This window comes from Crinia signifera, chromosome 6 (assembly GCF_055691185.1).
Source record: "Crinia signifera chromosome 6, ASM5569118v1, whole genome shotgun sequence".
In the NCBI taxonomy this organism is placed as follows: Eukaryota; Metazoa; Chordata; class Amphibia; order Anura; family Myobatrachidae; genus Crinia; species Crinia signifera.
In genome coordinates, this window is record NC_139222.1 from 178,837,695 (window position 1) to 178,909,783 (window position 72,089).

General features: G+C 43.5%; 1 protein-coding gene and 1 pseudogene across 1 annotated transcript; both read left to right on the forward strand.

Moving 5' to 3' along the window:
• Nucleotides 1-1,288: 1,288 nt before the first annotated feature.
• On the forward strand, nucleotides 1,289-30,679 carry ANKRD40 (ankyrin repeat domain 40). Its single transcript, XM_083148284.1, has 5 exons — nucleotides 1,289-1,863; nucleotides 14,871-15,019; nucleotides 16,842-17,300; nucleotides 24,950-25,131; nucleotides 28,459-30,679. The coding sequence occupies exons 1-5, from the start codon at nucleotides 1,757-1,759 to the stop codon at nucleotides 28,594-28,596; spliced, it is 1,035 nt and encodes a 344-aa protein (XP_083004410.1). The 5' UTR covers nucleotides 1,289-1,756; the 3' UTR covers nucleotides 28,597-30,679.
• Nucleotides 30,680-56,805: 26,126 nt separating this feature from the next.
• LOC146007157 (UDP-glucuronosyltransferase 2A2 pseudogene) lies at nucleotides 56,806-58,398 on the forward strand (annotated as a pseudogene).
• Nucleotides 58,399-72,089: the final 13,691 nt, after the last annotated feature.

A 72,089-nucleotide genomic window follows, 5' to 3' on the forward strand; every position in this document is an offset into this window, starting at 1 on the left:
GACAGTATCACTGCTGGCTGGGCTTTCATATGTGTGTGTGGCTGTGTGCTGCTGCTGTGGGTGGTAGCTGACAGTGAAAGACAGTCTGGCCAGCCATTCAGCAGCACACAGGACTGCCACAATGCAACTGGTGCTGTTAGTGAGTCACTGTCGCTGTCTGCTGTGGTGTTTCTAGCACAGGCATATCAGTGCTGATATACAGACCACACTGTGCTAGAAGCACTACAGCAGACAGTGACACTCCAGGCAGGAAAGAGGAACTGCATGGGTTTTCAAAGATAGTGGGTGATAGAATGAACAGTATAATACGATAGTCACTAGTAGTGACATTGTGGTGAACTCCCTTCATATTTATTTATTTATTAATAGTTTCTTATATAGCGCAGAATATTCACTTGCGCTTTACAATAGGAGACAGTGATACAACAAACTGGGTATTTACTGTCAGTCAAAGGTATGAGGGCCTTGCTCGCAAGCTTACAATCTATCAATTGATTTATTATTATGCAGAAAGCATATCACAGCACCTTACAAAGGGCCTGATTCAGTTGTGGATGCAGACATTTGCACAGTTTATTTCTTTGACATGCAATGTCAGTCACACTGCACATGTGCAGTGATTTATTAGTAACAGCGGATGCAGATACAGAGTGACAGGTACAGTAGTTTCTATTTGAGAGAGGGGATGGGGGCTGGTTTGTCAAATGCAGACGTGTTTCAAACCTTAATTTGCAGTTGCACTGGCTCCAGCGTCTTTGTTCTGATGGTTATTCTAAGCAACAATGTAGTATGTTATATGTTGCACTGTGTGTACAGTTTTTTTTGCTATTTTCTATGATCAACATAAGTTATTAGCCTGCTGCTACAGTTAAAAATCTAGGTAAAAATAGCAGATTGTGAGTTGTTGCAATAAAGTTTTAATAGTTAATACTTCATGTTTTTTTCCTTCCGTAACAAATTTGATTTACCACAAAACATGAATCATATATCCATTGTGTGTGTGTATAAACTGTAAGCCTCCAACAAGATAAACTTAATAGAGGGATTATTTATCATTTCAGAAGCTTATTAGTGTATTATATGCTTTGGTAACCAGTTTATTTTAAAAAATATTGAAACATCGGTTAACATCGGTTAACATCGGGTTCACAGTACCAATGTTTAAGTCTAAATGATGTTTTGCAACCAATGTTGAAAAACATCATTTGACCGATGTTTTCTTTCAATGTCCCATCCCTACAGTACATCCCGGAAAGGCTTAGTGACTGTATCAATTTACCCCGGAACCAAAGTGCTACATGCGGGTGTTACACTAAACATCGCCCCCCAGCAAAGTGTTCTGAGACATGCAGAGAAGAAACAAAATGTCACATTAGTGTTTTATACAAACAATAGACCGGATTGCTTCCTCGGGGGGATGATCGGGACTGCTATATATATTTTTTTGTACTATTTCCATGTTCTAATATTTTTAAATCACCAGCCCGAGCCATCTTCATGTGACGATGATCCTTTACTAGGCTGAGATCTACCACACAATACTTCCTTTTCTGATCAAATACTATTATTTTTCATAATAATATAGCTATCCAGAGCAGATTTATATATTGATGTTTTTGATCTTAATTAAATAGAATTATTTGCAACTGAGATGAATGCTTTATTTTTGGAGAGATTTTAAGTACTTCATAAACATTTTTACTGGATGACCAGTTTTGGATATTAGCTAATATATGATCGTTTTACCCATCTATACATGGAAGAAAGACTAAGGGAAGCAGCTGCTTTGGGGGACCTGGAAGAAGTGCAGGAGCTGCTGAATTCTGGGGTGGATATAAACTCTCAGAATGAAATCAATGGATGGTAAGTGTACAAAAAAGTTAATTCTTTATGCTGTATCTCTAATACTGATGTTGTAATTCAGAACCTGGACATTTTCAGGGATGGTACAAAGGTTTTATAAATTTGCGTTTCTTTTTCAGTATTGACCAAAACGCAATCAAATTTATCTATCTACATTTTATATGTCATCCTTTCAATATTCTTATTTTTAGATAGTATTAGATATTCTTCAATCTTGTTGTTTGTTGCTCTGTTGGGGCTCAGGTCCTGTGGATGCCCATTGGATCAAATACAGATGCCGACACAAACTGGCTATTCTGCGCTAAGTGATCACTGATTTCTTACTTTTCATACTTATGAGCCGCAGAACACATGTGCAGCAAGTGAATTGTGATGGTGGCCACAGTGAGCGATTAGTCGCACAGTGACAGGAAGACAGCATTTATGGGGGTTACAGGGGAGTGATTGGACAAACGCAGGTGTGCCATGGACGGTCAGGTGACCTTTTTTGTGGGGTATGCATAAATTGTACTGATCCTGCTAGTATGGGGGTACAGTTGTGTGGGGAAGTATGTGTGGGCAGCACTTGACAAGGGGGCATGGCCAGCTTCACTGTTAGGGGCAGGGTGGAACTGCCAACATCACTATTGGGGGCGTGCCCGGCTACAACCAAACTTGATTTCAATAGATGTCGTGTGCACAGCATCTATTCACGTGATAGTGGTTTCACAAGGACAGACGATCTTTTTTGCTGGTGGAGAGCAGCTCATCTTAGGTGTCTACAGAGGCACTCATAATCTACTATTTGTCTCGATTTGTGACAGTGGTACAGATGTATATCCAAATGTACAATGTCGGATGGAAATTAAGGAACATCAGTGGGCGTCCTTATGCTCCTTCTGGCCATATTAGCATATAAATGCAATTTGAACAGCAAAAGATAGTACCCACATCTGAATGAGGCCCATTATATCTCCTTGCACCATCTTGAGGTGACAAGCAGAAATTGTAGAAAAATGCCATCTTTTTGGTTCCCAATCAACATTTTACTTGTCACACCCAGTACTTTTACACTGCTAAACCTGGTGCTTCTGGGTGCTAAAGAAGCTGAAACAATTGAATTGTCCCTTAAAAAGATGGGCCTAACCCAGCGATTCCCAAACTTTTTAGAATCACAGCACCCTAGAGCATCCAAATGTTTCTGACTGAGAAATTCAGAAAAAAATATTAAATTGTGTTTTATATATCACATTTATGTGGAGGGGGACAGGATTTGCTTCAGTTTGTACACATATATTATGATTGGCAGCCACCAGCACTGGTGTTGCCTGTTACATTGTCCATAAATAATATGAATTGATCCTAGTCCACCAGCACAAAGCACCCCAGCAAGTGTCCTCAGGCTCCCCATGGGTACCTAGGCTACAGTTTGGAAACCGTTGGTCTAACCTATTAAATTCTGTGAACAATTCATGATGGTGATTTTTGTACTTCATTTAAAATAACACTGTGTTTGGGTGCCTAAGCTTTTTGATAAGTTCCTCATGTAAATATTTTTTTAAATGTGGTCGAGTCAGGGCTGGCTCTACTACTAGGCAGCTGCCTAGGATGCCAGGTTATGGGGGTGTGAGACTTCCTTGTTGCAGTTAATGCAGGTGGCGGCTGTGGAACTACTAGCACAACACCACATTTTCACTGGAAATTGTGTCATGGTGGCAGTGTGGGATCAGGGGCTGTTGAAGTTTTGCCTAGGGTACTGAGAAGCCACCAGCCCTGGGTTGAGTATGCATATGATGATATTTTCAGCAACATGGTACGGCAATAGTGAGTTTCTCTGTCATCCATCCTGGTAACACAGTTAACCATGGGATGAAGGAGGGTCCGCAGGAGCAAGGCACCTATGCTAACTTGTTTGAGAGGCAGGCTCCTCCCTTCTGCATCCCAGCATTCCCCAGTTCGTTTTAGGTGTCGCTGGAGTGGGTACTATGCTGCGGACCACAGCCATTTTTTGTAGAGTAGCTAGGTGTTTGTTATTTTATTATTTATTTTGGTGGAAAAGCTAAGGTGTGCTGCGGAGTACGTTTGTGAGGAAGGCGCTAAGATGGCATCAAAATTGTCTGCCACATCTGTGACAGCTAGGAGAGCTCTTTGGCTTAAAGCTTGGGAAGCTGACAGTGAATCCAAAAAGTTCCTAGAAGCATTAGCTTTCAAAGGAGAACTTTTTGGGGCAGAACTGGATTCCATTATCAAGCAAGCCACGGAGGGAAAGAGTGCATTCCTTCCTACCACCTCTAAACAATCAGTGTCTAGGTTTGGCACGTTTAGGCCATCCTTTCGCTCCTCCTTTCATGTGGGGTGCGCCCAATAGAGGAAAAGCAGGCAGAGGAACGTTTCCATCTGGCAAAGGAAGGGCGCCCAGATCTCGCTTCGGGGCCTTTACCAAGAAGCACCCTTCCAAAAGTGAGGATAAGTCCTCAGCATGATGGGGCGGAGACTCCCCATTCTGGAATCAGAGTGGGGGATCGCCTACTGCAGTTTTGGGATATGTGGAATCACTCCACTTCGGACCCTTGGGTTCTTTCAATCATTTCTCAGGGTTACAGGATCAATCTCAGGGGTGTTCCTCCAAAGAGATTTCTTCCTACACCCCTACCGTGGGAAGCTCGCTTGCGAAAAGCCCTCTTGGGGGTGGCAACGTCGCTTCTTGAGAAGGGAGTGGTGCCTCAGGAGGAAAGAAAGAAGGGATTCTATTCCATTCTTTTCTTAGTCCCCAAACCGGCTGGTTCCTCCAGACCCATTCTAAATCTGAAGTCTTTAAACCTACATCTGTGGGTAGACCACTTCAGGATGGAATTTCTGAGGTCAGTGGAGAATTTCTAGCGTCAGTGGACATCCAGGACGCTTATCTACATGTGCCTATATGCAGAGAACATCAATCTTTACTCCGTTTCGCAATAGGAGAAACTCATCTGCATTTTCAGGCTTTGCCTTTCGGGCTAGCCACAGCCCCGAAAGTTTTCACAAAAGTGATGGCTGTTATGGCAACGGTTCTCAGGTTAAAAGGGATTGTAATTACTCCATACTTGGATGACCTCTTGTTCAAAGCCGAATTGGCAGAGAAGTTACAGGAACATCTGACCATAGTAACGCAATTTCTCTGAGATCACAGGTGGATGTTGAATCTCCCGAAATCTCATCTAACGCCCTCTCAGAAACTTCAGTTTTTGGGTGTGATCTTGGATACACATCTACATCGTGTGTTCCTCCCAGAGTCCAAGGCAAAATACATTCGCCGGTTTGTGCTGTTGATGCTCCAATCACCAAATCCAACAATTTGGCAGAGCTTGAAGCTGTTGGGCAAGATGATAGCAATTTTCGAGACCCTCCAGTATGCAAGCTTTCACTCAAGGCCCTTTCAGTGGAACATTATGGCCTGTTGGTCAGGGAACCCAAAATCCATGAAACAGGAAACGCTGTTACGGTCTCAGGAGGCAAGGAACTTGTTGATCTGGTGGACGGATCTGGAGTCTCTGCAAATGGGGTGTTCCCTTCGCTCGAGGGATTGGCTGGTCATCACAACTGACGCCAGTCTCAGGGGCTGGGGGGTGGTGGTCCTGCACCTCAGTTGCAAGGTCTGTGGTCCAAAGAGGAATTAAAACTGCTGATCAACATTCTGGAACTCCGAGCAGTTTGGAAGATGCTGCTACAGGCGGAGGATCTCCTGAAGGGGTCACCCATCCGCATACAATCAGACAGTGCCACGGCTGTGGCTTACTTAAACCATCAGGGCGGTACTCGCAGCAGGATGGCTATGAGGAAGTCTCTCAGACCTTTCAGTGGGCAGAAGTAAACGTTCCAACTCTGTCCGCTGTATTCATTCCAGGGATCAGGAATGTGGAAGCGGATTTTCTCAGCAGGGAAGATCTGCTGGAAGGAGAGTGGGCGTTCCACAAAGAAGTCTTTCAGGAAATAGTAGCTCTTTGGGACTCCCAGAGGTAGACTTGATGGCGTCCAGACACAACTGTCAGGTCCCCAGGTTCCGTTCTCGTACCAGGCATCCGACCGCGTGGGCAGTGGATGCCATGACAGTTCTGTGGTGTTTCACCCTCGCCTATGTGTTCCCTCTGTTTCCTATGATTGAGAAGAGAGTGAGGACACAGGCGGTGCAAATCATATTGATTGCTCCAAATTGGCCCAGGAGGTCTTGGTATTCAGACATACTGAGGTTGTCAACAGCCTCCTGGCGTCTTCCTCTTCGGCCAGACTTACTCAAACAAGGACCGTTTCTACACCTGGACCTAGCTCGTCTCAATTTGACGGCCTGGCTTTTGAAACCTCCTTATTAAGGAAGAAAGGTTTCTCAGATGCTGTTATCCAAACCATGCTTAGGACCCACAAGCCTGTGTCGGCAGCTATTTACCATAGCGTTTGGAAAATTTATATCAGGTGGTGTCAACGTCAGAAGGTACACACCTCTAGGTTCAAGGTCACTAGACTTTTGGAGTTTCTCCAAGATGAGCTTTCAGCGGGGCTTAGTCTGCAGTCTTTAAAGGTACAGCTGTCCGCTTTATCCATATTCTTTCAGAAAAGAGTGGCTCTGTTGCCAGAAGTACAGACATTTTTACAATGAGTTATGAGACTTAAACCCCCATATAGGCAGCCGGTGGCACCTTGGGACCTGTCTCTGGTATAGTCGGTTCTCCATTTGAGCCTTTAAGGTCAGCTGATCTTAAATATCTTTCTTGGAAACGTACTTTTTGGTTAGCCATATCCTCGGCTAGGTGAGTTTCAGAATTGGGGGCCTTGTCTTGCAAGTCTCCATTTCTTGTTTTTCATGATGACAGGGCTGTGCATAGAACAGTGCCTAAGTTTCTACCTAATGTAGGGGGAAATTTACTAAAGGAAATTTTGAAAAAAAAAATAGGTGTATTTGTATCCGGAAATACACTTATTTTTGACATATACTATCCCGAAAATAGAGCAATTCGTAGTCGTATTGATGTGCTATCACGAATTGCCGTATTTTCGGGATAGTAAATGTCAAAAATAAGTGTATTTCTGGATACAAATACACCTATTTTTTTACAAATTTCCATTAGTAAATTTCCCCCATAGTGTCAAAGTTCCATTTAAACCAGGAGATTGTGCTCCCTGTGTTTTGCTCTCCAGAGGAGGCGAGAAATAGGGACAAGCTGCAGAAATTGGACGTGGTTTGCGCTCTGTGCATCTATGTAGACAGAGTAAAGGATTTCCCCAAATAAAAGAAGGTGGCCGGCTTCTAAGCAGACCATTGCTAGATGGTTAAGGTCAGTAATCGCCTTTGCTTACACAAAGGTAGGCAGACCGATTCCCTACAGGATTAATGCCCATACCACCAGGTCAGTTGCTTCCTCTTGGGCTTTGCGTCATGGGGCTACACGGAGCTGTTATGCAGGGCTGCCACCTGGTCCTCTGTTCATACCTTTACTAAATTCTACAGGTTCCATGAGTTTGCGTCAGAGGACGCTTCATTTGGGCGAGCAGTGATGCGAACTGCAAGCCTGAGCGTACCCTCCTAAAGCACCGGCTCTTGAACATCCCATGGTAGAGCTATGTCGCCAGGGTAGACTCAGAGAAAGTGATTTGAATGGTAAGTTCTTACAAAAATCCCCTTATCCTGCCCTAAGGTCACCATAACGTAAGGGCCAGCAAATTGATGTAAATAATTAGTAAAACAATGTTTATGTATATAATGCATTATATAAGTAATTACTGTATATCTCTGTGCCATAATTTACTGTCACGACTGAAGGGCTGGATGAAGTCGTGTGGTGTGTAGCGACTGGAGACGGACCAGAGGATGAAGGATTAAATCGTGCAGGTTTAATAATAGAATTCATAAATGGAAACAATACACACTTGAATACTTTCTTAAAGTGGCAGTTAGTGATAAACAATACTTGAGCCAGTAAGGCACTTTAGAAGAAGAAAGTTCATTTGAATAATGACAGTTCAAATAGCATAGGACGGCAGGCTGGGGTCTTGAAGAATAAGAGGATCCGGAAAGAGAATGTACTTGATGGTAAATGAAGGATCCTTGAAGACTGGAAGAAGATGAATGATGAATGAAGATTGAAGAATTGCTTGGAAGCAGGAGACTTGAAGGGCTAGGCCAGGAAGCTCAGGGATACAGGCAGAGACCAGACTGTGGAGAGAACTGGCAGCGATGGGGTTAAGCAGCAACCTAGACCAACACAGAGCACGAGCAAGGCACCAAGGTCAGGAGAGGTGAGTCAGAGAGCCGGAGTCAGCTGGGAGCTGTGAACGCCTCTGGAGACTCTTTGCACTGACACTGAACAGCCCTAGGCAGATCCCCTATATCCCAAGAGGGCGGCTGCCATTGGCTGTCAGGTCAGTATGGGAGGAAACCTCAGACCTGGGCCAATCTGCTATTTTGCCCTTAACCAAGATGGCGGCGCCGGCCTCCCGGCACCATTACAGCACACACTGCTACACCTGTCGACGTCCCACGCTGCCTGCTGCCCACCAGACTGCCGCTGCCCGCTGCCGCTGACCCGGAGACCACTACACGCTGGCCGACGGCGGGCGCGGACGGGTGAGTAATATGCCCGCCGCGCACCGCCGCGGCTGAGTGTGACAGTACCCCCCCTTTTCTGGGTGACCCCAGGGCACCTACGCACCTTATGTGGGTTCCTTTGAAAGAATTGCCTCACCAGACGGGGAGCATGGAGATCTGCAGCATCAACCCAGGAGTTCTCCTCAGGACCGAATCCAAGCCACTCCACCAGATACTGCAGATGGGCATTGCGACAACGTGAGTCGATGATGCGTCTCACTTCGAACTCAATCTCTCTTTCAGAACCAATCTTGGGCGGTTTGGGCACCTTCTTTTGATATAAGTTCAATCTCAAGGGCTTTAGAAGAGACACATGAAAAGAATTTGAGATCTTCAGGGAAGAAGGAAGCTGTAGTCTGTATGCAACAGGATTAATAACTTGCGTGATTGGGAACGGTCCGATGAATCGGGGAGCCAGCTTCATGGATGGTAACCGAAGGCGTATGTGGCGGGTAGACAGCCACACTCGATCTCCAACCTTCAATTTGGGAGCCGCTCTTCTTTTCCTGTCCGCCATCCTTTTGTATCGAGCGGATGCTTTGAGGAGAGCGGTATGAACATCTGACCAGATTTTCGCAAACCGTTGTAAAGAAGCAGCAGCTGCAGGAACATCGGATGAAGATAAGTCTGAGAAATCTGGAGATCGGGGATGTTTGCCAAAAACTGTAAAAAAGGGAGTGGTGCCGGAGGATGAATGATAAGAATTATTGTGCGCATATTCCGCCCAAGGCAGAAGATCGACCCAGTCGTCTTGAGAAGAAGAGATGAATAAACGAATGAAGGCTTCCAAGTCTTGGTTGACCCGTTCCGTCTGCCCGTTGGTTTGTGGGTGGAATGCAGTGGAGAACTTGAGTTTGACTTGTACAGCGGAACAGAGAGCCCTCCAAAACTTTGCAACGAATTGCACTCCACGGTCAGATATAATCTCTTTGGGCAACCCATGAAGTTTGAAGATTGTGGAGATGAAGAGCTGAGCCAGAACTGGAGCGGATGGAAGACCTTTCAATGGGAAGAAGTGCGCCATTTTTGAGAACCGGTCAACCACCACCCAGATTACCGTATGCCCTTTGGAGGGAGGAAGTTCACAGATAAAGTCCATAGACAAGTGGGACCATGGTTCTGTAGGAATGGCTAGAGGTAGAAGAGGACCGGCAGGAGATGTTCTGGGGGACTTATGCTGGGCGCACTTTACACAGGAAGCGACAAAGCTGGTTACATCTTGACGAATGGTGGGCCACCAATATGAACGTAACAGGAACATTAGGGTCTTCTGTGCACCAGTATGTCCTGCAAAACGGGAAGCGTGTGCCCAGGACAGCACTCTTTTGCGAAGATTGAGGGGAACAAAGGTTTTGCCCGGAGGAGGTGAAGGTTGGACCGTAACTTGAGCAAAAACCAGAGGGTCGAGGATTGGTCGAGGAGGAGTCTCTAGGTCGGCCGGAGTCTCGAAGGAGCGTGAAAGGGCATCGGCCTTGGCATTCATCGACCCGGGTCTGAATCTGATCTGGAAATCAAATCGTTCGAAGAACATGGCCCAGCGGGCTTGACGAGCAGTAAGACATTGGGCATGCTTGAGAAATGAGAGATTCTTATGGTCAGAGTATACCGTGATCTTATGTCGTGCCCCCTCCAGGAGGTACCGCCACTCCTCCAACGCTAACTTGACTGCTAGTAACTCTTGCTCCCCAATGGGGTAATTTTTCTCTGCTGGAAGAAACTTCTTAGAGTAGAAAGCACAGGGGTGAAGTTCCTGGTCCTCTCCTTTCTGTGACAAGATTGCCCCGACTCCCTCTGAGGATGCGTCCACCTCGATAATGAAGGGTTTGTCGAGGTTCGGCTGAAGAAGAATTGGAGCAGAGACGAATGCATTCTTTAGTTGTTGGAAAGCTAGCGAGGCTTCGGGTGGCCACTGACTAGGATCTACTCCCTTGCGGGTTAGAGCTGTAAGGGGTGCAGCAAGGGTGGAGAAGTCCCGGATGAAGCGACGATAATAATTTGAAAAACCCAGGAACCTCTGGATACCTTTGAGCGTGGTAGGCGCTGTCCAGTCTTGGATGGCTCTTACTTTCTCTGGGTCCATCTCTATCCCAGTGCTGGTGAGGATGTGGCCAAGAAATGGAATGGAAGTGACCTCGAAGACGCATTTGTCTAGCTTGCAGAACAATTGATTTTGGCGTAGACGGCGCAGGACTTCAGATACAGTTTGACGATGGAGATGAAGGTTAGGAGAGAATATGAGGATATCATCGAGATACACCACGACAGAATGATACAGTAAGTCCCGAAATATGTCGTTTACAAACTGTTGGAAGACGGCCGGGGCATTGCAAAGGCCAAATGGCATCACCAGGTATTCGTAGTGGCCATCCCGGGTGTTGAAAGCCGTCTTCCACTCGTCACCGGAACGGATTCGGATCAAGTTGTACGCCCCTCTCAGATCCAGTTTGGTAAAAATAGACGCCCCCCTGATCTTATCGAAGAGTTCGGTGATGAGGGGTAATGGGTAGCGGTTCTTGATTGTGATATCGTTGAGACCCCTATAGTCGATACATGGCCGGAGAGTCCCATCTTTTTTTTTAACGAAGAAAAACCCCGCTCCGGCTGGCGAGGTGGATGGACGAATGAAGCCTTTATTCAAGTTTTCACGAATGTAGTCAGACATAGCCTTGGTCTCGGGTAGAGATAAGGGGTAGATACGACCCCGCGGTGGAAATTTCCCGGGTACCAACTCTATCGGACAGTCCCAAGGACGATGAGGGGGCAGAGAATCGGCACCTCCCTTGCTGAAGACATCAGAAAAAGAATGGTATGGTGTGGGTATAGACAAGGGTGAAGCTGGTGAAGACGGAAGACTGGAACCTCCCTCTTCTTGAGGATTCATTTGATTGAGTGGAATGATACGAGTCATGCAAGTGGTTAAACAGTTCGTACCCCAGGCCTTGATCTCCATGCTGGTCCAATCAATATGAGGATTGTGTTTAGCGAGCCATGGTAGACCCAGGACCACCTGGTGTGATGACTGAGGAAGAACTAAGAACTCTAGAGTCTCTTGATGTAGAGCACCCACTAGCACTGTCACTGGATTGGTTTGAAGGGTGATTTGCCCACTACAGATACGACTCCCATCCACTGCAGTGAGAACCAGGGGATGGGTCAAGGGTTGTACTGCCAGGGAGTGTTGAAAGACGAAAGATGAAGAAAGAAAGTTTCCTGCCGCTCCGGAATCCAATAGGGCCTGGACTTTATTTTCCCCTTGAGGGCACACAATGGTAATTGGAATGGTGGAAACAGTTGAGGAGGGAGATGAAAGCAAGACTCCTAACCGGGCCTCCCTCGGGGAGGTTAGGAGCGTCCGTTTCCCGGACGCAATGGACAGGAGGACAGCAAATGGGCAGCACACCCGCAGTACATGCAGAGATTCTCCCGTCGTCTACGGGACTTTTCTTCCTGTGAGAGCCGAGAACGATTGATCTGCATAGGTTCATCAGGTGGTGTAGTTGTGGAAGGACTTGGTCTAGGAACGGGAACAGCATTTGGGGTGAAGCGAGGGCGAAGACGATCAGAGCGATTTCTCTCTAGTTGGCGTTCCTGCATCCGTAGATCTACTTTGTTGCACAGAGAGATGAGCTCGATCAAGGTAGCCGGGAAGTCACGAGTAGCTAATTCATCCTTGATACGACCTGCCAGCCCATTCCAGAAGGCGGAGAGGAGAGCCTCTTCGTTCCATTTTAATTCTGAGGCCAGGGTCTGGAACTGCACAACATACTGTCCCACCGATCGGCTACCCTGGCGAATCCTCAGGATTTCAGTGGCGGCAGAGGACACTCTGCCAGGGTCATCGAAGATGCGACGAAAAGAGGTAATAAAAGCTTCATAGTCATTGAGCAGGGGGTCAGAGCGTTCCCAGAGAGGGGACACCCAGTCCAGAGCTGACCCTGCCAGGAGAGACACAATATAGGCCACCTTTGCCTTGGAGGTTGGGAAGTGAGATGACTGCAAGGTGAAGTGGACATCACATTGGTTCAGGAACCCACGGCATGCCCTTGGCGAACCATCATACTTGCTGGGAGTAGGGAGTTGCATGTGATGAGGAACTACGGATCCTGGTGTGGAAACAGGAACTGGAATCTCTGGTGCTGGAGCAACCGACACTGAGGGAGCCGCCTGGGGCGGGGACAAGGCCTGAAGAAATTGAGCCACTTGGCGTTGGGTAGTTTCCACTTGTTCAAGACGAGTCACGATACCTTGAAAGACGTCCGCCATGGAAGCCTGTACTTCACACGACTCCATCGGGTCAGTGCAAACTGTCACGACTGAAGGGCTGGATGAAGTCGTGTGGTGTGTAGCGACTGGAGACGGACCAGAGGATGAAGGATTAAATCGTGCAGGTTTAATAATAGAATTCATAAATGGAAACAATACACACTTGAATACTTTCTTAAAGTGGCAGTTAGTGATAAACAATACTTGAGCCAGTAAGGCACTTTAGAAGAAGAAAGTTCATTTGAATAATGACAGTTCAAATAGCATAGGACGGCAGGCTGGGGTCTTGAAGAATAAGAGGATCCGGAAAGAGAATGTACTTGATGGTAAATGAAGGATCCTTGAAGACTGGAAGAAGATGAATGATGAATGAAGATTGAAGAATTGCTTGGAAGCAGGAGACTTGAAGGGCTAGGCCAGGAAGCTCAGGGATACAGGCAGAGACCAGACTGTGGAGAGAACTGGCAGCGATGGGGTTAAGCAGCAACCTAGACCAACACAGAGCACGAGCAAGGCACCAAGGTCAGGAGAGGTGAGTCAGAGAGCCGGAGTCAGCTGGGAGCTGTGAACGCCTCTGGAGACTCTTTGCACTGACACTGAACAGCCCTAGGCAGATCCCCTATATCCCAAGAGGGCGGCTGCCATTGGCTGTCAGGTCAGTATGGGAGGAAACCTCAGACCTGGGCCAATCTGCTATTTTGCCCTTAACCAAGATGGCGGCGCCGGCCTCCCGGCACCATTACAGCACACACTGCTACACCTGTCGACGTCCCACGCTGCCTGCTGCCCACCAGACTGCCGCTGCCCGCTGCCGCTGACCCGGAGACCACTACACGCTAGCCGACGGCGGGCGCGGACGGGTGAGTAATATGCCCGCCGCGCACCGCCGCGGCTGAGTGTGACATTTACTCTCCGTAAAGAAAGAACCCGTGGTCCCTGTGCATTTGCTGGCTTCAAATTACTATGTTCATAGTATTTCTATTTTTACATAGAGAAGCTGTAGGTTGCTGTTTAAGTTCAATCAAAAATTGTCTTTGGCTTTAATGAAATATTTGGAACCATTACATATGAATAGGACATATATAAATTTTGAGGGCTGTATTCAATGATATATCATGCTACTGTCTAAAGCGATGGGAGATTGCAGGTAATACTCAATAGATTTTATGATTTTATTTTTTTTGCACTCATTAACCCCTTCAGTGGTGTTTTTTTTGGGGGGGAGCGCTCCCCACTGGGTGAGTTTTTTATGGGGAGTGCTCCCTTAAAAAAAACCCCACCACTGCTTTCCTGGATCCGGGCAGCGCCGCTGCACTGTCAATCCGGCTGCCCGGACCTCCGCGTCCCTGTACCTGGCAGCCAGCTTGTCATAAGCCGGCGCCAGGGACTTCAATACAAAACCCAGAGGAGGGAGGAGGAGGAGGCACCACAGAGGGGAGGGAGCCGGGCAGCGCTGAAGCTGCCTGAGTTCAGTGATTGAACTCAGCAGCACTGCCCGGCTGTAAACAGTGGCAATTCCGAGAATTTTCTGGGTTTGCCAGACTGGGCACTGAGGCACAGCCCGGAAAATTCTTGGGATGGCCACTGAAGGGGTTAAGGTAAGGTTTAGCAATGCATAGCGTAGGGTCTCAACCTGATAAAACAAACGATAGGCCAGTAAAAGTCCCATTTGTGCCCTCAAACTTTTTTTTTTAATGCACATTTTAGCTTGTCATCCCCAGGGGATGCAAGCTAAATTTCAGCATAGGAAGCAAGGCACACTTGAACAGTGCTTCAATTGAATAGCTCATCAGACACCCACTAGTGGCTGCAAAAACATTTGTATATGGCCCTAAATGTTATTTAATTCAGAATTAAAGGTTGGCACAAGTTATTATTTTTATTCTTTTTTATTTATGTTGTAACCCAAGGATCCTGCAGTGCCTTACAAAGTACATAAATAGTTTGAAAACTACAAGAAAGTGACAGTCGCTACAAAACAGTGCAGGACATTGACCAGGTTTATAAACGTTACTGCATCAGCAGTCATAATACTCAAGCATAGAACCCAAGGACAGTTAAACACAACACACACACATACACACACACATACAGAATATTTCCTCTCTTACATGTATACTCTCTAACGCATGTTTTATATTTTACATAGGACCTGTCTTCACTGGGCTTGCAAGAGGAATCACCTTCATATTGTGACTTATCTGCTAGAGTCTGGGGCAGATAAAGATATTTTCACAAGCAAAGGAGAAAAGGCAGCTGAACTAACATCCAAGAAAGAAATCAAGAGAGTATTAGGGGGTAGGTTTGCAAAGTTCCTACAGCAGCACTAGGGTTTGGGAAACAATGACAAGGAGACGAAGGGGGTGATTCATCACCGTTTGCTAAGCAGCGGTTGCTTGCTGCTTAGCAAGTGGCTTAACGCCGAACCCCGAACAAATATGAGCATGTGCAGACCCCCAAACATCGGAACAGGCCGAATTCGCCCCTGTTTCGAGTGTTGTTGAATCAGCCCCTAAATACCATTAACTTGACTCTACATATTGGGGGGGTTGTTGTTACAAGTGGAAAGCTTTATTTTGGAACCCCAAAGTTTAGTTTTGACTGGTGATTTTAAAACGGCAACATAAATGCTAGGCAAGGCTGGTGCACCATTTATTTCTGTTGCCTTTTTAAAACTATTGGTCAAAATTGCTGATGTTTGGTGGCCTTGACAAACTGCTTGTTAATAAATATACCGCTTGGAGCTAGTGGAAGGAACATTGGGGGAGGTGTATTATAACGGCATTTATGGTGCCACTATAGCATTCCCTGCTTCACATCTTTATAAAGGTGTAGCAGGCAGGGACATAACTAGAACTTTGTGGGCCCCCCGAGCAAAATGTATGAGGTCTACAAGTCCCCCACTCAGCTGTCACTAAAAGTGTGAGAGAGACAAAGGGCAGTATTCAATGTGAAAAATTCTCCGTGCATGGCGAGAGATTTTTTTTCTCTCGCCATGCACTCGCCCTGTTCAGGAGGGCTCGCTGCCACTCCTGCTCCCACTATTCAATGTGGTTTAGACTCGCCGCCACTCGTGGCGAGTCTTAACCCCTGCAGCGGACGAGCGTCCGCGGCAGGGAGCTGGCAGGGAGGACGGTGGCAGCCAGGGAGATTAAAGTCTCCCTGGCTGCCCCAGAACATATGTGGATGGGAGGTGGGCTCCCCGGGACCCAGGCAGCACAAGCTGCCCCCCCCCCCCCCCCCCTATAGCCAGCAGGGGACCCAGTATTCACTGCACCCGATCGTGCATATGTAATGATCAGATGCAGTGAATATATGAATATCTAATGAGCGGCTCGAGAGCTCCGGCCCCCTGCTGGCTGCTCTGTGTAAAAAAAAAAAAAAATGAAAAAAATATATTTTTTTAAATTAAATATATATTCATGTGCTATAAGCACATGAATAAAAATAACATGCCCCTTCACAGAAAAAAAATCCTGATTTTTTGACACCAAAATAAAAAAAAAAAACCTTTTAGTTTAAAAGTTCACATTCCAGTTCTCCATGAAAAGATGGAGAATTGCTACACGGAGAGACACGGCGAAAATCACTTAAAAAGAGGGTAAAAATATCACATTGAATAGGGTGGTTCACTTTTGGAGAGCAAAATGCTCCTTCCAACGCGAAAACAGCACAAACTCGCCATAAAACAAGGCGAATTTTTCTCATTGAATACTGGCCAAAGAGGGAGTCAGTGGGAGAGTGTGAAACTGTAAGCAAGAAGCCATGCACATGCGATGTATTAACATCTCGTTCACCAGTGGAGTGGAGGAGTGTCAAATCCCTGCCAGAGCCCACAGCACATCAGCCGAGTGCTGATGCAATGTGTCTTATATCCTGGCCAGCCACAAGCGCACTATCCTCTGTCATTTACCACACGTCATCTGATTGATACATGAAGAGAAGTGGTATCAGCGGCACATAGCATGTGCAGATACCACTAATATAATGCACTTTTCATGCACTCCCCCATGGTTCTCTGCAGCATGGATAAGTATGTGAGGCTTCTTCCAAACTAATGCCGGAAGATGCACCATGTCATTTCTCTTACTTATAACATGAAATCTATTTTGTCTTGCAGTTGAAGAACTAGAAGTTGAAGATGTTAAATCTGAACCTGAATTTGCTTTTGTTCCAAGTTACCTAGCAAACCCTCCATTTCCGTACACTTACAGTCGAGAACCTGCCATCAAACAAGAAAGTTCTGCAGCATCATATGCTGAGAATGGTAATTCGTGCACCACACCCCCTCCTACAACAAGTTTCCCATTACTGAACAGCAGTGTGGAAAATATAGCTACCTCAGTGAAGAAAGAGGACACATTTCCAGCCTTGTTTTATAATGGAGAAGTGCAGGCCACATCAGAATGTACTCTCTCCTCTGTACAGAGTGGCCCTGTATGCCAGCCGGCTATCTCCCAGAACTGCAGTATGTTCTCACCCATCCAGTCCAATCTTCCACACAGCAGTGCTCACGGCGGACCCATGCAAGTGTTTCAGCCATTCTTTTTTACTGGAGCCTTCCCACCAAATATGAAAGGTAAATGTCCTTATTACAAAAATGGGTACTTGTTTCCTAGCACGGCCACAATCGCGGGCATCGTGTGCCTTAACTTTAACCTTAAGAAGGCACACGACGCGACCGACGCGATGCCCACGATTTCCCCATAGGCTTCAATGTTAAAATATTTTAACATTGAAGCCTATGCGCGCCCGACGCAATGCCCCCGATTTCTCCATAGGCTTCAATGTTAAAATATTTTAACATTGAATTTAACATAGGAAAAAATGGGAAAAGGCCCAATATGGGCCATTTCTCATTGGGTATGGCCCCGTCACGATTGACGCGAACCCGAAGCGTGGCGAGCGCAGCGAGCCCGCGAGGGGCGGCGGTGCGCGTCCTCCGACCTTTTCATTCCCCTACTATCCACGTCGGCGTGGAGTTGAGAATAGATTAGTGTGGCGAGCCCGAAGCGTGGCGAGCCCCGTGAGGGGACGCGGATACCTTCACAGGTATCCGCGTCCCCTCGCGGGCTTCACAGCTGTCCGCGTCCCCTCGCGGGGCTCGCTGCGCTCGCCACGCTTCGGGCTCGCTGTGCTCGCCACACGAATCTATTCTCAAATCCACGCCGACGTGGATAGTAGGGGAATGAAACGGTCGGAGGACGCGCACCGCCGCCCCTCGCGGGCTCGCTGCGCTTGCCACGCTTCGGGTTCGCGTCAATCGTGGGGGTGGCGGCCACAATGGGGGGACATTATTTTTTACACACTTGACGGGGCCATACCCAATGAGAAATGGCCCATATTGGCCCTTTACCCATTTTTTTATATGTTAAATGGACTCAGTTTCAATGTTAAAATAATTTAACATTGAAGCCTAAGGACACGATGGACCCGATTTCTCCATAGGCTTCAATGTTAAATTATTTTAACATTGAAGCCTATGGAGAAATCGGGTACATCGCAACGGTCGCGTCGTGTGCGTTTTGGTATGCGACCGACACGATTTTTTCCGACACGACCACCACGATAGAAATCTTTGTGGCCGTGCTAGGAAACAAGTACCCAAAAATGTACTGCAAACTGTCCTATTTCTAAGTGAATGTTTCAGTGTTCTGCAGGATGCAAAACTTCTTCTATTAAAGGAGTGGCACTGCACAGAAGCCGGCACTTAAGTCCGGTTACTGGCCTGTTTGGTAAGAGAAATGCTCTGTATAGATATGTGTATTTTTGCACAGAGCATGATAGAGATTTGTTACAGGGTCAGAGAGATGAAATAATGTCCGCATTGATGCTCTGATTGCACTGCACTCTTCACAAGGTTCCTTTTTGATCGCACTTGCAGTGAGAATATAATCACAGAGCGATTGACAGGTATGGACAGTTTACAGGAGATATCAGGGAATGGTTATAAAAACGCAGGAGTGCCATGACCATTTTTGGGGCATGTAGCTGACGTCCACTCGGATTATGTATGCAGAGAAACATGGCTATTGCGTGACTATTGGTGGCAACTTCACATCTGATATCTGCAGTTGTGTTGTGGAGAGAATGTATAAAATACCTAAAATCAGAAGTGACATCGCGGTTTTGGGTATTTCTGGTGGTGTGGATGCACTGATCGAGGCCAGGTGTGTGTCAGGTATTTATAGACCAGAGGGTTAGAGATGGGTATTCTGTACACTGCCTTTGTCTGCGGTGGTCTTGACAAAGATCCAGCTGAGAACCAAAACAGCAGCTTGTGATGATGTTTGAATACATACACAAGGTATCATTTGTATGAAGTCTGGTGAGTGCTCTTATGTTCTATGAATATGTGAGGAGCCTTTCATTTATGGGACGCCCCTGATGGGGGGGGGGGGGGGGGTGGATAAAATATGTATATATTTAAAAAAAAATTGCCTTAGAAACTTTAACACTTTGTTACACAGGATAGATTTTAATAAATTGTATCCTTTCTTAACAGAATATCTATATTTACTTCTGAAGGTGCGTATGTAATGTTTGTTCTATACTCAGCCACTGATGTGGAAGAGTATAGAGTTTACTAAGCAACAGTTAAATTATGCATCCCTGTTTAACCCTGTCCCTACTCCACTTTACCTTTACATAAAGGTATTTGTCGGTGGCTAATTAAACCTTTATTTGGGAGCTACTGTAGGTAATTGACAACTCCATATTTAATATATATAGCACTGGCTCCTTGTGCTGACTTGGCAAAAAAATAAGCAAAAAAGCTTTGGGCATCTATTTTTTTCACCGCCTTCAGTTCGACGGCCTTGATGTCGTCTCCGCTATTCAGGACTTCTTAACTGCCCTTCGGATCTGTCACATCCGGAACAATCTCATTGGATAGTATATAAAAAATAAATAAATGAAGAGTAACTAGGCTGTTTTAGCGGGGTGCTGCGCCCTGCCCCATTTTTAAAGGCCAAAATGCGCCCTGCCTCTCTGGCAGCGCCCCGCTAAAACAACCTGCCTTCCTCCCTTCAGGTCCTGATGAAGCTGGTGGCGACACGCGCGTTGACCAGACACACTTAGTGTGTGAAATATCCCCATGTCCCCTTCCCCCATGAAATGTATTTTGATTGATGTATAGGGCGTTACAGTATCCACTCACAGAGGGCGCATCTGATAGGAGCTGTGGGGTCAGAACCTGACCACGGCCTCCAAGACTCAGATGTGATTACAGCACGCCAGTGCAGATACAGCACCCGGCCGGTGCGTCCCTCTGTTAGGCGCAGTGTCAAGTGACGGAGCGCGACGCGGGTCTGCGAGTTGGAGAATCACAGCCTTACCACTGACAGTGATCTCCCCACAGACACCGACGCACTACCAGCACAGCCGGGAACAGTGGCATACGTACAAGCCACTTTCCCTGCGGAGAGGAACCAAACAAACGGCAGAGAACACTAACAGCCGATTTGTGTTCCCAATATCAGATCTAACGGGTACACTTTAGATGTGAAATACGGCACGTATACTACCAGCCGGCCCCGTAGTCTGTTATTATTTAAGACTGTGCTACACACTGCGCAATATATGTGCAGATACTAGGCGGCAACCCCTTTTTTTGATGTTTCAAAGGACCAAACAGACATATTTACTTTGCTGTCCTAATTTATCTGCACAGTCCTTGGGAGCAATCTGTGTTATAAACTAATATTAAACAAAAGTAACTTAATTAAGTGAAAATTGTAACAGATTTGTTCATTTCATGAGTGGGTACACACTGTAAGATATACAGCAACACGCACCTAATCTAGCAATTACACTGGGAACAGGACATTGGGGTTCAATTTGAGAGGATCTATATCCCCTTTTTTAAAAACACTTTGTTTCTTCCTCTTTGCCTCTTTGGCAATTGTTTTTATATGTCGCAAGTCTTAAAATAAACAATTAAAGGTTACATTTTATTAATTTTTCTTGTCCTAACAGTGCGTCACGTACATAACAGTCTTTCTTCTCTTCCCTTGTTGTTGTTTCTTTAAAGTCATCCGGGGTTCACCATTTGTAGAAGTTACCTGAGACATGCATATAAAAAGGTATCTTTGGTTAATGGTGTAAACCAGGGGTGTCCAAACTTTTTGCAAAGAGGGCCAGATATGGTGACGTGAAAATGTGTCGGGGCCTACCATTCAGCCTGACATTCTTTAAACAATCACATCAGAATGGTTTCCCACTCTTCCCCCATTCACTGTATGTCCCCCAGCGTGCCCACACTCACTGTATGTCCCCCAGCGTGCCCCTTCACTGTATATTCCCCATCTGACCCCCCCCTTCTTCATATTTCCCCCAGCCTGTCCCATTTACTGTATGCCCCCACTCAGCCCCCATTCACTGTATGCCCCCACTCTGCCCCCATTCACTGTATGCCCCCACTCTGCCCCATTCACTGTATGCCCCCACTCTGCCCCCATTCACTGTATGCCCCCACTCTGCCCCATTCACTGTATGCCCCTCACTCTGTCCCATTCACTGTATGCCCCCCACTCTGCCCCATTCACTGTATGCCCCCCACTCTGCCCCATTCACTGTATGCCCCCCACTGCAGGAGACAGATGCTTGGGCTCCTGCCGCCGCCCTTCTCCGCTCCGCATATTACGGGAGCTGCTCCCCCCGCCCCACACACTGCTGTCACTGTGATCACGATGGAGGGTGATAAATAATTGCAGAAGCAAGAGGTGGACACATACTCATCTGAAAGACGGCAAACACGTCCCACAGTGGCAGCCGGCACCCCCTCACCAATGAAGACAGCAAGGTAAAGGCACGCTCACCGGGGTCCCACCTCTAGAGTTCTGTGCTGTGCGTCCCACTTCAGCCTCCAGCCGCTCCGCTTGAAGTGACATCATGGGCCTCAATTGGCCCCCGGACCGGACTTTGGACATGCCTGGTGTAAATCCTCCAGAATGATGTTCATATCAAATGGTCATAATAACGGAAGAGAGAATCCTCTTTCAGTAAAATTTAAACAATATTTGGTACCTGTTTCCTAGCACGGCGCCCACGATTTTGATCGTAGTACATCTTATACAATCGCATCGCATGCAATATAGCGGCATGCGATGCGATTGGATTTTTAATTGTACAAGCACCTTGATGGGTGCTTACAATGTTAAAGGCACCCCCATTGTCAACGCCACCCCACTATCAACCCCCACTATCCATATCGGCGTGGAGTTGATTTTAGATAGTGTGGCAAGCGGATGCGGAATACGAGCCCAAAGCGTGGCGAGCGGACGGGGAATACATGTAAAGTAATCGCGGGGCTCGCTGCACTCGCCACGCTTCGGGTTGGCGTTGATAGTGGGGGTGGCGTTGACAATGGGGGTGCATTTAACATTGTAAGCACCCACCAGGGTGCTTGTACAATTAAAAATTGCATCACATCGCATCGCATGCCATTTGCTGGCATGCAATGCTATGCGATATTTCATTGTACAAGCACTCCTGTTAATTTAACAGGAATATCGCATGGCATCACACACCACTAAGTTTGGTATGCGATGGGCGCCGTGCTAGGAAACAAGAACCCAATATTTAATAAACAGTGAATATCAACATACAGCTGGGATGGAAGATTGAATCACAGTACCTTAAAGTGCGGATAATGGCCGTATACCGCACTATAGGTACTGGCAAATGTCACAAACCCACTCAAATAGAAGACAGATTCTCCTCTCCTGAGTGGGATTGTTTTTATGACCATTTGATATGCTATGAACATCATTCTGGAACATCATTATGGTGCGCACCTTTTTTACAAAATGTTCTGGTTCTACGCCTGGTGAACCCCAGATGACTGTAAAGAAACGCATGTTTTCCTACACACTAGCATGAGTGAGGGTATGCATGTACTTTTCATTTCCATAGAGTTTCAGACAATCTACACATTGTTACTCTTTTTATATATATATATATATATATATATGTATACCATCCAATGAGATCGTTCCGTATGTGACAGATCCGAAGTGAACCTAAGAACGACTGTGTATTCAGCTCTCCATCGCCCAGGGTCCTTTTTTTTCTTTCCATATTTCAACACTGCAGTGATTGTGTGGTGATCACCATTTCCAGGACTCAGTAGAAGGAGAGAGGTTGCGCCTTGGGACTGATTTCTTAATTTTTGTAATTAGCCCCAGCTGCCGCATCACTGCGGAAAAGGATGGAGGAGCAAAGGGTGGGTAGTGGGGCCCGGTTCATTGCTTCAGCTGACCCACCATGCTATGCTGCTGCCTAAGCAAGCAGCCTTGTCGGGCGCCCGCTCTAATAATTATATCAATAAACTAGCAGTAAGGGTGCACTGCTGCTCTAACCATGGCTCTCTGCACCCCACTGTCCCCGGCTCCCTGCACCTCACTTTTTTTGGTTGATGCTGCACTCTGCTGCCTTCCTTGCAGAACCTGCCCCAACTAAAAGGTACATAAGGGGTAGATGGTCAAACATTATATAAGGGGAGGTTGGTGGGTCTGACGTGCCAAAAGTATATAACTGGTGGGGGTAATGGGCATAATATAGGGGTATGGATGTATATAAAATATACAAAGCCCACATGGCAACAAGCATGAAACATCCCATGGAAAGGAGCATGTAATCTCCTGGCAACAAGCATATACCACTTGTGGCATAATAGGCAATATGCATTATGGTGTGTGGTATAATGCGTTATGGGCATTACGGCCTGTGGTATATGTAATGGGCGTTGTGGCATAATTATGTAAGGGGCATTACGGTGTGCGGTATAATGTGTAATTGGCATTTCAGTGTACATTTTTGCTGCATACCTTTTGCGGGCAACGGCAAGAGTATGTGCTTCCATGTTCGCGGGGTATGGCTGGGGAAGGATATTACTGTACTGGCTGTGTCAGCTCTGTACTCGTCCTGTGGGCAGGGCCCATCGCCTGCACTCTTGCCTCCCCTCACTGTTAGGCCACACACCTTTCCTGGAGCATGTGCATACTTTCCCCCATGTATAGGGCAGGGCGCATTTTTACGTGTTCACAATGGATGCTAAATAGGCTCGAAAAAGCCCTGGCACAGAACTAGGTGCATACAGCTATATATATATATATATATATATATATATATATATATATATATATATATATATATAGGGTAATCAGACAAAAACAAACTGCGGCACTCCAGGGTCTTGTAAAAATTCAAAGTGGCATTTATTCCATAAATGCAGAAAGATCCGACGTTTTGAGGATCAAGTCCCCGTTTTCAAGGTGTGGTATCACCACACCTTGAAAACGGGGACTTGATCCTCGAAACGTCGGATCTTTCTGCATTTATGGAATAAATGCCACTTTGAATTTTTACAAGACCCTGGAGTGCCGCAGTTTGTTTTTGTCTGATTACCCTAAATATCTTCCGGAGGGCACCGGGGCGCTATTGTTTTGGGAGAGTGCCAGGCCGCACAGCCAAGTATATAATATATATATATATATATATATATATATATATATATATATATATATATATATATATATATATATATATAGCACCGCGCCCGCAAACTCCCCCCACACTCACCCTCTGGCAACCTGTTTAAGACTGCAGTCACAGAGATCACAGGCCCCTGTCGGCACACCCGCAATGCCGACACCACTGGAACCTTGCACACTGCAGACCACAACTAATAATTCCCGTGCTGCACCTCCTGCACTGCCCAGAAGCGTATCGTATCTAGCAAAGGAATCGTGCCACACAATCCCATCACCTTTACTTTTAAAGAATAAAAATAACAACACTTTTATCACCACCCAACACCCAGGTGAATAAAATGACGAGAAAATTATCAAGTTTAGACGACTATTAAGACTTAGAAGGCATGAAATTTATCACCAAACATTTCAGGAAGTCCATTGAAAATGACTGTTAAATAAAAGATGTTCAAAAAACTTTTAAAGAATTGAGTATCAATCTAATATTACAACATATAAATGTTGTGAAAAAAAGGGAGAATAGGCGTGAAAAAGAGAACAAACATTTCAATACCCCCTATAAGATTTTCATGCGACCTGGCAAGCTAAAATAGTCTGTTTGACATGACTACTGCAAAGATGAAGGAGAAGGTGAAAGGTCTATTTTAGGTTCTGTCTGTGTATAGTAACTATATTTTATTGACAATGTGCCTGTAACATTATGGTGTATTTTGTTTGTCTTGTTCTTGGACAGAATTAGTCCTGAAAGTGAGAATTCAAAGTAATGCACCTGTGGATAATGACTTCATTGAGGTGGAAATGGATAGAGAGGAGCTGACTTACCGGGAACTGCTCCGAGTTTGCTGTTATGAGCTTGGGGTAAATCCAGAGAATGTGGAGAAAATAAGGAAACTACCAAACACTATGCTCAGGAAGGTACGTTCTACCATTATAGGTCTTAACACTACTCCCAACCCACCCCCAGGGAACTTACCTTTCTAATATCCTGCAGTGATCAGCTAAACAGTGCTCGGAGGAGGAACTAAGCTCCACTCCTTGCCCTTTCGCTACTGGTGCATGCATCCTCGATTGTCGTTTGCATGGGATTCTGTTGTGTGATTTCGCCAGTGTTGTTCTTCAAAACCAAGCCCAGAAAGGGGAGAGAGATGACAGAAGACACATACTTCTAATACAGTACAACAGCTCTAATAAGCAATTTTGAATATAAAAAAATCCATATTTTTCATGGGGGTAGGAAAAGGGGGCAATTTGCATAATTAACTCCAAACATTTTATTTCACAAATACATCCACATACTACTGTATATGTGTTTGTTGGTTTCGTGCACTTTTTCTGGAATATAAAGTACTGGTATCTTTTCCCAATTCCATGGGAGTGCCTTTGTAGTTTTGTGCTGGTTGTTGCAAGGCAGATGACATGTGCTGGGTGCCAAGTGTTCGGAAGAAGAATGCATATTCCCGGCCCCTTGAATACTTAGGTATGGGTCATTGGATCAGCCCTATTTAGGTTGACATGCATTGGGTTGACCACTGAAGGTCGACACCTGAAATAGGTCAACATGGCTGAGGCAGACAGGGTTGGAAGGTCAACACATGCATTAGGTCAACAATGGGAAGGTCAACAGTTAAAAGGTTGACCTAAAATTTTAACCCACCCACCCCCAAATGTCAACATAGTCGACATGGACCCATCTAAGTGTACAACGTCCCCTTGCTGCGCTCGCCATGCTTTGGGCACGGTGCCTCGCTGCGCTCCACACACTATTATATTCTCCAACCAAGCCATAGTGGATGGTAGGGTATGAAGTACCACCTGTCGGCACATGTCGGCTAAAACAAAACTCATGTTGACTTTTTGACTGTCGACCTAATGATTGTGTCAACCTTCCAACCCTTAGCCGTATCAACCTACAGTATTTCAGCTGTCAACCTAAATAAGGTCGACCTAGTGACCATATCCCAAATACTTATACACTTTTTAGGAAGACAGCCATGGAGATACACTACCTATAATATATCAAACTGTTAGAGTTTTCAATAGGTGTTACATTTTGCAAAAAAGAATAAGTATTTGACACTGGTAGGCACATTAAAGAAACACAAATGGGGGTTGGTTTGACTGGTCGCACAGAAAATATCAATACAATATCAGTACAATGAAAACCCCCTATATGTATGATCTATAGTCAGTTTGACAGAGTGACAGATTAGGGGGTGATCTACCACAGGACACAATTTAAATGTACAACAGATGAGAGAGAGAGAGAGAGAGAGAATGTCACTGGGAGGTGCACCACCCAGTGACATACTCTCTCTCTCTCTCTCCTCATCTGTTGTACATTCAAGAAACATCATCTTCAAGTTTTCTCCATCTCACTCTCACGAACCAGTCATGAGTCAATCTGTGAGCTAAATGGTGGAATGGAAATGGCAAATAACTGATTCTATTTACTGCCTGTACTGTAACCACTTTGTCGCTGAAAGACTCTTGTAACTACATCCAGATATTTATCCATATGCCGTGTTAGACTTGTACTCCTCTATGTGACCACACTACCCACATCCACATGTTGGTTTCATACAGTAGCCATTGTTATTATCAGCACACTGCTGCAGCAGTTGTTTACTCCTGAAATCAAACAGATCTCTCTGTAATCAACACTCATCATAGTTCACAATTCCGTCTCCGCACATTCGATACAATCTTGGTAAACTTAAGCTAGATCCACATTAGGCTATGTACAATGATGGAGGAAAGTGTCAACTTTTCACACTAATTTAATACCCCTATACATGGTAGAACTGTTTGAACACCCGATTATTTGGTGTTCAGACTGTTTTACCATGTAGCGGGGTATTCAGTTAGTGCAAAAAATTGCCCCTTTCTCTGTTTTATAAGCCATATGGGCCCTATTCAAATTCTTTTTTTTTTTTTTTTGCCTAGGCCAAAAAATTCAGGTCATTTTCACTACTTTTTGAGACTTTTTTTGCCTCCCCAAAAAGTAAAAATACATGGTAAAACAATGTCTTTAATAGTGGCGAAACTGACCGCAAGATTCCGATATCATGAAGCTTGTTTGCATTATCATTCATCCATATATATTTACTATGGTTTATAATGATTACCTCTTCCTCCTTGTGGGATATATATGCACATTCATTGTGGGGCTGCAAAAAAGTCTGAAACCTAAAAAAAAGAAAATAGCCTAATATGTGTTGTCACCTTCCAGTGTTGGTTCGACCTAAGAAATCACATAATGTGTGACTAGATCTAGCCTGCAAATGGATATGAAGCTGCATATGAATAAGTCACCTGCAAATGGTTAAACATATCACAAAATCCATCTGAAAAATGGACTTTTGCAACTCGGCAAAGCCTCCATAGTTCATGCAGTGTACATGCATAATTTCGATTTGGTTTAGTATGACATTCACCTATGGTTAATTGATTTTTAATGCTATTGCAAGTAATCGTACTAGCAATATAATGTCTTTTCAACCTTATTAATGATAATAGGTGAGAATTATCCCTGCTGTTCTCGGCAAGTGTATGTAAAAATTCCTTCTGCAAATCTTGCTTTGTCTTACAAGTGCTCTTCATTTGTCCCTTTGCGTGTCATTTCCTGCGTCATGTTAGTGGCTGAAGTCACCACTAGGTGGCATATCCAGGGGAATCACGGGTCTGTTCCTTGACATTTTCACACTGTAAGTTTTTGTTAATTCAGCAATTGTAGTAAATAATGTTTTGCTGAAATATTAGTAACATTTCGAGCAAACCCATTTGATACTTTGGCCCTTATTCTGGTTCACCCGCAAAGGCAAATTCCTTCATAAATGGACAAAACCATGTGCACTGCAGATGTAACAGAGAGAATTCGGGTGGGGTTTTACTTCAAGGTGAGATCTATATTGCAGTGTAAAAATATAGCAGTCTGTATTTACCCTGCACAGAAAAAAAAAAAATCGCCCAAATCTAAATCTCTCTGCACATGTTACATCTGCCCTCCCCTGCAGTGCACATGGTTTTGTTCATTTGAGAAGGAATTTGCCTTTGCGAATGAACCTGAATAAGGGCCTTTATATACTGGGAACTAGACATATGTCTTTGTTATAAATAAATCGTTTTTCTTGCATATTCATGCACAGTATTTCCATGAAGAATGACACACTTCTTTACAGGTAATGTTTAGCACTTGATGTAAGGATGACATTTGATTTAACTTGTCACTATTTTCTGTTTCAGGACAAAGATGTTGCAAGACTGCAGTATTTCCAAGAGCTGGAACTGGTTCTGAAACATGACCACAGCCCATTCAGGACATCAACAACACTAACGGAAAGGCCCTGTTTTAACAATAAGGCATCAAAGCTTACCTACTGACAGTGTATATACAATACGAGTGTGCTGTACCTAACCGACTAGCAGAAAAATACATTACGCAGTGCAGCCTTAGTTCAGATGTACTGAACAAGGGGTGTTTTTGTGACATGCAGATCCGTTATTTAACAATACTTAAGCAACCTGCATTGCTCAGTAGAGTTTAAAGAAGCACAGAATAAACAGGATAACAAAGTTTATTTTTTGTTAAATTAATTATTTTCAATTTGACTGCAAGAGAGAGAGAGATATATAGTTTTAATTTAAAATCCATAAAGCATCTTGTATGGTTGTGCTTCCTTTGTGGCAGCTTGGCAGGGCATGCTAGGCAGCAGTTGAGAGGCTCCGTATTATATGGTCCATTTAGTCATTTCGGTCATATTTTTATTTAACCCTTTGCGTGCCAACATCTCTGAGAGATGTGCAAGATATCCACTAAAAATGCCAGCTTCACTCACATTTGTTATATAAATTCAAATACATTTTTTTGTGTTTATAGATTAAAGATTATATTTCCTATATAAGGTAAACATTACAGGTCATTATGATGCATAAAAATGTCTGCTTGGAAACATTTTTATACTTTTTTTGACAAATGCACTTGGCACTCAAACAGCCGTGACCCTGTCCCGTTCTCAGTCTGCGCGACCAAGAAATCGCAGGTGGGATTCAATGTCCCACCTGCAGCGGGAGCTGCAGCCGGGAGCTCATCAGAACGAGTCTGACTACTTGTGAAGTCGGGTTTGTTCTGCCTTGATCCCCTGTTCAATGCAGTTGGGGAAGACGGCATTGAATAGAGCCCCGCAGCCATCTCCCCCGTCGCGAGATGGCTGCGGGAGATTGAATACCCCCCAAAATGTTAATATAGGGGAAGTATCATTGAGCTTGAGCTCGAATAAGTTGTCTTTTTTAACTAGATAATTTTTCTAAATGTTTTTCACCCAAAATTGGCAGACAGATATTTTCTTGCTTAAATACTGTTCCTTCCTCTTCAGCCTACATTTATTTGTTAAACCAGGTGTCTGAGGACTGGTTTCTCTGACTGTTAATGTGTATGGCATATTTTTTTTTTCCTAATAGACCTTACGGCCTCTGGTACATGACCGTTACCTATGTAGACTTGCAATAAAAACATCCTCATTTTAATTTCACAACATACTTCTTCCATAAAAGCACGATTATAAAAAATGATCTATTTATCAGTAGCAACATAGATCAGTATTAACAAATTCTGTATTACCCTCAATAGAAAGAGTTTTGGCTATATAACAGTATTGTTTGATGAAAAAATATACACTAATTAAACCTATTAATATTTCTGGGTTCATGGTTAACTGTTATTTCTCAGGGGTGTAGGGTAAAAACTATGGGAGTTATTCTTCCTCACTCGGAAAGGCACAATCACTATCTGATGGACAAAACCATATGCACTCCAGGTGGGGCTGATATAACATGTGCAGAGAGTTAGATTTACATGGGGGGTGTGCTTCAAACTGATATTTATATTGAAGTGTAAAAATAAAGCAGCCAGTATTTACCCTGCACAGAAACAATAAAACACCCAAATCTAACTCTCTCTGCACATGTCACATCAGCCCCACCCGAGTGCATATGGTTTTGTCCATTAGAAAGTGATTGTGCCTTTTTGAGTGAATCAGAATTACCCCCTATATGTCACTTTTATCAGGTCTTCAACTAGTCTGACACTGTTTACAATGGGACTCGTTTCATTAGTGTTGGATAGCTTGACTACCCCTATCCTTGTTGGTGGGTTGTCGGTGAAACAGTAGCTAACCCAGAAGAAGTATTTGTGTCCTAAATTAGTATTTAAGGGTCTTGGTAATAACCTTGAATATAATTCTTATAATTAGTTTCACTTTACATTTAGCATCTGTATAGATTCCAGAACATATTTAACAACTGACCACTATTGAGCATTACTGACCCAGACCAATTGTTTCTTCTAATAAATCCTAATACAATTACCTTGTGGGGTGCGTACAGATCAGCTGCTTTGTCTAATTCTGTACAGATTTTATGTCATTTAGTTACTCATTGTTTACAAATAAACAGGTTATAACATTAATATTTTCTGTGGTGAGTATTTTTGTATTTATTTATTTATGCTAGTACTCCCGAAGCAGCCCATACACGGTCCGTTTAACGGATCCGTTTGGGACTTAAACAGCACACATCGTGTCGGATCGCATCCCTAGTGCATGCAGTGTGCATGCACTGCAATCCGATACAAAAAGTACAAAAAGTATGTGCAGCACATACTTTTTGTACCGTACTATGTGATGCGCGGGAGCGCGCATCGCATAGTACAGAACGGAGCCGTACACAACGGAGCGTGTATGGGCTCCTTGAGTCCATTATTGTGGAAATCTTTTCCAACAAACTCTCTAAATAACTCCACTGATTTTGGAAAAAAACTTTTTTCTGTCTCGAGTGATTGGGATCTTTCCAGACTGTTGTCTAGAATTATTCATCTGTGGATACCACGGTATAGGACACTCATAGTTATTATTCGATTGCTCTCTCGCCCCTGATGAAGTCATGACCATGACGAAACGCGTTGGACCCCTGTCATCCTTCAAACTGAATAACTAATCAGAGCTGTATTCATTGTTAAGATTGTTCACCACATGTATTTGTATGATACCTAATTACAGGTTTTTTTTGGTACTCTTTACTTAGTTGGGCGCCCATCATGGGGATCGCGGGCATCGCGGCCAGTACATTAACGGCCGCGACGCGATGCCCGCGATCCCCGCGATTTCCCATAGGGTTCAATGTTAAATTTAGTGCTGCCCGCGATTTTACATTCAATGCTTCAATGGCCGCGATTTGGCCATAGGAATCAATGTTAAATGCCCAAATAGTTAAATTGTGCCCAAATAGGCACAATTAACACTTAAATGTCCCCCCAAATTTGTAACGCCACCCCACGATCCACGCCAACCCGAAGCGTGGCGAGCACAGCGAGCCCGCGAGGGGCGGCGGTACGCGTCCTCCGACCTTTTCATACCCCCACTATCCACGTCGGCGTGGAGTTGAGAATAGAATAGTGTGGCGAGCGCAGCGAGCCACCGAGCCCGAAGCGTGGCGAGCGGACGCGGATACCTGTGAAGCCCGCGTAGGGCCATGTTTACCTGTGAAGGTATCCGCGTCCCCTCGCGGGGCGCGCTGCGCTCACCACGCTTCGGGCTCGGTGGCTCGCTGCGCTCGCCACACTATTCTATTCTCAACTCCACGCCGACGTGGATAGTGGGGGTATGAAAAGGTCGGAGGACGCGTACCGCCGCCCCTCGCGGGCTCGCTGCGCTCGCCACGCTTCGGGTTGGCGTGGATCGTGGGGTGGCGTTACAAATTTTGGGGGACATTTAAGTGTTAATTGTGCCTATTTGGGCGTGGATCGTGGGGTGGCGTTACAAATTTTGGGGGACATTTAAGTGTTAATTGTGCCTATTTGGGCTCTGTGGCCCATTTAACATTGATTCCTATGGCCAAATCGCGGCCATTGAAGCATTGAATGTGAAATCGCGGGCAGCACTAAATTTAACATTGAACCCTATGGGAAATCGCGGGGATCGTGGGCATCGCGTCGCGGCCGTTAATGTACTGACCGCGATGCCCGCGATCCCCGCGATTTCTTTACCCGCGACGCCCGCGATGGAGATCGTGGGCGCCGTGCTAGGTAAAGAGTACCGTTTTTTTATATGTCTGTATATTTTATTAATCAGCAATTCTAAATTGTTTTATCATCTGAAGCGCCCTCTGAAACTCTTTCTTTTTCCCTACATATATATATATATATATATATATATATATATATATATATATAACAAATGGGGGGGATCCGGCTCTCCCTGTAAGGTTCAGAGTACTGCGCTGGGTGCCCGCGTCGGTTTGTAGCATACAACAATAGAGGGGGAGAGGCAGCACTCGAAGCGACTTGTAAAAAAACTATATGATGAGGACTGGCGCTTCGTACTGTATGCCCAAAATGCTCTATTGTTATGCTTAATTGTACAATTTATTATATACCAGGTTACACACGGAGACAGAATAAAAAATCAATTATCCACACAATATGTCTCACGTGTGTATGTGGTTCAGGCAGCGTGTAGGGGAAAGTTTGCCAATTCCCAATGTAAGACACAGAAAAAAGAGAGAAATATACACGCACTAGAAACCATGTATATGAAAAAGAAATATATAAATTTATTATACACAGATTTCCACTGGCCAGTGACACCTAATGTTTAAAATAACAATTATAAAAACATGGCTATGGGTTCCTTGGTAAATCTCCTAATGAGGTAGTTTGTGTCAAAGTTTTTGTTGGTGTGTTGTGTCGGCAGCTTTTATGACACTTAGGACAGATGGAAGTAAATTCTGAGTGTCCACTGTCTGGCCAGACAATTTAAAAGACAAAAAAATGAAAAAGAAAACATATGTATAAAATAGTACACAAGATGAGGATCCCAAGTAGGCTCGATTTCCACCTGCAACTGGATGTAGTGGCGAGTAAACAAAGTTTTTGTACCGGTACTTGCTTTTAGGCAGGCAGGTGTGGGATCACGTTTGGAGCTCCAAGAAAGAAGGGTGAGAGGAGCCTGTGGCTGTATGACGCATTTCTCCGCCTCCTAGCAGGTATCAGCGGCTTCATCAGAAGACTTGTAAAAAAGACTCTTAGGCGGACCTATACAGACAACGTTTCATTGCTAATACACAAGTACATATAATACACGTCCGCTCGTCATGCTTCGGACTCGGTGGCTTGCTGCACTCGCCACACTATATAAAATCAACTCCACGCCGACGTGGATAGTGGGGGTATGAAAAGGTCGGTCGGACGCGTACCGCCGCAGCTCGCCATGCTTTGGGATCACGTCGATACTGGGGGGGGGGGGGCCTTAATAAATGACATTATATGTCATTTAATGCTATAGTACATTACATTTACGTAGTAAAATCGGGCACTGTGTTAATACACAAGTACAAAGAAAAAACTGCGCAATGGGAAACACTAATATTCAGTAGAATTTATTCTATACAATAATCAATGTACATAAGGTATGTGGCCACAACCGATATAAAATTAGGACATAAAATACATCCACATAAAAATAAAAAATGAATATATAAAATATATATATAAAATATATATTAAAAAAGTCTAAATAGCACCAATCACGCACAGTAACAGAAATTAGTAAGTGCCTCTGCTAATTAGTAATGCAGGTTAGTGGGTTAGTTGTTTGAGAACTTGTAAGGTTAGATCCAGAGAGTCGACACCATTGAGCTAAACTGTTTATAAGGGGGTCTATTACCTAATTATCCTTGATACAACTCTATATGAAGCAATAATAACCATCAAACTAGTACAATATACCTCTGAGTGAGTCTGATCCAGTCTACACACACTCATATAATTATAACTTCTAAGAATGATGCCCGCTGCCTAATAAAACCCGTATAAAGTTGAAAATATATAATCTCTTCTCTATACATATATGTATGCATCATGCTGTATACAAAAAAATAGGAGGAGAGTTATCTTTTGGGCATTGATGATGGGGCGCTCCGATGGATGGGAACAAGGGGCCATCAAGACCGTTGACCTGAGCTATGCCCCACTATCATCACTGTCTAAAATAAGAACGATATACAAGCACATGCAGCTTAATGTTGGTAATTTAGATATGAACCTGTATACTTATATATGTGCGTATCAGTGAACGAATGGCCATTATAGGGTTATACCAGTATTGGGGACACGCATGATTCAGTGGAACCAGAGGTCCATCTGGTCCACTGAATAGAATGATCCTGGTTATACCTTTGTCTAATGATGTAGCTACGTATATGTACACATTGAATTGGAATGGGGGGCACTATATGGCCCGGTGGGACCAGAGGTTTATCTGGACCACCGAGCTAGGTGCTCCTGAGTACTTGTATATATATGTTTCTGTACCCGATTACGTGGCTACATGTATATGAATTTTGTTGTTCTTGGCTCTACACAACCCTTCATGACACATCAAATAGGGTGTGTTATGTCTTTCGACAAATCAAAATGGCCTAGAAATTGATACAGAATAAACACCCTATAAATGTTCAAGTGAATGTATCACTATATAGCCTGTACCCTTAGTAAAAAGTTTAATGATTATTATATCGGATTAAATATTAAACTATGGCGGTCAGATTAAATTGAGACCTCCATACCTCTTGCAATGTGTGTTTTTTAATGCTCTACCCTATGCATGTCAGATTATATTTAATAACTAAAAATAAAAAACCAAAAATAACAAAAAAACAAAAAAAAAATAATGATAAAAAATAAAAATCCACCCCAAAAGATATCTATATTTGATTAAATAGATATATATGAATCCAATAAAGGATTTAAATTTAAAATTAAAATTAACTTCTAAATTTATTTAATTTTTATACTTATTCTGTATATGCACTCCTAATAATACAGACTCCTTCTAAACGATGAGATAGATATATGTATTTCTGTGTATATGAAGTTATATATATGTATTTTTTAATGTTAGTACGGATTATCCAAAAAATAAGCTGCTGTAAATTATGAATGATCTCTGAGAAAATCTAATAAGAGATCGAAAGTTAAAATATGTAATGCAGGTCATCGGCTATTGTATCTAATATAAATCATGCACATAAAATTTATGCGCTCTGTAAAAACAAATAGAGTAATAAGGGCATACATACACCATTGCCCCTACCTAAAATGGCGACTAAGAACTCCGTCCTAATACTGGGATAAAGCGGTGAACAGTCCAGACCGAATAAATAAATAAGAAACATGATACCCGGAAACGTGTCCGCAATAGGTGGAACGCGATAACAACAAGAGTGACCCGCATGACGCTATGCGGAAGTGCGCGACCGCTAAGCAGATCCAATGATAACCACTGAAATCTGAATGAAACGCATGACGTAGGCGGAAGTGCGCGGCGGTGACACACGCCGCATACACGCCGAGACACTGGGGTATAAATACACTCAAAGGAGCAGCCTGTACTTTATGCACGATATACTCTCTCTCTCTCTCTCTCTGAGGAAGCCGCCGACGCTTACAGCAGGCGGGGAAATGCGTTAGAGACTTATCTCCATCTCTCCTGATCACTGAAGATTTTGACACTCTGCACTGAGGAGACCTGCTTTTCATTTCTACAGCCACTGGTGTCACAAACTCCGGATATAGTTGCACCCAATATGGAAATTCAGTTCTAGCAACTGGGAGGCATCAGAGACTGTAATCTACCACAGGTCTCCAAAGGTATATACCCAATTTTTTTAACAAAATCTTTTTTTGTCTGGCCAGGCAACTTATACAACCCATTCTGATGGTATGCTGATAACAACTTCTGCATGTTGCAATTTTACTAATTACATCTAAGTAAAACTACATCAGTTTGATTATATGGACTCTCTGGATCTAACCTTATAAGTTCACAAACAACTAATCCACTAACCTGCATTACTAATTAGCAGAGGCACTTACTAATTTCTGTTACTGTGCGTTATTGGTGCTATTTAGACTTTTTTTATATATATTTTATATATATATTTTATATATTCATTTTTTATTTTTATGTGGATGTATTTTATGTCCTAATTTTATATCGGTTGTGGCCACATACCTTATGTACATTGATTATTGTATAGAATAAATTCTACTGAATATTAGTGTTTCCCATTGCACAGTTTTTTCTTTGTCTTTGTTTGTTCCTACTGGGATTATATTGAGCAGTCCCAATAAACAGCAGCATTAGTGGAAACACTGGTAATATATTTAGGGTTTTAATTACGTCCAGATTGCTTAGCGCTGGTCTTTTCTTTCTTTTTAATACACAAGTACCTGTGAGTCTGTGCCCAGTGTGGCTCAAGCCCAGAGGCCTGCGTGGGCGGCTACATTGGGGAGGTCTATGGAGGCCTTGGTTAAGGCTCTAAATAGGCAGAGAGATGATCTGGTGAAATCTCCTGGCCCCCTGTTCCCCTCTCAACTGTCTCTGGGCTCTATTACCCCATCTCAGGGGGACCCAGCTCTGTTACAGATCATGCAGGACACAGCACAGAATGTTCATAAGATGAATGTTTTCATGGAGCAAATGGTTAAAACCCCTGAGGTTACTTCTACTACACACCCCTTATCCACACCTCCCCTGTTAAATTTAGATTTGGATGAGGAGAGTGTGTGTGCGGAGGATGTTTTTTGGGACCAGAAGGAGGAGGTTGCATCTCCTGTACCGGGCATTGAGGATTTGATCCTGGCAGTTAAGCAGACGTTAGATCTGTCAGAGGAAGATAAAGTGTCTGGGCATTGTATTTTTAAGAAAGTACGCAGAGATTCTGTGACATTTTCCTCGGATGAGCGCATGATTTGTTTAAATAATAGGTAATTGTTAAGTGCTCACCTTGTGATTAGTAATGTGTTTGCTGATGTTGTGGAGGCAAAGAAATGCTAGTGAGAAAAACGTAATGTCAAATAAGAGATGTTTATTGGAATAATGTACAAAGAGAGGTGAAAAAACACACTTATGCGTGGGTGATTGTCTGTAAAGTCAATGACCTCGTAATGAGCCTCGAGGGAATGAGGAAGCCAGCAGGTTCCTTTTTACCATAAATCTTGTGCGGATTTATGTCTCATTACAGGTGGGTAAGTCTCTTTGCTGCGACCTGGATGAGTCCTGCGGGGTGTAAAAATGCCAGCAGGCCTCTTTTTGGCCATAAGCCCTCTGGGGTTTATGTCTCAAACAGGTGCAGGGTAGTTCGTAGGTAAAGTTCTGCCTGTGTACGGAGGGGTGGTGATGAGTCCAGCTGAGCGGCAACCTTGTGTCCAGCAGGGGAGTGGTGGTTGGGGGCGCGGGTATTGGTGGAGTAAGAAGCGGCGTCCCACTCGCTTCTTACCCTGTCCGTGCGGTCTGCTGAGGTTGCAGGATGGAGATGCTCAGCCTTCCGTCCCGGAAGTCTGTTCTCCTGTAGCCGGCGGCATGGTGCACGCTGCCGCGGAGTTGATGCGATGTAGCCGGCAGCACGGTGTGAGCTGCCGTGTAGTATGTAGCCGGTGATGTCCTCTTGTCCCGGCTCCACAGACCTTTTGCGTACGGGACGGTACTTCCCGGTAGTAGCGCTCGCAAGAACACTGCTTCCAGGGTGACGTCACCGTAGGTCTGTGCGCTCACTCGTATGTGGAGGAGACTGTGCCTTAGCTTTGTGTGATGGTGTGGGAGTACTGGGAGTACAATGTCCAACGCGTTTCAGCCACTCAGGGCCTTTGTCAAGGATGAAGGTCTCTGTAGTGGGAGTCTCTTTATGCTTGTGGGGCGTGTCCGTGAATATCTCATTGGTCTAGAGTCCTGACAGTGATTGGATGCTGGGGGTGTCAGTCATGGGGAGAAGCTGCAGTTCTGTGGAATCATCGGAGTGTGTGATTTGTCATGTCAGAGAGAATATGCTTTTAAGTGTATGAGCTGGATATGCCTCGGTGTATGCACTAATGTTAATGGTTGTCATGGTTATTGTAAAGAACGTGTAAATTGATAAAAGGAGGTGAAGAAATTAAATGGGACGTGACTTAGAGTATTGAATGTGTACATGCAGCGTTATTACCTAGGTGCTCTCTGGTGGTGAGATCACAGCGCTTCTTTTCATTATTAGTGAACACTCATAATGGTGTTATTTATGGGCTTAACCTAAGTGGCTGTTATTATTGGGCTTAGCCTAGGTGGCTGTTGTGAAAATCGATGTTAAGCCCTCTTGGGGTTAGTGTTTTGATTGTGTAAATCCAGAATAACTCTCTTTTATTGAGAGTATCCACATGATTCCCTCCTCTCCAGTTTTTTTTTTTTTTTGGGGGGGGGGGGGGGGGGGGGGCGTTCTATTCCCATGAAGAATAGGTCCTTAGGGTCACTGTTATGTTTGTTTTTATAATGTAAAGACACGCTGTGATTTTCATATCCTATGCGGATATTCCTGATGTGTTCGTAAATGTGTTTTTTCAGTGTGCGTGTGGTTCTACCTATGTATTCTAATCACCCCTGTGTGTTCACATGATGTTTGCTGTGTTATTTTGAATGTTTGGCCTGTGGTGGTGGATGTCCAGGATTTAATTTTTTTGGTGGTCATGGTATTACACCCTGTGCACCTGCCACAGTAGTGGAAGCCTGTGGTGTGATTGATGGTGGTTTGAGTCATGGTCTTGGGTTTGATGTGTTTGCGGACTAGTCTTTGTCTGATGTCAGGTGCTTTGCGATAGGTAAGTTTGGGTCTGTCCGGTAGTGCTTGTATGAGGTCGGGATCCTGTTGTAAAATATGCCAGTGTTTCTTTAATATGTTGTGGAACTGTTTAGCTGATCTGTTGTATGTGGTGATGAATGTCACTTTATTGTTCTCGATAGGGTTGGGTTTGGGTTTGATTTGTAATATTGTTGACCTATCGAGTGCTGTGACTTCATTCAGAGCGGTTTTGACTATGTGAGGATCATACATTTTGTTCTGAAACTGTCCCATGAGTTCTGTACCTTGTGTTATAAATTCCTCTAATTTGGAGCAGTTTCGCCTGATGCATCGGAACTGCCCCTTGGGGATGTTCTGTAGCCAGGGTTTGTGGTGAGCACTGGTGTATAATATATAGCTGTTGAAATCTACGTTCTTTCTATATGTCCTGGTTTGTAGGGTGTTGTTTTCTATGTAGATGTCTAGGTCCAAAAATTGAACTGAAGTTTTACTGATGTTAGTCGTGAAGGTGAGGTTCCTGTTATTGGCGTTTAGGTATTGTGTGAATTCAGTCAGTGAGTCAAGTGAACCCTTCCATATGAAGATAATGTCATCAATGAACCTCCGCCGGATTCAGTACTGAATCCCGGCGTTCAGAATCCCGACGCCGGAATCCCGACAGCCAAAATCCCGACAAGGGGGGGACGTGGATCGCCCCCCCTTGCGGGCTCGCTGCGCTCGCCACGCAGCGGACCCGGTGCTTTGCTACGCTCGGCACACTAATTTATTCTCCCTCCAGGGGTGTCGTGGACACCCCTGGAGGGAGAATGTGTCGGGATTTCGGCGGTCGGGATTCCGGCGTCTGGATTCTGAATGCCGGGATCCCGACCGCCGGGATTTTAACTGCATCCCCCTCCGCCATAGGATCAAATTGTCACTCCAGTCATGTCCAACCTGTATATAGTCCTCCTCCCACTTGCCCATAAACAGTTTGGCATAACTGGGCGCCACTTTCGATCCCATGGCGGTCCCGGTGGTCTGCAGGTAATAGGTGTTGTCAAACCATGTGTAGTTGTGATGTAGAATGTATTTAATCGTGTCGATAATGAAGTCTGCCTGTTCTGGTGGGAGTTCTGTGTCTCTGTCCAAGAAATGTTTAGTGCTCTCCAGGCCCCGGTTATGATTTATGACCATGTACAGTGATGTGACATCGCTAGTAGCGAGCCAGTAATCTATTTCCCACTTAATGGTCTGGAGGTTGTTAATGATGTCAGTGGTGTCTCTGATGTAGGAGGGTAACGTTTTTACATGAGCTTGTAGGAAGTTGTCTGCGAATTGTGCTAGATTTAATGTGAGAGAGTTGATGCCTGGTGGGTGTGTTTGGTTTTTATGTATCTTAGGGAGGTAGTAGAAAACGGGTATAATGGGGTGATCATGTTGTAGGAATAGATACTCATGTTTGTTGATGATCCCATTATGCTTTCCTGATTTTAAGAGTGCGTCTAATTCTGTTTTGAATTTTTGTGAGGGGTCACCCTTTAGTGGAATGTAAGTGGTGGTGTCGTCCAGTAGACGTTGAGCTTCTGATTTCTAATCTTGTTGGTTGAGTATTACTATGCCCCCACCCTTGTCTGCAGGTTTGATGATGGTAATTTTTTTCTAAGGTTTTAAGTGCTTGCAGCTCTTGCTGCGTCATGTTGTTTGTGTTATATTTGGTTTGTTTGTCTTTCATGTTTTGAGACCCTGACAACCAGGGTCTCAAAAGTTTTGATGTGATGTGATTTCATGTGTGTTGGATAGAACGTGGATTTGGGTCTAAAATGTGAGTGTTTGTATTTATCAGTTGTGTCTGCATGGTTTCTGATGATGGGGTTGGAGTTGAAGTATTTTTTGAGGGTCAGTTTTCTGGTAAATGTCTGTAAATCACAATATATGTCGAACTTGCTGGGTTTATTTGTGGGTGCGAATTTGAGTCCTTTTGAAAGGACTTGTTCTTGTACTTGTGTCAGTGGTGTGTTACTCAAGTTGAAAATGGCCGTAGTGTCAGTGGTTTGTGTGGAGTTGGCTATATGGGGTCTGGTGTTTATTGTCTCTGTTTATTGGGGGGTTTTGGTGGAGCCTCCTCTACATCCTCTTCTGGTTTTTGTCTTTTCTTGGTGTTCTGTCCTAGACTTGGGTTTTGTAGACAGGCCAGTCGGCCTGTCTCTGTATCTAAAAAATGTTCCCCCCATTTAGCTGTGGATGTAGAGGCTGGAACTGCTTCCACTGTGGTGTTTTGGTTGTCTCGTAGTGTAGTGACCCACCCCTGGTCAAAGGACAACCTTGCCAGATGTTCGTATTCTGTATCGTCGTCTATCTCATGTACCGAAAATGAAGAATCACTGTCGGATTCAGAGTATGTGGTCTCTATACTCATGTTGCAATCACCGACTTGGAGATTATCGGTGATGGGTACAGTGTTTGTGTTTGTATCTGTGTCGCCTGCTGTTTTAGTGTTGTTGGTTTCTGTGTTTTTGTGTACTTTCAAGTACTGCTGGTAAGTGAGTCCTGTGTTCCTGTAGAGCTTGGGATTTTGTGTGTTCTTGTGCTTACGGGTAACGCATGATTTCTTTACTAGGAGAAGCATGGAAGACTCCTGACAAGAAGCTTCTTATGCCCAAAAGGTTTACAAACATGTACCCAATACCAGAGGAACATGTCAAGTTGTGGGAGAAAATCCCTTTAGTGGATGCACCTGTGGCCAGGTTGTCTAAAGCCATGGTCTTAGCCATTCAATGGGGTGCGGCATTTAAAGACCCAGTAGACAAAAAGATTGAAGGATGCCTTAAGGTGGTTTTTGAAGGGGTAGGCTTTACCCTGCATTCTATTATTGCCTCAGCATGGGTTTCCAAGGCTATGATTAAATGGGCTGAAGCCTTAGGAATTCATCTACAACCTGATTCGGAGGCTTTCGCATTGGCTGAAAAGCTTAGGTGTGCGGCAGAGTATGTATGTGAGGCTGGGGAAGAAGGCGCAAAGATGGCGTCAAAAGTGTCAGCCACAGCTGTGTCGGCAAGGAGAGCTCTCTGGCTAAAAGCTTGGGAAGCAGACAGCGAATCAAAAAGTCTCTTGAGGCATTGGCCTTTAAGGGTGAACTGCTTTTTGGGTCAGAACTGGAGTTCATTATAAAACAAGCGATGCGGGGGAAGAGCACCTTTCTTCCCACATGTCAAAACACTCAGTGTCCAAGGTTGGGGCCTTTAAGCCGTCCTTTCGATCTTCCTTTTGAGGGGGAGCGTCTAACATAGGACAAGCAGGTAGAAGAATATTTCCAGCCAGTAATGGGAGGGCACCCAGATGCTGTTTCGGGGCCTTTGCCAAGAAGCACCCATCCAAAAGTGAGGATAAGTCCTCCGCATGATGGAGCAGAGACTCTCCATTCTGGAGTCAGAGTGGGGGGTTATCTCCTGAAGTTTTGGGACCAGTGGATCAACTCCTTCACGGACCCTTGGGTTCTTTCTGTCATTTCACAGGGTTACAGGATAAATCTCAGGGAACCCCCGCCAAAGAGGTTTCTTCCAACACCCTTACCGCGGGAAGATCGCATGCGGAAAGCTCTGTTGGGGGCGGCAACGTCCCTTCTCAAGAAGGGACTGGTGGTCCCGGTGCCTCAGGAAGAAAGAAAGAGGTTTTTGTTCAATTCTCTTTTTGGTCCCCAAACCAGACTGGTCTTTCAGACTCATTCTAAATTTGAAATCTTTAAATCTGCATCTTTGGGTGAACCACTTTCGTATGGAGTCTCTTCGTTCTGTGCTGTTAAGCATAGAGACGGGGAATTTCTAGCATCAGTGAACATCCAGGAAGCTTAGCTACATGTACCTATCTTAAAGGAAAATTAGTCCTTACTGAGGTTCGCGATAGGGTAGACTCCTCTCCAGTTTCGGGCTCTTCCTTTTGGCCTGGCAACAGCACCGAGAGTTTTCACAAAAGTGATGGCTGTCATGGCAGCGGCCCTCAGACTACAAGACATAGTAATCATCCCGTATCTGGACGACCTCCTGTTCAAAGCGGAGTCGGTGGGGAAATTAAAAGAACATCTGGACATTGCGACACGTTTCTTCCAAGAACATGGGTGGTTGTTAAATCTCCAAAAGTCACATCTAACACCCACACAGAGACTTCAGTTTCTGGGGGTGATTTTGGACACACACCTACACCGTGTGTTTCTCCCAGAATTCAAAGCAGTGGACATTTGTCAATTGGTTTTCTTGATCTTACAGTCCCCGAACCCTATGGCTTGGCAGGGAGTAAAACTGCTGGGCAAGATGGTGGTGACCTTCGAGATGCTGCAATTTGCAAGGTTCCACTCCAGAACTTTCCAGAGGAACATTCTCTCATGTTGGTCAGGAAATCCAAAGACCATGAAACAGGAAAGGCTGTGTCTGTCCCGAGAGACGAGGGAGTCTCTAATCTGGTGGACAGCTATGGAGTCACTACAACTGGGGCTTTCCCTCCGCTCGTGGAATAGGTTGGTTGTCACAAATAATGCCGGGCTGGGGGGCGGTAGTTCTGCATCTAAGGTTGCAGGGTCTGTGGTCCATGGAGGAAGCCAGACTGACCATCAATATCTTGGGCAGTTCGGAACACCCTACTGCAGGCAGAGGATCTCCTGAAGGGATCACCTGTCCGCATACAGTTAGACAATGTCATGGCTGTGGCTTACCTGAATCATCAGGGCGGGACTCGCAGCAGTATGGCAATGCAGGAAGTCTCACAGATATTCCAGTGGGCAGAGGTGAACATTCCTGATCTGTCGGCTGTATTCATTCCGGGGATCCAGGAATGCTTACTCAGGAAGTATTTCAGGAGATAGTGACACTCTGACAGGAACAACTGTCAGGTTCCAAGGTTCTGCTTTCGGATCAGGGACCCGAAGGTGTGGGCAGTGGATGCCATGACAGTTTGGTGGCTTTTCAACCTAGTGTACGTGTTCCCTCCGATCCCTATGATTCTGCGGGTCCTGAAGAGAGTGAGGACGCAGGAGGTACAAGTCATACTGATTGCACTGGACTGGCCCAGGATTTCGTGGTATTGAGACATACTGAGGTTGTCGACGGACTCTTGGCATCTACCTCTTCGGCCAGACTTGCTCAAACAAGGACCGTTTCTACACCTGGACCTAGCTCGTCTAAATTTGATGGTCTAGCTTTTGAAACCTCCCTACTAAGGAAGAAGGGGTTTTCGGAAGTGGTTATCCAGACCATGCTCAGTGCTCAGTACGTATTAATAAGACTCATTGAATTTAACCAGCATAAAAAACCACTTCTGACTAGTGCTGGTGGTTATGGTGCTTTTTCTCCTTCATACCTTATGAAAATGAAAAATTTTGAGCCAGAACTGCATTTTTGTGTAAAAAATTTAATTTTTCATTTTCACTGCCCAGTTGTACCACAATTGGTGAAACCCCTGGGGGTTTGAAATGTACATTATACCCCTAGATGAATTCCCAGAGGGGTGTAGTTTGCAAAATGGGGTCACTTGTGGGGGGCTTCCACTGTATTGGTGCTTCGGGGGTCTTGCTAATGCGACATAGCACCCACCAAAATTCCACCAGAATCTGAGCTGCAAAATCCAAAAATCACTCCTTCCCTTCTTAGTCCTGCCATGCACCCAACTGGTATTTTTTGGTCACATGTGAGGCATTGCCATACTCGGGAGAAATTGGGGCACAGATTTTGGGGTGCTTTGTCTCCTTCATTCCTTGTGAAAATGAAAAATTTTGAGCCAGAACTGCATTTTTGTGTAAAAAATGTAATTTTTCATTTGCACAGCCCAGTTGTATCAAAATTGGTGAAACTCCTGGGGGTTTGAAATGTACACTATACCCCTAGATGAATTCCCTGAGGGGTGTAGTTTGCAAAATGGGGTCACTTGTGGGGGGGTTCCACTGTATTGGTGCTTCGGGGGTCTTGCTAATGCAACATAGCACCCACCAACATTCCACCAGAATCTGAGCTGCAAAATCCAAAAATCACTCCTTCCCTTCTGAGTCCTGCCATGCACCCAAAGGGTATTTTTTGGTCACATGTGAGGCATTGCCGTACTCGGGAGAAATTGGGGCACAGATTTTGGGGTGCTTTGTCTCCTTCATTCCTTGTGAAAATGAAAAATTTTGAGCCAGAACTGCATTTTTGTGTAAAAAAAATTAATTTTTCATTTTCACTGCCCAGTTGTACCACAATTGGTGAAACCCCTGGGGGTTTGAAATGTACACTATACCTCTAGATGAATTCCCTGAGGGGTGTAGTTTGCAAAATGGGGTCACTTGTGGGGGGTTCCTAACTTTTAGCATCTTATGGTGCCTAGAAACCTACATGGTGCCTAAAAAATAATCTCATAAAAAGGAGGCTCCAAAATCAAGTAGGTGCTCCTTCTATTATGAAGCCTGTGGTTTGGTCAACGTGCACACTAGGGCCACATATAGGATATTTATGAAAACAAAAGAATTGGGGGAATCAATTTTTAGTCACATTTCTCTAGTAAAATCTACTGTGTTCCTTAGAAAAATGTATTACAATTGCAAATCTGCAAAAAAAATGAAATTTTGAAATTTCACCTACACATTGTTTTAATTCCTGTGAAACACCTAAAGGGTTAACAAACTTCCAAAATGCTGTTTTGAATACTGTGAGGGGTGCAGTTTTTGAAATGGCATCATTTATGGGGGTGTCTCACATACAAGTCCCTCAAAGTCACATCAGAACTGAACTGGTCCCTAAAAAAATCAGTGTTTGAAATTTTCTTGAAAATTTGAAAATTTGCTATTCATATTGTAAGCCTCCTAGTGTCCAAAAAAATTAAAAGGAAGTTGAAATAATGATGGAAACATAAAGTAGACATATGGTCTATGTTAGTTATTAACTATTTTGAGTGGAATGATTATTTGTCTCACAAGCAGAAAATTTAACATTTTGCAAATTGCTAAATTTTCCATTTTTTTACGACATTTTGGTATTTTTCACAAAAAAACACAGACTGTATCGACCCAAATTTACCACTAATTTGAAGTACAATGTGTCACGAGAAAACAATCTCAAAATCACTGGGATAAGTAAAAGCAAAAAAAAGTTATCCCCACTTAAGTGATACATGTCAGATTTGAAAAAAAGGGCTCTGTCAGGAAGGCAAAAACATGCTGTGTCAGGAAGGGGTTAAGAGTGCGTCTAATTCTGTTTTGAATTTTTGTGTGGGGTCACCCTTTAGTGGAATGTAAGTGGTGGTGTCATCCAGTGGACGTTGAACTTCTGATTTCTAATCTTGTTGGTTGAGTATTACTATGCCCCCACCCTTGTCTGCAGGTTTGATGATGGTCATTCTTTTCTAAGGTTTTAAGTGCTTGCAGCTGCGTCATGTTGTTTGTGTTATATTTGGTTTGTTTGTCTTTCATGTTATCAAGATCCCTGGCAACCAGGGTCTCAAAAGTTTTGATGTGATGTGATTTCATGTGTGTTGGATAGAACGTGGATTTGGGTCTAAGATGTGAGTGTTTGTATTTATCAGTTGTGTCTGCATGGTTTCTGATGATGGGGTTGGAGTTGAAGTATTTTTTGAGGGTCAGTTTTCTGGTAAATGTCTGTAAATCACAATATATGTCGAACTTGCTGGGTTTATTTGTGGGTGCGAATTTGAGTCCTTTTGAAAGGACTTGTTCTTGTACTTGTGTCAGTGGTGTGTTACTCAAGTTGAAAATGGCCGTAGTGTCAGTGGTTTGTGTGGAGTTGGCTATATGGGGTCTGGTGTTTGTTGTCTCTGTTTTTTGGGGTTTTTTGGTGGAGCCTCCTGTACATCCTCTTCTGGTTTTTGTCTTTTCTTGGTGTTCTGTCCTAGACTTGGGTTTTGTAGACAGGCCAGTCGGCCTGTCTCCGTATCTAAAAAATGTTCCCCCCATTTAGCTGTGGATGTAGAGGCTGGAACTGCTTCCACTGTGGTGTTTTGGTTGTCTCGTAGTGTAGTGACCCACCCCTGGTCAAAGGACAACCTTGCCAGATGTTCGTATTCTGTATCGTCGTCTATCTCATGTACCGAAAATGAAGAATCACTGTCGGATTCAGAGTATGTGGTCTCTATACTCATGTTGCAATCACCGACTTGGAGATTATCAGTGATGGGTACAGTGTTTGTGTTTGTATCTGTGTCGCCTGCTGTTTTAGTGTTGTTGGTTTCTGTGTGTTTGTGTACTTTCATGTACTGCTGGTAAGTGAGTCCTGTGTTCCTGTAGAGCAGGCATGTCCAACGTTGGCCCTCCAGATGTTTTGAAACTACACATCCCAGCATGCTTTGCATTAGTTTTAACATTCTCTAATAGCAAAACTGTGGCAAAGCATGCTGGGATGTGTAGTTTCACAACATCTGGAGGGCCAACGTTGGACATGCCTGCTGTAGAGCTTGGGATTTTGTGTGTTCTTGTGCTTACGGGTAACGCATGATTTCTTTACTAGGAGAAGCATGGAAGACTCCTGACAAGAAGCTTCTTATGCCCAAAAGGTTTACAAACATGTACCCAATGCCAGAGGAACATGTCAAGTTGTGGGAGAAAATCCCTTTAGTGGATGAACCTGTGGCCAGGTTGTCTAAAGCCATGGTCTTAGCCGTTCAAGGGGGTGCGGCATTTAAAGACCCAGTAGACAAAAAGATTGAAGGATGCCTTAAGGTGGTTTTTGAAGGGGTAGGCTTTACCCTGCATTCTATTATTGCCTCAGCATGGGTTTCCAAGGCTATGATTAAATGGGCTGAAGCCTTAGGAATTCATCTACAACCTGATTCGGAGGCTTTCGCATTGGCTGAAAAGCTTAGGTGTGCGGCAGAGTATGTATGTGAGGCTGGGGAAGAAGGCGCAAAGATGGCGTCAAAAGTGTCAGCCACAGCTGTGTCGGCAAGGAGAGCTCTCTGGCTAAAAGCTTGGGAAGCAGACAGCGAATCAAAAAGTCTCTTGAGGCATTGGCCTTTAAGGGTGAACTGCTTTTTGGGTCAGAACTGGAGTTCATTATAAAACAAGCGATGCGGGGGAAGAGCACCTTTCTTCCCACATGTCAAAACACTCAGTGTCCAAGGTTGGGGCCTTTAAGCCGTCCTTTCAATCTTCCTTTTGAGGGGGAGCGTCTAACATAGGACAAGCAGGTAGAAGAATATTTCCAGCCAGTAATGGGAGGGCACCCAGATGCTGTTTCGGGGCCTTTGCCAAGAAGCACCCATCCAAAAGTGAGGATAAGTCCTCCGCATGATGGAGCAGAGACTCTCCATTCTGGAGTCAGAGTGGGGGGTTATCTCCTGAAGTTTTGGGACCAGTGGATCAACTCCTTCACGGACCCTTGGGTTCTTTCTGTCATTTCACAGGGTTACAGGATAAATCTCAGGGAACCCCCGCCAAAGAGGTTTCTTCCAACACCCTTACCGCGGGAAGATCGCATGCGGAAAGCTCTGTTGGGGGCGGCAACGTCCCTTCTCAAGAAGGGACTGGTGGTCCCGGTGCCTCAGGAAGAAAGAAAGAGGTTTTTGTTCAATTCTCTTTTTGGTCCCCAAACCAGACTGGTCTTTCAGACTCATTCTAAATTTGAAATCTTTAAATCTGCATCTTTGGGTGAACCACTTTCGTATGGAGTCTCTTCGTTCTGTGCTGTTAAGCATAGAGACGGGGAATTTCTAGCATCAGTGGACATCCAGGAAGCTTAGCTACATGTACCTATCTTAAAGGAAAATTAGTCCTTACTGAGGTTCGCGATAGGGTAGACTCCTCTCCAGTTTCGGGCTCTTCCTTTTGGCCTGGCAACAGCACCGAGAGTTTTCACAAAAGTGATGGCTGTCATGGCAGCGGCCCTCAGACTACAAGACATAGTAATCATCCCGTATCTGGATGACCTCCTGTTCAAAGCGGAGTCGGTGGGGAAATTAAAAGAACATCTGGACATTGCGACACGTTTCTTCCAAGAACATGGGTGGTTGTTAAATCTCCAAAAGTCACATCTAACACCCACACAGAGACTTCAGTTTCTGGGGGTGATTTTGGACACACACCTACACCGTGTGTTTCTCCCAGAATTCAAAGCAGTGGACATTTGTCAATTGGTTTTCTTGATCTTACAGTCCCCGAACCCTATGGCTTGGCAGGGAGTAAAACTGCTGGGCAAGATGGTGGTGACCTTCGAGATGCTGCAATTTGCAAGGTTCCACTCCAGAACTTTCCAGAGGAACATTCTCTCATGTTGGTCAGGAAATCCAAAGACCATGAAACAGGAAAGGCTGTGTCTGTCCCGAGAGACGAGGGAGTCTCTAATCTGGTGGACAGCTATGGAGTCACTACAACTGGGGCTTTCCCTCCGCTCGTGGAATAGGTTGGTTGTCACAAATAATGCCGGGCTGGGGGGCGGTAGTTCTGCATCTAAGGTTGCAGGGTCTGTGGTCCATGGAGGAAGCCAGACTGACCATCAATATCTTGGGCAGTTCGGAACACCCTACTGCAGGCAGAGGATCTCCTGAAGGGATCACCTGTCCGCATACAGTTAGACAATGTCATGGCTGTGGCTTACCTGAATCATCAGGGCGGGACTCGCAGCAGTATGGCAATGCAGGAAGTCTCACAGATATTCCAGTGGGCAGAGGTGAACATTCCTGATCTGTCGGCTGTATTCATTCCGGGGATCCAGGAATGCTTACTCAGGAAGTATTTCAGGAGATAGTGACACTCTGACAGGAACAACTGTCAGGTTCCAAGGTTCTGCTTTCGGATCAGGGACCCGAAGGTGTGGGCAGTGGATGCCATGACAGTTTGGTGGCTTTTCAACCTAGTGTACGTGTTCCCTCCGATCCCTATGATTCTGCGGGTCCTGAAGAGAGTGAGGACGCAGGAGGTACAAGTCATACTGATTGCACTGGACTGGCCCAGGATTTCGTGGTATTGAGACATACTGAGGTTGTCGACGGACTCTTGGCATCTACCTCTTCGGCCAGACTTGCTCAAACAAGGACCGTTTCTACACCTGGACCTAGCTCGTCTAAATTTGATGGTCTAGCTTTTGAAACCTCCCTACTAAGGAAGAAGGGGTTTTCGGAAGTGGTTATCCAGACCATGCTCAGTGCTCGCAAGCCTGTTTCAGCTGCAAATTACCATTGTGTCTGGGAGATCTATGTCAGGTGGTGTGAGCGTCAGAGGGTACACACCTCTAGATTCAAATGATCTAGACTATTAGAATTTCTCCAGGACGGATTCTCTGCAGGGCTTAGTCTTCAGTCCTTAAAAGTACAGCTGTAGGCATTATCCATTTTCTTTCAGAAAAGGGTAGCCCTATTACCTGAAGATTAGACCTTTCTACAGGGAGTCATGAGGCTCAAACCTACATATAGGCAGCCGGTGGCGCCTTGGGATCTTTCGTTGGTTTTGTCGGTGTTACAGAAACCTCCTTTTGAGCTGTTAAGGTCGGCTGATCTTAAGTTTCTCTCTCGGAAGCAATGTTCCCTCTAATTTTACAAAGGCTGTGTGCGGCAAAAGATTTTGGCTGTGCAACTTTGGAAGGAAATTTAAATTTTTGTGCGTCGCTTATATATAACTGGAAAATGACGTTCAGCATTTGTGTTAACTTTACTTCAAAATGATATTAAACATTTAAATATTCAAAACAAAGCACACAATGTAGTTAATGGGTGAAACACACATTAATTGAGTCCACAACTGCAAAAAGGGACCACTGCTGCTTTGTGCGCTCTGTTGTAATGTCTGTGCGCACGCTCGCCGAGTTGTGTGCGCGCGCACGTGCGCACAGCTTAGAGGGAACACTGCTCGGAAGGTAACCTCTTTGTTGGCTATTGCCTCGCCCAGGCGCCCACTGCTGTGTCTCACTGCTTATAGTAATGGTGGCACACTGCATCTTTGGAAATTGATGCACACCGAAAACTTATAATGGCAGTTACAGCACCAGTGTGCCCTAATAGAACGTTATTATTTCCCTAGGTACTTGTATAGTTTCACGGCGCCACTTACGTAGTCAGCATAGTGTCTCTGTCGGCATCAGCATAGTGTTCCCGCGGCCAGCGTAGTTAGCGCAGTCAGCATCAGCGTCATGTTCCCACAGAAAGCATAGTCACTTTGTGTGTATGACTGTGTGTAAGTCAGTCAGCATTATGCAGTTAGTGTACTCAGTCAGTGTTGTGACAGTGCTTATTACATTGTGTGGGAACCATTGACCATTTTCAACTCTGTCACTACAGAAACAGTAAGTAGCTAGTTTGACTCTCCTTCCTCTAACCATCTAAATTATATTTGCATTTCAGTTATAGAGTCAAGTGACCGTTCCCTCATTCAGTGAGACAGATATACAGACATAATGCAGGAATCAAAATACTGGGTACACACTTTGCAATATGCTCAGTCAAAGTTATCATTGGTGATTTTCCCTGAACTCCCTGGAGCTCCAGAATCAACGACATAGTACATGCACACTATTGTTCAAATTGTGAAGGATTTAACTAACAATAACTACTAGCTAGTCAGTAGCTACTGGAGTAATCCCAGAGGACTGGAAAACAGCGAATGTAGTCCCACTGCACAAAAGTGGAAGAAAGGAAGAGGTAAGCAACTATCGACCAGTGAGCCTTACATCAGTAGTAGGGAAATTGATAGAAACGCTCTTAAAACAAAGAGTTGTAGAATATCTAAAAAACAGCAATTTACAGCATCCGAAACAGCTTGGGTTTACTGGGGGAAGATCATGTCAAACAAATCTTATTGACTTTTTTTGACTGGGTGAATAAAGTAATAGATCAAGGTGGGGCTGTAGCGGTAGCTTATCTAGATTTTAGTAAGGCTTTTGGCACTGTCCCACATCGCAGACTGTTAAATAAACTTGAATGCTTCGGATTGGATTTTAAGATAGTTGAATGGATAAGAGCATGGTTGCAGGACAGAAAACAGAGAGTTGTAGTAAACGGAGTACAGTCAAAGGAGGGAAAGGTTACAAGTGGTGTACCCCAGGGATCTGTACTTGGACCAGTGCTTTTTAATATCTTTATTGGTGATATTGCAAATGGAATTGAGGGTAAAATGTGCCTTTTTTGCAGATTACACAAAGGTATGCAACAGGGTAGACACACCAGGAGGGGTAAAACAAATGATTGATGATCTAGGTAGATTAGAGGAATGGTCAAGAGCATGGCAACTACAGTTTAATGCCCAAAAAAATGCAAAATCATGCACTTGGGTCTCAAAATCCAAAGACTATATATAGTATAAATGGCACTATATTGGAAACTACGGAGGAAGAGAGGGATCTAGGTGTCACTATTTCAGGGGACTTAAAGGCAGGTAGGCAATGTAACAAAGCAATGAAGAAGGCAAGTCAGATGCTTGGTTGCATAGGGAGATGTATCAGCAGTAGAAAGAAAGAAAGAAAGAAAGAAAGAAGTAATAATGCCACTGTATAGATCATTGGTACGACCTCATCTAGAGTACTGTGTTCAGTTCTGGAGGCCATATCTCCAGAAGGATATAAATACATTAGAGACTGTACAAAGAAGGGCAATTAAAATGGTGCATGGCCTACATCACAAAACGTACCAGGAAAGACTAAAAGATCTGGTACTTCTGTAGTTTCACGGCGCCGGAAGTGCAGAGGCTCGCGTGCCGCTCTAGCTATGAAACTTGGCAGCCTGCCAGAGGCTCTGTTTCACTGTGCGCGTGCCGCTCTAGCTCTGTCTGACTGAGCTCGTGCCGCTCTAGCTGTACGTAATCAGCGTAGCGGCCGGCCAGCAGCAGCGCTGCCCAGGCGCTGACAGGTCAATGTCACTGTGGCACTTGTAGTTCCACAGTGAATTAGGCAGCGCCTGGGCACCGCTGACAACGGGGGTATGTTAAAGTGGACACCCCGGCACAGCGATGCCGGGGCTTCTAAACTGTACGCGAGATTCAGACGCAACTGCGTCTGAATCTCGAGTCACATAGATAGCCGCTAAGAAGCCGGAAAGCCTGGATTCAGACGTGGCCCTAGGGGAACACTATTGAAACCCACCCTCAGTGCCACTAGTGGACGCCACAGCTGTGGACCGTGTAAATCCCACTATCCACGCCCACCCGAAGCGCAGCGAGCCCCGCTAGGGGCGGCGGTACGCGTCCTACGACCTTTTCATACCCCCACTATCCACGTCGGCGTGGAGTTGAGAATAGATTAGTGTGGCGAGCCCGAAGCGTGGCGAGCGGACGCGGATACCTTCACAGCTATCCGCGTCCCCTGGCGGGCTTCACAGGTGTCAGCGTCCGCTCGCCATGCTTCGGGCTCGGTGCGTGGCGAGCGGACGCTGACACCTGTGAAGCCCGCCAGGGGACGCGGATAGCTGTGAAGGTATCCGCGTCCCCTCGCCACGCTTTGGGCTCGCTGCGCTCGCCACACTAATCTATTCTCAACTCCACGCCGACGTGGATAGTGGGGGTATGAAAAGTTCGTAGGACGCGTACCGCCGCCCCTAGCGGGGCTCGCTGCGCTCGCCACGCTTCGGGTGGGCGTGGATAGTGGGATTTACACGGTCCACAGCTGTGGCGTCCACTAGTGGCACTGAGGGTGGGTTTCATGCTTCTTAGCGGCTATCTATGTGACTCGAGATTCAGACGCAGTTGCGTCTGAATCTCGCGTACAGTTTAGAAGCCCCGGCATCGCTGTGCCGGGGTGTCCACTTTAACATACCCCCGTTGTCAGTGGTGCCCAGTCGCTGCATATTTCACTGTGGAACTACAAGTGCCACAGTGACATTGACCTGTCAGCGCCTGGGCAGCACTGCTGCTGGCCGGCCGCTACACTGTTTACGTACAGCTAGAGTGGCACGAGCTCAGTCAGACAGAGCTAGAGCGGCACGCGCACAGTGAAACAGAGCCTCTGGCAGGCTGCCAAGTTTCATAGCTAGAGCGGCACGTGAGCCTCTGCACTTCCGGCGCCGTGAAACTACAGAAGTACCAAAGATCTTAATATGTATACTTTGGAGCAGAGAAGGGAAAGGGGGGACATGATAGAAACTTTCAAATATATCAAGGGTTTTAACAAGGTACAGGTGGGAGACATTATTCACAGGAAGAGGAGCAGCAGAACAAGAGGACATGCACTGAAACTAGAGGGAGGAAGATTCAGGGGAAATTTGAGGAAGAATTACTTCACAGAAAGAGTAGTAGATAAGTGGAATAGCCTCCCATCAGAGGTGGTAGAGGCAAATACAGTAGTACAATTTAAACATGCTTGGGATAAGCATATTGATATCCTTACAAAAAAAATAAGGATCAAATATGGTTTGAGGTAACATGTTTAAAAAAGGGGTAGACTAGATAAGCCAAGTGGTTCTTATCTGCCGTCAAATTCTAATTAAAAAAAATATTATGGGGGAAAATTTAATAGGACGAGAGATTCAGAAAGTGAGAGATTTGGCAAGAAATCTCCAGTTTTTTTAAAGCGGCAATCATTTACACTGCAAAACCAGTTTGATTTTTGCAGTGTAAATGATTGCCGCTTACACACTGCATGATATTTAACTAGTCATTATCAAACATAGGCAAATTTTTAAGGTGTGTTCAGGTGACAGGTGGGTTGCCCACCTGGTGTAGAGTAGGGATTCAGTACTGAATCCCGGCGGTCGGGATCCCGGCGTTCAGAATCCCGACGCCGAAATCCCGACAGCCGAAATGCTGCGCTCGCCACGCAGCGGGCCCGGTGCCTCGCTACGCTCGGCACACTAATTTATTCTCCCTCCGAGGGTGTCGTGGACACCCACGGAGGGAGAATGTGTCGGGATTCTGAACGCCGGGATCCCGACCGCCGGGATTTTAACTGCATCCCTATAGTAGTTACACACTAATTTGATATGCAATAATTTCAAAATTAGCAGATGTATTAAGCCTTAACAAGAGATAAATAAGGAGAGATAAACATCCAGCCAATCAGCTCCTTACTGACTTTTTGGTACTTATGTAATATCTGGGCTCCTGTTTTTCTTATGAGACCGCGTCCCCTCGCCGGGCTCGCTGCGCTCGCCACGCTTCGGGCACGGTGGCTCGCTGCGCTCGCCACACTATATAAAATCAACTCCATGCATAGTTGGATAGTAGGGGTATGAAAAAATGGGGTGCATTTAACATGGGAGCCCAGATAATACATAAGTACCGACTTTTTTCAAACATAGCCTGTAACATGGCAGTTAGCAGGTGATTGGCAGGACGTTTATCTCTCCTTATCACCCTTGCATTTATCTCTTGTTAAAGCTGAATACATCTGCCCCATGGTTAGAAATGATCATTTAGTGTGTACCCTGCTTATATTCTACTGAGACTGTGAACACTGGTTTACATAGCTGGCTATTGTTTCACTCAAGCTTTGTCAAGACTAAAGTGTTCTTTGTGAGCCATGTGTGAAATATCACATAAAGCACTGCTGACGGGATTTATTTCAAATCCAAAACATGCCAAATCTGTCACCGGGAAGGTGATGTTTTGCCTCAATTTAGAATACTTCTCTTCTTGTTTACGACAGCAGTGAAAGGACTATCACTCTGAAATTGGGACACTTGTATGTATTAGTACAGTGGTGTAGCTACAGGGGTCGCACCTGCGACCGGGCCCCTGAGCCAGGGGGGCCCAGCCCCCGCCACTGTCCGGCCTGGTTACTCAGAGGTCATACCTCCGCTCTGAGTCCTCATCTCAGCTCTCACTAGGCTGCCGGCAGCACTGCAATAGCTGCCGGTGCGCCTATGTTTCCGGCCACCAGCCCGTCAGCCACGGCTGCCCCTGCCTTCCCCTGCACACAGAGACAGACGCTAGAAGTCATAATTCACCTCTAGCGTCTGACAGGAAGCGCAGCTCTGCACTTCCTGGTAACGCGGCTGCAGAGCTGTGCTCCCTGTCAGAGACGCTGGAAGTGAAAAATGACTCTAGCGTCTGTCTCTCTCTGCGCAGGGTAAGGCAGGGGCAGCAACAGCAGCGTACGGGCGGGTGGCTGGGGTGGGCACATACGTATTAACCCCTTGGCAACGAGCTAGAACCCCTGGCAACGGGAATAAACCCCCCTTGGCAACGAGCATTAACCCCTGATAAAAAAAAATTTAACCACTTGGCAACATCCAATAACCCCTGGCAACACATATTAACCCCTTGGCAATGAGCAAGAACCCATGGCAACGGACATTAACCCCCCTTGGCAATGATGTATTAAAATATAAACAGACCGAGATTTTAATTTTGTTGTATGTAGGGGGGCCCCAAGGTGACCTTTCGCACCAGGGCCCATGAACCCTTAGCTACGCCCCTATATTAGTATGTATGTGGTTGTTGGGTTGGGTACAGCAGCTCTCAAGGGATTTTAGAATAGCGCATGATTATACATGTAGGACATGCAGAAAAAAAAAGTTACTGTAGGTATCCTGTCCGAGTATATGTCCCCTTGAGCATGCTAGCATTTGGCTGTTCCTCCATAGTGACCTTTATTATTAATATACTGACTGCCTTAATTTAAATACAATGTCCAATTTATGGAGAGGGGGGAGATAGATCCTTGGGGTCTGCACCAGTCCTGAGTATTTATTCATTACTATTATGACTGATTGCCAGAGAGTCTACATACTCTACTTGTCTTTATTACATTCAAAATCTTCTTGTGTCCTTCCAAGTCTAAAGTACAAGTCAAATTACTATGAAAGAATACAGATAACCTTACAGAAAAGCATTAGTATTGTGAGATAAGAAGGCAATGCCAATCAGAAAAATGTAAACACGTGTTCTTTGCTTTGGAAAGGAGCTTTGCTGTGACAGACTACTTATATAGAAGAGAGCCTGTATGCAACATCAGAATGACTGTGCACTTGTGTGGCAGCCCAGACTTGTTCCCCTGTTGCACATTCTTTAGTAGTACGTGCTCTCCTGAGAATCGCGTCTTATAGATTTGTGGCTCATGTAAGATGGCAGTCAGAGGCCAGGTATTTGGTGTTTGCTTCTTGACCTGTATGCTGTTCCTGACCTGTGCTCACACTGGGAAAATACTCGTTGTACCAGTAGATGGAAGCCATTGGATTAATATAAAAATCTTAATAGTGGAGCTGGCCCAGAAAGGACACGATTTAACAGTCATTAGAAATTCAAACAGCTTGTACATTGAGGAGATGTCTGAGCACTTCAAGGTGGTGAATATTCCTGTGTCTGATGAAAACCTGCTTAGCAAAAACCAGTTAGAAGAGTATGTATTGAATTGGATCTTTCAGCAAGCTTTCACCAAGGATGCTTCTTCCTTCACCATTGCATGGAAATTTATCCAAGGCCTTCAGACTGGGACTCAAAGGGCAACTGTTGCACTTAAATCATTATTTGAGAACCCGGAAGCTATAGGCCATCTGACAAATGCTGGTTTTGAGATGATTCTTGCTGATCCCTTCAATGCGGGAGGAGTAATGCTTGCTCATCAATTAAAGCTTCCCATAGTGTTTTTTGGAAGGTGGATGGTTACAGAAGACATACACTTTGCTATCGCACCATGTCCACTCTCATATGTACCAGTGATACACTCTAGAGTGACAGATAGAATGGCCTTCTCAGAAAGGGTTAAGAATGTTGTCCTCTATTATATATACCAGGCTGCCAACCACCTCCTAATATACCCAGTTTATGACAAATTGATTCAACACTATCTTAATACAGATATTGGAGTGTTTGACATGTACAAGAAGGCTGACATCTACTTGATGAAAGTGGACTTTGTGTTTGAGTTTCCTCGGCCAACCATGCCCAATGCTGTGTATATTGGTGGCTTTCAGGGCAGACCAGCCAAACCGCTACCTCAAGATATCCAGGATTTTATGGATAGTTCTGAGCAAGGTGTGGTAGTCTTTTCTTTGGGGACTATTGTTAGGTATCTACCGCTCAACATTGCAAGAGAGATTGCAGCAGGTTTAGCACAACTTAAGGAAAGAGTAATTTGGCGTTACTCTGGAGAGCCTCTGGACACACTGGGAAATAACACTAAGACTGTAGATTGGCTTCCACAGAATGACCTTCTCAGTCATCCTAACACTAAAGCATTTATAGCCCATGGAGGGGAGAATGGTGTCTATGAGGCCATTTACCATGGTGTTCCCATAATAGGATTTCCCCTCTTCGGTGACCAGTATGAAAACCTACTTCGGCTGAAAATCAGAGGGGCTGCTGTTCTGCTGGAGAACACACAAGAAATTACTGCCAAGGACATTTTCAATGGAGTGCGTTTAGTTATTGATGATCCATCTTACAGTCAGGCCATGAAACATCTTTCTCGGCTTCATCGAGATACACCTGTTCCACCACGTGATTTAGCTCTGTTTTGGATTGAGTATGTCATGCGCCACAGAGGAGCAGGACACCTGCAGGCAGCAGGAAATACCCTTCATTGGTGCCAGTATTATCTGATTGATGTTATCACAGTTCTGCTTATTATACTCATCATTGCTGTTTATTTAGCATACAGATTTATCCGAGCAGTGGTAAAATGCTGTGGAAGAAAGCAAAAGCGGAAGAGATCCTAAATCTACCATTGTTTGAACATTAGACCATGTGTACAGCATTCCTGGTTTAAACACGTACCATTTAATTACTTCAGGGATACAGGTACATATGTGTAAGTTTACTCAATGATCATTTTTAATTGCAAAACTGTTTTGAAGGTTGAATTTAAAACCTAAACCGGTCAATTTCTATAAAAAAAAAAATTCTTACCTTGAACCTTGTTTCCAATAAAAGACAGTATATGTAAAAAAAATCATAACATTTATATATCTCTAAAATTAAAAATGTGTCCTTCGGGAGGTTAATAAGGTAATTTAGGGCCTGATTTTGGTTCAGTCGCAAAAGCAAACTCCTATAATGGACAAGACCATGTGCACTGCAGGTGGGGAAGATGTAACATGTGCAAAGAGAATTCGATTTGTGTGAGTTATTTTGTTTCTGTGCAGGGTAAAACTCTTTATTTTTACACTGCAACATAGATATCAGTTTAAAGTACAAACCTCACCCAAATCTAACTCTCTCTGCACGTTCGATCAGCCCCATCTGCAGTGTACATGGTTTTTGTCTAATAAAGAAGGAGTTTGCTTTTGCGAGTGAACCAGAATAAGGCCCTAAATTGCATATCATATTGCATGGGGAACAGTTAAAATAATTGCCCATTCATGCTTAGAATTTACATAACTTTAATTAAGGAATAGATGGTGGATAATGATTGGGCTACTCTGAGGATATTAAGGATGCAAATTTTGTTTATGGTATTGAAAACAATCATAGAGTGATTAATTTAAAAGTGTAAATTAAGACAAATTCACTAGGTTGGGGCTAAGTAATTAGTGATTAATATTATTACCAGTTATTTACATAGCACACACATATTCCCCAGCGCTTTTACAGATATTTGAACATTCACATCATCCCCTGCCCCAGTGGATCTTACAATCTATATTCCCTACCGTATGTATATGCACACATGTTCTAGGGTTCTTTTTTTTTTGGGGGGGGGGGGGGAGCCAATTAACCTACCACTATATTTTTGGATTGTGGGAGGAAACCCATGCAAGCAGGGGAGAATATACAAACTCCACACAGTTAGGGCCATAGTGGAAATTGAACCCACGTTCTCAGTGCTGTGAAGCAGTAGTGCTAATCATTCCACTGTTCGTGCTACCCCAAATTCTTCAGATACCAGGACTAGAAGTTTGTTAAAGAATTATAGAATCAGAAATGCTTCAGCCTAATGTAAACAATGAGAACAAGATTTTGATAAGAGATTTATAGTGTAATGCTATATGCACGTTATGCATAGCTGTTGTATAAGGTCCCCAATATAAGAGCATGATAAAATACCACAATTATAACAATAGCAATAAATCAGATGTTAGCTTTCAATAATGTGACTAAAGTCAAATATGCCTGATACTGATTGCACTAGAGCAGGCATTCCCAACCACGATCCTCAGGCACACCAACAGTGCAGGTTTTAGTGATATCCAGGCTTCAGCACAGGTGACTTAATTAGTACCTCAGTGATTCTGATTAAGCCATCTGTGCTGAAGCCTGGATATCACTAAAACCTGCATTGTTGGTAATGCCTGCACTAGAGTAAAGGTGGCCATACATCAGAAAGATATTGTACCCAATCATACAATCTCAATTGATTGTAAGATGGATTGTATGCAGATTGTGTGCACATCTTATGTACACAATCATACAATCCATCATCAGATGGATTGTATGATTGATTGTATGATGGTTTGTATGCAGATTGTGTGCACATCTTGTGTACACAATCATGCAGCAGATGGATTGTATGATGGATTGTGTGTAGATTGTGTGTCCAAAAACCACCAAGGACTGCCGGGGATTTCAAGGGAAATTGTACACAATCATGAGCGCAATCGATCTTAAGATCGATCTTTCTGATGTATGGCCAGCTTAAGACTGTATTTTGTTCTACTCTGGTGTATGTTTATGTATATAATTTTAATGCTTAATTTATATGTTGTTCTTTAAGGATGGGACACAAGTAGGCATTCATTGATACATCTATTTGCCCCTTGTTCAAACATAGGGTATGACCGTCTGGAGCTGTATCAAATGGATGCAGAGGTCAGACTAACCTAATGACCATACACCCAGAGGTTAGTTTAGAGTTTATATGTAATATCATATGCTAATTGTGTATATAGAATGTAACTTCCAATAGTGTGGAACAGCAGGTGGAGTCAACATGTCTTCAATGGTATTTAAAGTCTGTATTTAGCAGGATTATTTTATTCCTCTTAATTTTGGTCTTCTGTATCTTGACAAAGGGTCTCATGAGACCCGAAACGGGACTACCAATTTTACAAGGATAAATAAAATTTAAATGAACTTTCTGTTGCTAATTTTGTTTACTACTTGATATAGAGGGTTATACGCAGCAGAGGGGGATCACTAGGCACATATACACATACTAGTAAGCCTGCTGGAAGCAAAAGCTTTGAAAGCTAGTCTGCTACCTTATGTGTTTCTGCATGTTCTGCATGTGTGAGAAAGAGATGTAGATTCACTCTCTGCCAGCAGATGGCAGTATTTTGGTGACCCACGCACACTATATATATATATATATATATATATATATATATATATATATATATAGTGTAGCGTGGGGAAGCAGCGGCACTCTGAGGCTTGGACAAGGTGCAAAAAATGGTGAAAATTTATTGAACACTCGTCTACATGTTTCGGGGAATATCACCCCTTCTTCAGGACAACCACACTGTGTTACAATCGTGAAATAAATACCCCATGCTGAACTTACCCCGCCCGCTGGCTTTCCCGCGTCTGCCCAGCCGCCTCCCTGCATCTCCGTGCTCGCCGAATTCTGAAGGCGGAAGTGTATCGTTGACCCCGGCGGTTGCTATGGAGCTGCAGGGACTCTCACGCCTCATGTCAGTATGCGCCCCGCCTCAGATCGGGAGTTACCGTATCCATACAGGTGGTAGCTATGGCAACCCGCCAGCCCCTGTAATACATAGAAGTGAAAACAATTATATAGACTCATACATGTGAAAAAAAAACATTGTACTGTTTGTTGGTTTGCCTAATGATAATGGTGAATTGTCTGTATACAGTGAAAGTGACCTAGTGTGTGCAGATAGCTACACATCGCTTGCACATCTACAACGAAACATATTAAAAACATTAAAAATATGCAATATATGAACAATCGTGCAGCACAGATTCATGCTGTATAACCACATTGTGATGTATCATATCATTGGTGCTGAGTCCATTGCGGGCATAGCCCTTCACGGACCCCCACTGCTAAAGTGCAAAAATAGTGCCATTTGTGTGCAAAAAGTGATGTTTAGGAGCCCTGTATAGGACATTGTGGTTTTAAGCATGCTGTGGTGTATGTAAAACATTTTATAGTAAATTTATCGCTATATATAGGTGCAAACAAGAAATATTAAAAAAGTGTTCTTCTCTCAATTGAAGGTAATCACATCTATGAGTATTTTGGGTCAGTGTCCCTGCATATTTGATTTAATCTATTTTACCAGAAGTCACCTGATGAACCAGTTATCCAAAGAACATGGAGCTAGTTGAGTCATGAAACCTTCTATGTTATATACTGAAGGAATATTTACTTAACTTTCACATACCCCTGATGTCAGTATTAAAAGCATTTTGGGCCTTATTCTGGTTGGAGCGGCTGGGCCGTACGCGTACGTCCCGGTGTTTTTCATGATCTGCGCATGTGCAGATACGCTAATGCGCCGGCGCGAACACTCCACAACGCTTACGGCCGGGTCTCAACGTGCGAAAAAACCTGTACGCGAGTGTACAGGTAATGGGGGCGGCATAGGGGCGTGTTGATGGGAGCGGCCGAAATAATGAGGGAAAATGGGCGTAAATATGGGCGTACACGGGGGTGTGCACCAAAAATGAGCGGTGCTACTACCGCACGATCGACTAAAGCACCGCTCATTTCGGACACAAAACAGGCGGCCGCCAACCGACATCTCAAACCACCCCTACAGATACCGCATGCCAGCGTGCACCTGGGTTAGCTAATTTACGCGGATTACTACTCAAACACATACACCTGAATGTAATAAGCAATGCTGCAGTCTATTAAGTCAAAACCATGAATTCACTACCTGCAAGCCACACACAGCACTCTAACACATTGGAAGGTTATCTTTCTATACTTCTCTACATTTAAAGGTTTGTTTAATTTAAGGTAAGAATCTTTGTAAGACCTGCTTATATATGCTAAGGTAGGTATTTGTTAAACAGGTCGACACATTCACTACGTGCTTTCATCGACTTTACACAGTAGCACACTCAATCTACACAAGTCGACATGTGTCAACGTGTTCACTCTAATACAAACATAGGTTTTGTATTTATGATACAATAACATAAACCACATCTAACACCTACAAAGGATGTTTCAGCAATGTTTTAAGCCCATGGCCACTATTTTGCACATTAATTAATTCAATCAATTAATTAATTTTCATAATTATAGTTGAAAGGCAACATTTGCAGGTCCATATATATGAAGGGTATGTCAGCGTACACGGACGTACGCTCACTCTCACGAGCGGTGACATAAGCTGACTTTTCTATTGAAAACAATAGGGACCCGTCCGTGCAAACTGGCGTACGCTCAGATCTCCGCAAGAAGTCGGTGGGGAGACGGACGAAAGACGTCCGTAAACGGCGCCGTACGCTCAGTTGTACGCCTGTTGTCGGAGTGCAGGGGCTGGGCCGTCCGCGTACGTTGCCGTACGCTCATTTGTACGCCACTCCCCTTCTACGGTATTTCTGCCCGTAAGTAAGCGGCTGATTTGTGGGTGGACCTAACCCTAACGGCCGCGTACGGCTATCGTACGTTAATAGTGAACGTACGCACGTTTGGCCGCTCCGATCAGAATAAGCTCCTTTGTGTACTCCAGACCCGTTACAGAAAATTTATGAGGCCCAAGGTCTCATTCAGACCCTTGGGCTTCAGGGTTTCCAATCTAAAGATCCATTTGGATTCAAGTTGTAACAATGCCCTACCCCGATTGCCACCCCTGGGGTTGTCCGGCACATGGTCAATGATTTTGTTCTTCAGGGTGGCCATACCATGTTTTAGGGCTGCAAAATGTCTGGCCACCGGCTGATCACTTGACCCTGTGTTGAGGGCTTGTCGAATGGCCTGACGATGCTGCGCCATGCGGACTTTAAACTGGCATTCAGTCTTGCCGATGTAGTAAAGTCCGCATGGACACATTATGGCATAGACAACGAATTTAGTGGTGCAGGTTAAGGGCCAATTTATTTTCAATCTTTTCCCAGAATGGGGGTGTAGGATGGTGTCTCCGGTGGCCATGTAACCACATGTTCGGCACCCCAGACACTTGAAACAACCATTGCGTCTGCCTAAAAAACTGGACTTTGAGATGTTTTTCTTGAATTGTGAAATGTCAGTTTTTACCACTATGTCTTTAATGTTGCGACCTCTGGTGTGACAAGGCATAAGGCGGGTGTTTTTAAGGAACTGCAACTCTGGGTCTGTAGTGATAAACCAGATATTTATCTGATAAGATTAGATATGATAAATAACCCAAACCAAATTTATTTACTTTATTACCTTTAAATATAACGGCAACGCTGAAATGATTGCACACCCACACAACCTTGTTATAAAAGGTATGACAATGCTTTACTTAAAGAATAGCTTCATTACAGATATTTGCAAATGCAGACTAACACAAGAAACATAAAATTGATTAGCTAATACTTAAACAGTAATTCTAAATCAAATCAAAATGGACACCTTTCAAGGACAGTGATCAGCCATGATTAAACCTCCTTCATAATTACCTCCAGCCCCCTGTGCTTCCTTGTTCTTTCTCAACTGCCTTTCTCCTCCCTCTATCACTCTGATATTTAAACCTTTATCACATTAATTAATTAATTACTCATAAGCATTGAGTCTTATTGGCAAGCTCTGCTTTCAATCATGATATCATAATTAACCCAACACCCAACTTCAGTGGCCTTGTGGGTCTACGCATGTGTGGCCTTGTTCCCATCTTATTCAGTTTGTGGAGACTAGCTTCCTGTCCTTGCTACATTATACTGTCAACATCACATTCTTAAGCTTCTAAAACCAAAAACAATATTCTATAAGAAATCACTTTTACAGCTCTGTTCTGAATGATCAGCCATTTTAATAATATTATTATGCAAGTCATGCCTAACAAAATGGCTGCTGCTTTATAATATGTTAGATATTATAACTGTTTAGCGCAAAGGGAAGGCCTCATACGCAGTGAATAGTACAGTGTGCAACAAGCTAAAGTCATCTGCAGCAATAATAGCGGCAGTCAGGAAAACAGAATATAATAAAAGCATAGATTTATTGATTAGTTGATTTTCTGTATTATCAGTCCATCCTCAACTTTTTTCATATCTCCGAAAAAAAGTTCATATCTCTCGTACAGTGCATCATTTGTTTCTCTCTTAATACATCGGAAAACCTTCTTGAAGCATTTCACTAGTATACAGAAAAATCAATAATATTATCTTGGCAAAAACATTAAACTTCTTAAAGCATATATAACATTGACTTATGCGAACCAGTTATTGGGGTTCAACCAAATAAACCAACTGTAGGGAATCACATCACTCACACCTTTTCAATAAACTAAAATTTTTTCAACCCAAATAATTTAATTCAACTTTCCTTTTAACATCATCATCCGTTTAGTATTTGTGATGCTTGTACCATATTTTAATTATATTCACAAATTCAAATACAATTTTATAAACTTGGGATAATGTAAATAAGTGTGTTTCTTTAATATACCATGTGTTACTTTCAAATCTTTATGTTGAATCACCACTGTATTAATTAGTAAAAGTACAATTTATTACAATAGATCTTGTTTGTAACCATTTAGAAACCTTAAGTGTGTAAATATAATATAATCCTTGTGGTAATGTCCATGGCTTATGAGACGGTATGTTTGAGAAACAATTCAATGAGTACCCTTTTTATCTAGATGTTATACTAGCACACCCAACTCTGTCACATAACTACATGTTTTGTTGTACTCCAAAATATCTCCTGTTATTACACTCTTTACCTATTTTAAACCTAGGGAGAGTCAGTAACCTTATTGTTCTTTTTATCAGCTCATGATGAGCGTCTTAAAGAAGAAATGTCAGTTTGCATATAGATATTATGTTTGCACCATTGTTACCATCCTTATTTAGAATGCCTCTTCTTTACTGATACCTTACTAGATGTATTCTATCAATGGTTCTGGTGTGGGCGTTCTCAGTTACTTTTATGTTATTACTAATATATTTATTTTAAACCTTCTAATTAGTTTAACATATTGGCTATCAGTATTTTATTACCATCCTCTGATGCATACCGAAACCTGGGAGCATCAGTAGTATGATGTATATGTGTGTCTGTTATGATTATACTTGTGGGATTAAAATTAAAAGCAGAAGTAGAATACACCACCATGACTCTAGTAATACCTCTTTGATAACTATACACACTGTCCTTGCCAGCAACCAATCCCTGGTAACCCTCATTCACTATAAAAATATGAAAACTTAAACAAACAAAAATGACTTCTTCAGTTAGCGAGTGTATGGGAAACTTAGTCACTCATGGGGATCATTGTTTTACACTTTGTCCACAACCCGCAGGGACACCACTAAGGGTATCCCCCGATTCCGTGGACCTCTTCTTGCCCACAACCCGCAGGGACACCACTAAGGATGCCCCCCGATTCCGTGGATCTTGTCTTGGTCTGTGTGGGGGCCCTGGACAGGCCCATCATCAAATAAGTTTATTAAGTTAGAATCACAGTCACAATATTTATCTGCATCAGTTTCTATTTCTTTTAACTGATATCACCACCAGGTCGGAAACCTTCTTGCAGTGAGACGCATTAATTCAATTGGTTTGTTTCACAGGGACGGGTCTTGCCTTTGATCTATGAGACATTTAATTGTAAGAATTTTCTCACCATTGTATAGTCTCCAGGCTGGACCTTATAACAACATCCCTTCATAAGTTTGTTTGCTTTTCTGGTAAAGTATTTAGATGATGTGAGAATTAGAGTGACAAGTCTGCTGCTGGATGTTGAATAGGGTTTGCTGGTCTCCCAAAAATAAAAAAAATGTATATATAAATTAAAATAATGATCTTATAAGGGGACAGGTTCAGTGGCTGCTGAGGAGTAGTGTGAATGTCATACAAAACCGAAGACAAAACTTCAAGTCAACTCATGGTAATTTCCACACCCACCCTAAATTATGTGTTCTCAATATGCATTTGTTAACATGTTCAATTTTGACTAAAACCTTTTAGTGAGTGGTGAGTGCAACCAACCTTCAATACCCATATATTGACTTATTCCTTAGAATACCTTTCCTGTCAAAATATGTACCTCTATGATTTTTTTAATACCATATACCTTATGGGATAACATATCTGAACACAAATTTCTCAATAAATTTCTTTGCTGTAAAGGATGCTGTACATGGGACAGCTGGGATGTTCCTTATAATCAAGATAACATATCAGATACCATTTAAATATAATGACAATTTTAAATGCATGTAAATTCCCAAAAAATTTATTTTTAACCTTAGGAATGGACCAGTGGTAGGAGAAATGTTAGATGGTTCTATAGGAATAATTTTCCTGAGTTCATTCTTCTGCAGATGCGTTTGGGCCTCTGCATAAGATGAAATCAACATACATGCCCTCTCTCTCCTTACATGGGTCATCCCATGGGTAGCTTCCGCATATGCCAGGAGGAGGGGTTTGGGGAGCTACTGGTCCACCAGGTAGCAGAGTAGCAGGATTTAGCGTACCACACCTGACAATAGTCAGGTCATGTGGCGCTGGGAGAAAAGTTCCCAACGAGAGAACCATGCACTGGAAATGTGTCTTGTCCGTGAAGAGTTCATTAGAAAAGATGTAGCATTAGAGACACATAGTGTGCGGTGTTCTGTAATTTCTATACAAAGGCTGCAGCAGCCGCCACAGTCCTTAAACATGTTGGTAAAGCAGATGCCACTCGGTCAAGTGTGCAACTGTTGCACCTGATGGGTCTATGTGAACCCCCATGTATATGTGTTCAAACTCCCAAGGCAGCCGCCTGTTGTTCATTACAGTAAAGACAGGTATATGATAAATCTGATATATCCAGTGCTGTGGCTTCTGTCAGTGCGAGTATCAGAGCCTCAAATGAAGCAATTATGTCAGTATATTGTACTTTGTCAGCTCTGTGTCAGTTAGATTTAGTAGTAGTAATAGAAAAGGTGTCAGTAAGAGAATCCTGTAAAGAATTTAAACACATCATTAGATCATAAACATATTGAATCAGCATTGTGGTAGCAATCATGCAACTCATTGTGGGACATAGTGGGACTGTCCATAAAACTTTGGCTTAATTGAGTCCACGTATATTGGACTGTGCTGTAAATAAATGTAGTAAGTACTGACTATCTGCTATTTGATAGTAAAAGATATGCAGATCATAAACCAATGACTAGATGACTGTAATACTTCCATAACTGTAAAATTAATTGATTTACACTAAAAAAATAATAAGAATAATCGCATTGGGTAGATAACCTGCAATAACAGAGTGTTGCAAATACTATGGGTATTAAATAGTATGCGTTGTTGTAAAATCTGGAAAAAAAAACTATTTCTTGTGGTCCATAGATGTTTAGAAACTTGTGACATGATTAGTAATGAAAAACTCATCAAAATCCTCTAACCCCGTGAGGGTCCTCATATCGGTTAGTGCCTTCTGACAGCAGTCTCTCATGGATTCCTGTTAATAATACACAATTTCTTCCAAACCACTCTGAGAAAAAACAATCATTAAATCATTACAAATATTTGAGAGAATATCATGATTAGTTGTGCAGCAAATGCGATTTACTAGTATCAGAACCCAGTAGTGCTGCACCTAATTGTGACCTCCATTCCTTATTTGTGGGCTCATATGCATGACCAATGGATCTAGTAAAGTGGCAACATGCAATCAGATAAATCAGTAAGCATTAAAATGCAACTCAATATGCATCTTATAATAATCACTATAAAATCTATATTTTTCAATAAGGGCTTTGATAAGGATTCTGCAGAGGTACCTGCAGACTCAATATTTTTCTAAATAATTTCTAGTGGCTCAGTAATAATAATGATTATAATAATTTTAAAAAAACACTTGCTTTTTCTGTGCAAAATGAAATGCATCAATTTGCAAATTAATCTTTTCTCTGGAATGGTCACACCTCTATTGGCTGGGATTTAATTTAAATAAAACAAGCAAAAGCAATAGCATTATTAAGCTCAGACATCATATTAGCATTTGTCATTTGGAAAAAAAAAATGGCAGTTTTTAAACAGATGTTGACAAAACAACATTATCACTTGAGGGAAGCAGAGGGGAGGGGGCTGGAGGTCATCCTTGGGTATGGCTGATCACTGTCCCATACAGAACATTGCAATAACTTTAATCTATTTATTGTGCTTTTTCAAAAGGGTAAACAATATCTTCAATTCTAAAATCTTTCATGTCCTTGTTATGGAAAACAGTTCTGTGACACTCCTTGGATATTTCACATCATTTAGGAATAAAACTTTACTCTCTTATCAATCTCATTAACCATTTCCTGCCTTTAATCTCCTACAGAGTTATTTCTGATGTTACTCTCACCTCATCACTGAAAAAAACTTCTTCCCTTCTGCTTTTTCAAAAATAAACAAAAAATTTCAAAATTATTCTTTTTTCCCCATTTTTTTCTTTTTCTCCCTAAGGCTCTAAAAGACATATCACCTCTCCTCACTTCTCACTGAACAGAATTAACCCCTCAGTGGGACAGTACAATCTTTCCAAACATATGTGGGTTAGTGGGATATACTATCTCAATTCTTGAAGCTTTCACCACCTGTCACCAGACCATTGCGCGTTCACTCTCATCAAATAATCATTACCTCACAGGTGCATCATCATCGCCAATTCCAACTAACTATGACCAGCATAGTATTTTCTATTCCTTCTCACTTGCTTACACTAGTCACATAGTCAGAGAACTTTCTGTGATCCCATACAAATGCTTAAAAAGGTGTTACCTCTTTCAAAGACAAAAATGTAAATAAAATAAATGAAAAATGTCCCCAAAAAACCTAACCTTGCGTTATGTGTCATTCACTGTTACCACACCTACGCCTTCCACATCCTGTCATTCCTTGTTACCAGTCTTGTGGGTCTCTACTGTCATTCTTTGTTACCAGTAGTCACGTGTCCCACCCCCACCCTGTCTTCTTTTATTATTTTTCCCCATATATTCTACCTTGTACGTAGGTGGCAGATACCCCCTGTGAATCTCGCTACCGGTCAGCACTCTTCACTGGAAAAAATCAACTCATCAAATCAGAAAAAAATTATATGCAATATGTCATTCTTTGTTACCATATCTGCACATTGTCTAAGCGATCATTACACGCTTAGATCACTATCTCCCATGGTTATCTAGCTAACTGTGGCCACAGTATTAACCCCTTAAGATACTCTATCAATTTAGTACCCTCCCCCTTTTAAAACAAACAAAATGAAATTAATACAAATCAAAAAAACAAACAAAAATTGGCTTAAAGAAAACCCCACAGCCTTGAGTCAGTTATCACTGATTACCTTCCATTCATAAGAATAAAAATAAACCCAGGATTTATCTGCGCATTACTCAAGGTATATCTGATTCAATATATGTATCCAGATTAAGCAAATAAGCAATAGAAATTGCCAACAGAAAACACGGTCTAATATATCAATATGAACCTTTAAGAATAGATGGTATATTGGACTTATATCTCATCGATATATATATCACTTTTCTTATTCAAAATGTAATACTCATTAAATGAAAAAAACATTGAATTCACATGATCATTTCCTGTTTCTTCACCTAACATGGACAACTCCTTATCTCGCATTACATCAACTGAATCCATCACTTTAGAGTTTCCAACTCACAGCTGCTTTGTTTAATAAACCAAAAAAATTAAATCAAAAACCCATAGCAGAAAAACATCAGTCCTACATTACGTACTTCATCTCCACAAGACAAGAGAAAAAACTTTACAATGAGATAAACTCGATCTTACTTTCTTTGTTATAAACAATATTCCAATTAACTTTATTTATTCTGGTGGTAAAAATGAACTGTTACTTGGCTTACAATATTAGCGTCTAGTCCTTTAAACTCTGTATTTTAACTGACCTCTGTCTATGGATACAAAGAAACTATCTCAAATTGTTATTGTAATCCGACTGCTTGCTAGCTCTAACAATGCAACGTATACTTAATTATTTATTAACATTTTCTTATATAAACCATATACAGTAGAAAATCTGAGGGTTTCCAAACAATACAGATTATGGATAAATCATGCATTCCATTTCTTCCACATGTTGCTGGCCAGACAACCAGAAAGAAACGTAAATGCACAATCTCCTCTACCTATCTCTAATCACCAAATTATAAGCACGGGAAAACCTACAACAAATATATGCAACTTCTTTAAAATTTATAGATTGGACAAACAAAGAAACTCTAATTATCAAAACAACCGCTACAGATTAGTTTCTTCAGCAATATCCTCAGCAGACAATATACACCAAACAATCCAACCGCGGTCAAAAAATAAAAACAAACAAAAAAATACTGTCATTTAAAGAATATATATTTTTTTAAAAGTAGAAAATTATTGCCAGCATAACCTTTATATTAATATGCCTGCTATAGTCTGCATGCTTTGCAAACAAACTAAAGAAATACTCTTCCTGACCCAAGCAATGTTGTTTACAACTTCTTGCCAAGTTTCTCGCTGCTCTCCTTATCTATTCTCTGACACAGAGAAGAAATGGGCGATGCGGGGGGGGTTTAGCAAGCTGACAGTCTGCAAAATGCAGCGTTGTCTTTCCATGCCTTAAATTACGATCTATTTGTTTTATAATTAAAGAGCGAATTTGCTTCAAGTAATTGTGGATTACCATACCTTAACAGATGTTTGAGAAGATTAGGGTACACAAATGCACCGATTTTAAAAAAAATTCTACACATTTTTTTTTCCAATAGCTAATTTTTTTTTTTTTCAAACTTTGATCTTCTCAATAACTGATAAAATATGGACACCAACCATCATTGAATCTCGCTGGGGCCTCCAACTGATAAACCAGATATTTATCTGATAAGATTAGATATGATAAATAACCCAAACCAAATTTATTTACTTTATTACCTTTAAATATAACGGCAACGCTGAAATGATTGCACACCCACACAACCTTGTTATAAAAGGTATGACAATGCTTTACTTAAAGAATAGCTTCATTACAGATATTTGCAAATGCAGACTAACACAAGAAACATAAAATTGATTAGCTAATACTTAAACAGTAATTCTAAATCAAATCAAAATGGACACCTTTCAAGGACAGTGATCAGCCATGATTAAACCTCCTTCATAATTACCTCCAGCCCCCTGTGCTTCCTTGTTCTTTCTCAACTGCCTTTCTCCTCCCTCTATCACTCTGATATTTAAACCTTTATCACATTAATTAATTAATTACTCATAAGCATTGAGTCTTATTGGCAAGCTCTGCTTTCAATCATG

Excerpts from the sequence above, each read along its gene's own strand:
- ANKRD40 (XM_083148284.1), top strand. The coding sequence starts at position 1,757 with ATGGAAGAAAGACTAAGGGAAGCAGCTGCTTTGGGGGACCTGGAAGAA. Across the intron at positions 1,864-14,870 it reads CAGAATGAAATCAATGGATG|GACCTGTCTTCACTGGGCTT; the intron begins GTAAGTGTACAA and ends TATTTTACATAG. Across the intron at positions 15,020-16,841 it reads AATCAAGAGAGTATTAGGGG|TTGAAGAACTAGAAGTTGAA; the intron begins GTAGGTTTGCAA and ends TTTGTCTTGCAG.